We start from the raw sequence: 72089 nt of genomic DNA on the forward strand, positions 1-72089 counted from the left end.
AGGTCCAGGCGGCGGGTGGGTTCCACTTCCGGTGAGCGTGGTTCAATTCTCGCGGCAACTCGCGGCTGGACTGCGCCTGTCCCTGATTGGTTCTGGCCGGCCGGGATTGGTTCAGCGACGCGGGATTTCGGTTACGGAAGTGGAACCACAAGGCAATTATATAGTGAACACACATTTCACATACAGTGACAGAACTACCCAACTCTGAGACCTTATTGTTCCCACACAGCCTGTCCTTGGGTGGCTCCGTCTGAGATAAGGTGTTATATTCAGCTAGGATGCATTTTAAAAAGATTTCTCTCTCCAGTCAGGGTGATGAAGGACTGTATCCCTTATCTGCATTATACACCACAGGGAACCCTGGTTTTACAGATTTCTGCTGCCTTCACCATAGCCCATAGGAGACATAATATATTACCTTATTGTATGATTAGACACTAAAGGCCCCGTCACACTAAGCGATATCGCTAGCGAGATCGCTGCTGTGTCACGGTTTTGGTGACTCACCAGCGATGTCGCTATGTGTGACACTTTGCAGCGATCAGGCCCCTGCTGTGAGGTCGCTGATCGTTGCAAAGTGTCCTGGACCATTTTTTGGTCGTTGGCCTCCTGCTGGCCAGCACACATCGCTGTGTGTGACCAGCGGGACCAACGATCTGGCTGGTAACCATGGTAAATATCGGGTTACTAGGGGCACGCGCGCACTTAGTAACCCGCTGTTTACCATAGATACCACTCTGCTACAGTGAGCGGAGGCTCCAGCGCACCGTAGCAGAGTGGTATCCATGGTAAACAGCGGGTTACTAGGGGCACACGCGCACTTAGTAACCCGAGGTTTACCATAGTTACCAGCCTGCTCCTGCTTAAGCAGCAGGCTGGGAACGGGAGCAGGACATCGTGGAACGATTCTTTCCACGATATCGCTGCTCCCCTCATCGCTGGTGAGCCTGCCTGTTTGACAGCTCACCAGCGATGTATTAGCGATGCAGCAACGATCCCTGACAGGTCGTATCGTTGTCGGGATCGCTGCTGCATCGCTTAGTGTGACGGGGCCTTAACATGTCCCTGTGGACATTACAGCTGTGTTAAAAAAACAAACAAAAAAATGAGATAAGGCGACACTCTCACCCTTCCTGGGGATGGATGGCACAGTGAGCACCATTTATGGCCTCCCTCCAGGCAGGAGCAGAACCTGCAGGGGGGGCGAGTATAGGAGCAGTGAAAAAAGAAAAAAAACATCACATGGACTGTGAATGCCAGTTTGAAAAAAGAAATATGAAGCATTTCCCACCTTTGGTCCCTAGAGGGAGGGCTTACAATGTTTCTAGTTTGAAAGAAAAAAAAATGTGATGCTTCTCCCCTTTTGGTCTTTAGAGGGGGGCTTGCAATGTTAAAAATTTATAGCACACCCCCTGTAACTGATGAACTATAAATTCAGTGGCCTGAACACAGAGCATTGTCAGAAGGTTCCGGTAAATCCAGGTAACTGCTAGCATAGTGCACAGCAAGGCAATCTGATAAACCACTATCCACTAGAGAATGAAATCCACCCAATGTACAGAGTCACTGCTGCCCCAAGAAAGATTGAAGAAAACAACCAGCGTGTATTTGTTGTTTTAGGAAATAGGCTGTGAGACTTTTTTTTTTTTTTACAGGCTAGGTTTTATTTTTACATGGTGTTTTTTAATACAGATCCCATGGTGTTGTGGATCCGCCGGCTGCTGGGCGTAAGTATGTACCTTACCTACCAGTGTCTTACATCTGCCAATATGTATAACATTTTTTATTCACTTCTGGGTGTCTATGGGTAAATTACCTTACTTGATGCAATACGCAGTCACACTGTGACAGTGATACCACATGGAACGGTGTGAAGTCTACCATTTTGTCATGTCTGCAGCTTTTTGAGCGCTTTATGAATGTGTAAGGCCGTATTCCCTTTGACAGTAGTTGCACGGTGCATCACCAGTCTTATACTGCTTTTTTTAGAACATATACCACGAGGACATACCTGACCTGCCCAGTTTGCTCTAAAGTATTAGAGCGACTGGACAAACATCTACACGGAGTGTGCATGACCCAGAATTCTGCCGAGGAGAGGAAAGCCGCTACTGCTGATGCAAGGGCCAGAGTTAGAAAATCACATCCAAAGGGACAAGCATAGACGAGGAGGACATTATGTCTCTTCAAACATTGGCCAACGTAATCCCTTTCCTTGAGGATAGAGGGTTCCTCATAGTCCGGAAGCCAACTGCGGCCAGGTAGGCTCCACTTTTTCCTATCAATCTTTTGGCTATATCACATGACTTTGTATGTTTAATATATTAGTGTTGAATGATCTGATCGGCCCAACTTCAGGATGGATCAGGCGCTTTTTTGGCTGACTGGGTTTAAGGTTAGGGCCAATCACCGATTGTCGGTCAGATTGGGTCGATGCTTTTGACCCCATCTAACCCAGGATGGCTCATCACCATTTGATATGCATGTCCGTTAATCAGGTGGCTTTTTATAAATTTACAGTACTGTCCAATGTGAGGAGCAGACTGCAGGTGCCAGCAGCACTGCCCCTGCGGTGGAATATGAAGTGGTCCAGGAGAGCGAGATGTCCGAGAGTGTGTAAGTGTCTACCAGTCAGCCAGTCTGTGTCAGTCAGTCTGCGTCAGTCAGTCTGTCTGTCTAACTCACACATAATGCTTTCTTTCCTCGCAGTGCCAGTGCCGTGCATCCCTCTGCTCAGTCAACTCAAGAATCTCCTTCAAGAGAAGAAGACTACCAGAGATCGCCTGTACAGTGAGTTTATTGCTTAGTCTTTTCATTAGGATACACCCAGCATTCAGTTATCCGGTGAACCACTGCACCATATGCTACTACTTAACTGGAATTACTCAAAATGAAGGGACTTTGTCGTTTTTTAGACCCAGGGTCACTCCCACTGTCAGAGGTGCGGGCATTCAGGTGTCTGATGCCCGTCCCAGCTGGCCAGGGGAGATACCACCACCAGCAGCCGCGTCCCAGCTGGCCAGGGGGGAGACACCACCACCAGCAGCCGCGTCCCAGCTGGCCAGGGGAGATACCACCACCAGCAGCCGCGTCCCAGCTGGCCAGGGGGGACACCACCACCAGCAGCCGCGTCCCAGCTGGCCGGGGGGGACACCACCACCAGCAGCCGCGTCCCAGTTGGCCATGGGGGGACACCACCACCAGCAGCCGCGTCCCAGTTGGCCATGGGGGGACACCACCACCAGCAGCCGCGTCCCAGCTGGCCAGGGGGGGGGGGGGGGGAACACCACCACCAGCAGCCGAGTCCCAGCTGGCCAGTGGGGGGGAAACCACCACCAGCAGCCGCATCCCAGCTGGCCAGGGGGGGAAACCACCACCAGCAGCCGCGTCCCAGCTGGCCAGGGGGGGAAACCACCACCAGCAGCCGCGTCCCAGCTGGCCAGGGGGGGACACCACCACCAGCAGCCGCATCCCAGCTGGCCAGGGGGGGAAACCACCACCAGCAGCCGCATCCCAGCTGGCCAGGGGGGGGAAACCACCACCAGCAGCCGCGTCCCAGCTGGCAAGGGAGGGACACCACCACCAGCAGCCGCGTCCCAGCTGGCCAGGGGGGAGACGGCCTTTGCTGGCTCACGCCATACACACATATACATATATACTCAAACCAAGGAAGAAGAGGATAGCCGGGTTGCGTTATCATGGAGGCTGGAGAGCCGCGTCTCCACAATGCTTCATTATCTAACTGAAGAAAAAAAAAAAAGGGAAATTAATTTGCAATAATATAAATAAATATATAATATATTATGATACAATATATAATATATATATAAGACCACCAGCAGCCGCGTCCCAGCTGGCCAGGGGGGACACCACCACCAGCAGCCGCGTCCCAGCTGGCCAGTTGGGACATACACATAAAGAAACACACATACACAGGGAGTAAGGCACACAGGAGGAAGACAGCACACAAGGGGGAAGAGCTCCTATCGGAACGTCACCCCCCTCCCGATGCGATAGCATCGGGCTTCCAACTAGTATAATATATATATATATATATACACACTAGATGGTTGACCGATTCTAACGCATCGGGTATTCTAGAATATGTATGCGGTACACCGGGCGCAATCAGCACAGCAGTTTTTACATTTGGCGCCAATATCGCTGATTGCTCCCGGCCGCGACCAATCAGCACAGAGGTTTTTAAATTTGGCGCCAATATAGCTGACTGGTCGCTGCCGACGGCCGCGGCGCTGCTTGTGCGGGTACTTCCGCTGCGAGCAGCTGGGAGATGACCGGCTGCTCGCAGCAGAAGCATCCCGAATGGTGGCGCCGCTGCCCGGTCCTCCCTTCACTCTTACAGTCGGGAGATCAGCGGTCCTAGCCGCTGATCTCCCAACGGTAGCCGCATGGAGGTCAGCGGCGCCGCCGGTCGGGGTAGTTCTGCTGCGATCAGCCGGTCATCTCCCGGCTGCATAGCCGCTGACCTCCGTGCGGCAGATGAGCCGCTAACGGCCGCCATCTTTTTTCTGAAATCCCGCGTCGCTTATTGGCTGCAGCCGGACCAATCAGCGACGCGGGATTTCCTGGAAAGACAATTATATATATTAGATTTTATTTATGAAGATTTAGGAATAATGCAATACATGCGGGCGGGCGTGCGGCAGTGTAGGTGTGCAGTGGTGTGTATGAGCGGTGGCTGTGTGCCCCGATGGCTGTGTCACCCTGTGGCTGTGTCACCTTGTGGCTTTGTACTCCTGTAGCTATGTCCTTCTGTCTCTGGCTGTCTCCCCCGTGTGCGCTCTCTGTCTGTGCCTGTCCCCCTGTCTCTGGCTGTCCCCCTGTCTCTGGCTGTCCCCCATGTCCCCTTGTCTCTGGCTGTCCCCCATGTCCCCCTGTGTATCTGGCTGTCCCCCTGTATCTGGCTGTCCCCCTGTCTCTGGCTGTCCCCCATGTCCCCCTGTCTCTGGCTGTCCCCCATGTCCCCCAGTGTCTGGCTGTCCCCCATGTCCCCCTGTCTCTGGCTGTCCCCCATGTCCCCCTGTCTCTGGCTGTCCCCCATGTCCCCCTGTCTCTGGCTGTCCCCCATGTCCCCCTGTCTCTGGCTGTCCCCCATGTCCCCCTGTCTCTGGCTGTCCCCCATGTCCCTCTGTCTCTGGCTGTCCCCCATGTCCCCCCGTGTCTCTGGCTGTCCCCCATGTCCCCCTGTGTCTCTGGCTGTCCCCCATGTCCCCCTGTCTCTGGCTGTCCCCCATATCCCCCAGTGTCTGGCTGTCCCCCATATCCCCCTGTCTCTGGCTGTCCCCCTGTCTCTGGCTGTCCCCCATGTCCCCCTGTGTCTGGCTGTCCTCCATGTCCCCCTGTGTCTGGCTGTCCCCCATGTCCCCCTGTCTCTTTCTGTCCCCCATGTCCCCCTGTGTCTCTGGCTGTCTCCCATGTCCCCCTGTGTCTCTGGCTGTCCCCCATGTCCCCCTGTGTCTCTGGCTGTCTCCCATGTCCCCCTGTGTCTCTGGCTGTCCTCCATGTCCCCCTGTGTCTCTGGCTGTCCCCCATGTCCCCCTGTCTCTGGCTGTCCCCCTGTCTCTGGCTGTCCCCCATGTCCCCCTGTCTCTGGCTGTCCCCCATGTCCCCCTGTCTCTGGCTGTCCCCCATGTCCCCCTGTGTCTCTGGCTGTCTCCCATTTCCCCCTGTGTCTCTGGCTGTCCCCCATGTCCCCCTGTGTCTCTGGCTGTCCCCCATGTCCCCCTGTGTCTCTGGCTGTCCCCCATGTCCCCCTGTGTCTCTGGCTGTCCCCCATGTCCCCCTGTGTCTCTGGCTGTCCCCCATGTCCCCCGTGTCTCTGGCTGTCCCCCATGTCCCCCTGTCTCTGGCTGTCTCCCATGTCCCTGTGTCTCTGGCTGTCCCCCATGTCCCCCTGTGTCTGGCTGTCCCCCATGTCCCCCTGTGTCTCTGGCTGTCCCCCATGTCCCCCTGTGTCTCTGGCTGTCCCCCATGTCCCCCTGTGTCTCTGGCTGTCCCCCATGTCCCCCTGTCTCTGGCTGTCTCCGATGTCCCCCTGTCTCTGGCTGTCCCCCTGTGTGTCCCCCTGTGGCTCTGCTGCAGGCACCACCCCCTGTCCTCTGCTCCTGTCCTGTGTGGCCCTGTGTCCCCCTGTTCTGGTCCTTTGCCCCAGTCCTGTTGGGACATAGGATCGTTGAGTGTACCTCAGTTAAGGATGACAGCAGCCGGCGGGCATCCTCTGCTCTTTGAAGAAAATGGCAGACACGGCACTAGAGACAGCCTCCGCCTCTCCGGGAAGGGAGAGTTCTGTTCTCCCGCGGAGGCTCTTGGGAGTTGTAGTTCTCCAGGCGCTGTCACTGCCTCTTCTGGCCTGGGCGTGGACTACATCTCCCAGCATGCTGTGCGGCTTCGGCCTCAGACAGACAGCTGGCTTCCCAGCAGCGTCACGTCCCCCCGCCCCCCAGCCATTCACACAGGGACGGGGAAAGGAGGAAACAGAGCAGGCTGGAACATTGAGCCCGCGCCTCCCTCTCCCCCTCCCCCCACGGCCATTCTACATTGTGCTCCGGACGGGGCCACAAGCAGATCACCCTGTCCCTGCCTCTGATGCCACACTGTACACTGCCCCCCACATTGAGCCCGCAGCCCGTGCGCGTCCCCTACCGGCCGTTAACATTGTACATTGCACAATGAGTGACAAGCCAGCCGGCTCCGAGTCAAACACCCTGACTCCGCCCCCGCCGTGCAACATCCCCGTTTTACGCGATTTGAGGGTCTTTTGAAGTATTTTTTTTGCGGCGGCCATCATCCGGGGGAGGGGCTGATGATACCACACGCACTTAAAATTCAATCTGCAGCAAAAAAGTCACTGACCCCGTTTTTCACATGAAATTCGCAAAATAACAATAAGCGTACGTGCGGACGCGCCTCCGTTCAGCGCAGCGTCCGTTATCACGCTCATCGCATGAATTACGGAAAAAAAATGTAAACTTTCTCTTTTTTTGGGCGCACTTTTTTTTCCACCCTATTGGGCTAGCTAAAGGCGAAACTGTCCATGGACAGCCCGCCACCTGCTGCTCGTTCACCGCATTGCATCTCCTAACCCAGATAATGGTGTTTGAGGGTTCCGTGGTCTGCTGCACCACCTGCCTGGGGTCGGCAGATCGCATGGCCCTAATCCGGTTAATTTGTGCACTTTGTGATTTTGGGGTGATCTTTTTCGTGCAAATAGGGCGTAGTCGCAGAGGCGCGGGAGAGGCGGCATATCGTTCGGCCGGTCTCGGCGGTGGGGCACGCACCGGTCTCGCGACCGCCGGGGCGACGGAACGGCCGCAGCGGCCCAAAGAAGCGCCACGGCGAGGGGGAAAAAAAATCCGCAAAAGCGGAGATGCTGCCCTCCGGGGCGTCGCCCCAGGGCCCGGCGTACCGATTTTCGAGACAATCCGCCAAAATTTCCGTTTTTCCAGAGTCAGGCTGTAACCCTTCAGGTGGGAATGCTGCACTCGGAGAGGATCTCCTTTCATGTGCTATCCGGACTCTCTCACTCCCTTTTGCTAGGTCTTGCCTGGCTACAGAGACATGAACCCATCCTGAATTGGTGATCTGGTGAGGTGCTCCGTTGGGGGCAGGATTGTCATGAGACTTGCCTGGTTCCGGTTCGTCTGGCTCGACCTCCGTCTACTCCGGCTAATCTACCTGGTCTGCCGGCACACTACTGGTCCTATGCGGACGTCTTCGACAAGAAGGAAGCTGAGACACTACCACCTCATAGGCTGTATGATTGCCCTATCGACCTGGTACCCGTTGCTTCTCCTCCCCGCGGGCGTATCTACCCCTTGTCGCTGGCTGCGACCCGGGCCATGACTGAGTACATCGAGGAGAATCTTGCTAGGGGATTCATCCAGAAATCTACTTCCCCGGCTGGAGCAGGATTCTTCTTCATTAAAAAGAAAGACGGCTCGCTTCGGCCGTATATTGAATACAGGGGTCTTAACCAGATTAACATCAAGAATATGTACCCCCTGCCTCTAATCTCGGAGCTGTTCGAGTGCCTTAAAGGCGCAAGGGTCATCACCAGGCTCGATCTTCGTGGGGCATACAATTTGGTCCGGATCCGCCAGGAAGACGAGTGGAAGACGGCATTCAACACCCGGGACGGTCACTATGAATACCGCGTGATGCCCTTTGGTCTCTGTAATGCCCCAGCCGTCTTCCAGGAGCTGGTTAACGACATCTTCCGTGATCTCTTGTATTCTTGCGTAGTGGTGTACCTGGATGATATCTTGGTCTTCTCTCCGGATCTGCCCACACACCGGAGGAATGTTCGTCAGGTTCTGCTAAGGCTCCGGCAGAATCGTCTCTACGCAAGACTTGAGAAATGTCTCTTCGAACAGACTTCCCTTCCGTTCCTGGGATATATTATCTCCGAGACTGGTCTTCGGATGGACCCCGAGAAGTTTTCTGCCGTCTTAAAATGGCCCCGACCGGAGGCGTTGAAGGCGATTCAGCGATTCCTGGGCTTCGCAAATTATTACCGCCTCTTCATCCCTCATTTCTCCTTTCGGACTGCTCCCATCTCCACGCTCACCCGTAAGGGAGCAAATCCCAAGGAATGGACTTCCGAAGCGGAGGAGGCCTTCGTCTCCCTAAAACAAGCTTTCTCCTCCACCCCTGTGCTGCACCGTCCGGATTGCAACAAGCAGTTCTTCCTGGAGGTTGATGGTTCCTCCTCCGGAGCCGGAGCGGTGCTCACCCAGAAATCCCCATCCGGGAGAATGGTAACCTGTGGCTTCTTCTCCAAGCTCTTCTCCTCATCGAGCGCAACTACTCCATAGGAGATCGTGAGCTGCTTGCCATCAAATTGGCGCTGGAGGAGTGGCGCTACCTGCTGGAAGGGGCTCTGCACCCGGTGATCATCTACACAGATCACAAAAACCTGGCCTCTTTACAAAACGCCCAGAGACTCAATCCGCGTCAGGCCCGGTGGTCTCTGTTCTTTGCCAGTAAGTGTAGGGATAGTCCAGGCGGAAAGGAAAATAAAGTGGCAAATCTACTGTATTACTGAAGCTAGAAACGGAGGGTGCTGTGCCTGATACTGCGTGTGCCAATCGGATGTCCTTGAACTGTCCAGTAAACTTTTGTTGGTTAAAATGAATTGGATGTGCACTGAGTTGTGTACGGCTGTTCCTAAATATGTATTTAGTGCCCCAAAGTCGTAGTCTATATGCCTTTAAGATGTAGCAGAGCCAGCAGCTGCCTGATTATGTTTGCACAATGTTAATATTTTAGTTTGCAGATAATGTACACGAGAATTCAGTACATACACACGTGGTCAAAATTGTTGATACTCCTCATTTAATGAAAGAAAAACCCACAATGGTCACAGAAATAACTTGAATCTGACAAAAATAATAATAAATTAAAAATCTATGAAAATGAACAAAATGAAAGTCAGTCATTGCATTTTAACCCTGCTTCCACAGAATTTTAAAAAAAATGAAACTCATGAAATAGACCTGGACAGAAATGATGGTACCCCTGAAAATAATGTGACAAAAGGGACATGATAAATCAAGTTGTGTCCACTAATTAGCATCACATGTGTCTACAATCTTGTAATCAGTTAGTGGGCCTGTATATAGGGCTACAGATACTCACTGTGCTGTTTGGTGACATGGTGTGTACCACACTCAACATGGACCAGAGGAAGCAAAGGAAAGAGTTGTCTCGGGAGATTAGAAACAAAATTAGAGACAAGCATGTTAAGGGTAAAGGTTATAAGACCATCTCCAAGCAGCTTGATGTTCCTGTGACTACAGTTGCACATATTATTCAGAAATGTAAGATCCATGGGAGTGTAGCCAACCTCCCTGGACATAGCCACAGGAGGAAAATTGATGACAAATCAAAGAGACGGATAATACGAATGGTAACAAAAGAGCCCAGGATAACTTCTAAAGAGATTAAAGGTGAACTTCAAGCTCAAGGAACATCAGTGTCAGATCGCACCATCCGTCGTTGTTTGATCCAAAGTGGACTTCATGGGAGACGACCAAGGAGAACACCATTGTTGAAAAAAAGTCATAAAAAAGCCAGACTGGAATTTCCCAAACTACATGTTGTCAAGCCACAAAGCCTCTGGGAGAATGTCCTATGGAATGATGAGACAAAAATGGAAGTTTCTGGCAAGGCACATCAGCCATGTTCACAGACGGAAAAATGAAGCATATCAAGAAAAGAACACTGTCCCTACTGTGAAACATGGAGGAGGCTCTGTTATGTTCTGGGGATGGTTTGCTGCATTTGGCACAGGGTGTCTTGAATCTGTGCAGGGTACAATGAAATCTCAAGACTATCAAGGGATTCTAGAGAGAAATTTGCTGCTGTGTCAGAAAGCTTGGTCTCAGTCGCAGGTCATGGGTCTTACAACAGGATAATGACCCAAAACACACAGCTAAAAACACCCAAGAATGGCTAAGAGGAAAACATTGGACTATTCTGAAGTGGCCTTCTATGAGCCCTGACCTAAATCCTATTGAGCATCTTTGGAAAGAGCTGAAACACGCCGTCTGGAAAAGGCAACCTTCAAACACGAGACAACTGGAGCAGTTTGCTCATGAGGAGTGGGCCAAAATACCTGTCGAGAGGTACAGAAGTCTCATTGACAGTTACAGGAATCGTTTGATTGCAGTGATTGCCTCAAAAGGTTGTTCAACAAAATATTAAGTTAAGAAGAACCATCATTTCTGTCCAGGCCTATTTCATGAGGTTAATTTTTTTTTAAATTCTGTGGAAGCAGAAAAGCAATGTCTGACTTTGATTTGTTCATTTTCAAAAATTAGTAATTTATCAGATTCAAGTTATTTCTGTGACCATTGTGGGTTTTTCTTTCATTAAACGAGGGGTACCAACAATTTTGACCACGTGTGTAGTGTAAGTGTACATGTAATACACTGACTCACCAGTGATGTCTCTAGGTGAAGTCCTTCATCTTCGCTTTTCTTCTTCATCTGGCACAGACAGCCATCACTTCTTCCAGCCAGGAATCATCTCTGCAGAAAATAACACACAGTTATCAATAACTGATCTCTTCTAGAGAATATTCCCACTTTTCCCCCCGACTTCTACACTACACCAGTTGAAGAAAAAAGCAACATAGTGCCGTCCTGCACAGTAACAGGACCCCTCTTTTGTCCCATCCCATGGAAAACAATTTCCTAAAAAGTAAATTATATTACAGAAGTAATAATGTAATAATAATAATTGGAATCTAAAGTAATAATGTTCCCCACTGGTCACCATAAACTAATAAAGTATGTTCCTCAATCTGGCTCCCAAACAGTAATTAAGTCCCTTGTCTAGCCAGGCACCCCCATATGTCCCTTCTGGCCACCATTTGTCTAGTGTGACCCCTCCATATATTTATCCTAGCACACGTGTATCGAGCCTGCCCCCTCCTATATACCCATCCTAGCCCCCCCATGTGGCCAGTCTGCCCTCCCCACATATCCATCCTTGCCTCCATGTTTCCAGCCTGCGCCCCCATATATCCCACCCATATATCCTCCATGTGTCCAGCCTGCCCTCTACATACACATCCTGGCCTCCATGTGTCCAGCCTCCCCCCCTCATAAATCCATACTGCCCTTACCCCCTGCATATATCCATCCTGACACCCCCCATATATCCAGCGTGCCCCTCCATATATTTATGCTAGCCCATGTGTATTGAGCCCCCCCCCCACGTATTCATCCTAGCCCCCCATGTGTCCAGTCTGTCCCCCCCCCATGAATCCATCCTGGCCTCCATGTTTTCAGCCTGCCCCCCCATATATCCATCCTGGCCTCCATGAGTCCAGCCTGCCCCCCCCATATATCCTTCCTGGCCTCCATGAGTCCAGCCTGCCCCCCCATATATCCATCCTGCCCCCCATATATCCATCCTGGCCTCCATGTGTCCAGCCTGCCCACCCCCCTTTGCCTGGGTCCAGCCAGGGTTCCCCCTTGTGTGTCCAGCCAGGGCCCCCCCTTGTGTGTCCAGCCAGGGCTCCCCCTTGTGTGTCCAGCCAGGGATCCCCCTTGTGTGGCCAGCCAGGGCTCCCCCCCTTGTGAGTCCAGCCAGGGCTCCCCCCCTTGTGTGTCCAGCCGGGCCCCCCCTTGCGTGTCCAGCCAGGGTTCCCCCTTGTGTGTCCAGCCAGGGACCCCGTTGCGTATCCAGCCAGGGCTCCCCCCTCCTGTGTCCAGCTTGGCCCCCCCCTCATGTGTCCAGCTTGGCCCCCCTCGTGTGTCCAGCCAGGGTTCCCCCTTGTGTGTCCAGCCAAGGCCCCCCCTCGTGTGTCCAGCCAGGGTTCCCCCCTCTTGTGTCCCGCCAGGGTTCCCCCCTTGTGTGTCCCGCCAGGGTTCCCCCCTTGTGTGTCCCGCCAGGGTTCCCCCTTGTGTGTCCAGCCAGGGTTCCCCCCTTGTGTGTCCAGTCAGCTACCCCCTTGTGTGTCCAGCCAGGGTTCCCCCCTTGTGTGTCCATCCTGGACCACCGCTTTTGTGTCCAGTTGGCTCCCCCCTTGTGTGTCCAGCCAGCCTACCCCCTTGTATGTCCAGCTGGGCTCGCCTTGTGTGTCCAGCCAGGGTTGCCCCTTGTGTGTCCAGGGAGGGTTCCCCCCCTGTGTGTCCAGCCAGGCTACCCCCTTGTGTGTCTGTCCAGCTGGGCCCCCCCTTGTGTGTCTGTCCAGCTGGGCCCCCCCTTGTGTGTCTGTCCAGCTGGGCCCCCCCTTGTGTGTCCAGCTGGGCCCCCCCTTGTGTGTCCAGCTGGCCCCCCGCCTTGTGTGTCCAGCCAGTGGGTCCAGACCATTACACACACACACACACACACACACCTCTTACCTTCCTGAGCTCCCGTGCGGTGTCCTCCTTCTCCTGAGTTGCGCGCCTCCTTCACAGCAGGCGCATGACGATGACGTCATACACCTACCGGCGAAGGGAGACACGCAGCTTCAGCTGCTTCACTGGGACGTGCGCCGCGGTGGTTCAGGTAATGAACGCTGCGTGCGCGCGTCCCTGCATACACTGTGCCTGCGCTTTTAAAGGGCCCGTGCCCCTTAAAACCGCAGGATTTTTTTTTGTTCTCTTCTCCCCCCTCTACTCTGCAGCAGGGGGCGGGGCCCACCGGGAAATTTCCCGGTATCCCGCCAGCCCAGACCGACCCTGTCGTATGAATATTGGTATAAATGCACACTAATCTATAATAGTTAAAGATAGACTGGACTGTCAGCCAATGGTGTCTGGGTCGAATCAGTATGGGCCTCCGTCAACCTGCTCTATTTTCCCATGGCAGTCGCCGCCCCAGACCCTAACAGGAGCCCACACTACACTTTCCTGCAAGGATGAAAGTCTCACACTGTGGGCCATAGTCAATTTCTTCTACCACAGACCTTCTGTCCTTGCCTCCAATTTCCAGAGAGAGACAACTCATGCTCCCTTCTGCTCACATAACCGAATTTCTGTCCTTCCAATTGGGTCTACGCTCACACGACCGAATTTCCATTTCTGCAATCGGGTCTGTGCTATCTGCTATCTTTAGCCTCGACAATCAGGATCTCCTAGCCTCTGTAAGTGACTCGCCCAGGGTGATGGGGATGACTCGGTACCCGGGCCTTTCGCCTGACCTTCGGGATGTCACGGGGTCAGCTTTTAAAAAGGGATTGGTTTGTTTATTAGTTTTATTAAAGTTCGTGACGCCACCTGTGGTTTCTGGTGAGATTCACCAGCGCTGCGGCAGTCCACTGAGGCCGGTGATAAGGCAGCTTAGATGGTATCGCTTCCCACAGGTGGAGCAGGGCCTCAGGGCAGCGTAGGAGGGGGGATGCAGGGCAGGCGAGACAAATCCAGGTCAGAGCAAGAACAGGGACGGACACGATAGTCACTTCAGTACCTTTTACTGGTGGAAATTCAGACACATCCCAGAGCACTGTAGGGTGAAGGGTGCATATCAGAATCCTCCCCAATGAGCGGGTGTAGGGCCTCCTGTTTCTTGCCTCTGCGTAGTAAGTTTCTGACCTGCCTGGAGCTAGGCCTAACTTTGTCTCTGTCCTGCGCTGGCTGACCTTGTGGTAGGGCCTTTTCTTGGAATACACGCTCCCAGCTTACGGGGCCTATGTGTCTCCTGGCTCTGTTACGTATCAGCACTTTAGCGATCCTGGGACCTGTAGTTCTCCAGGGATTCCGGTTATACCTTACTGGGTCATAGAGATCCCGGTAAGCTCGGATCCGGTGTCCGGTAATGCTTCGGGGTGAGCTAGTTAAGCTCCTTTGCCCCCTATGTACTAACTTCTCCACTCGCCTTCGGCCTTCTCGGGCCCTCACTAGGCTATACACACTAACGGCAGCTTGCCACGCTTCACCGATCTTATGGCGCCGGCACACCTAAGCTCTCTATTCAGAGCTACAACTGAGTCTGGACTGTGCTCCACTGCAGGAACTCTCTCAACAGACTTGACTAGGCTGAGCTCAACTCTGTATTCAGGTCTGTGCTTGCTGAACTCTCCAGAGGAACTGAACTGCCTGGCTCCACCTTCCCTTTTTATATCCGTAACGGGCTCCCTCTGCTGGTCTGAGGTGGAAGGTGGAGATGTGTGAATGTTTATGGGGGCCTCTTGTGGAGGATTCCATCAATGCACTCTTCCAGGATCTGTGATACCAAGCGCAGCTGGGCGTCACATTCCCCCCTAGCAAAGCTTAGCACTCCCGGTACATTTTATAACAATAAGAAACATTAACAATCTTCCCTTTATGGGAGGCACCAAGCTTAAACGTTGCATAATAATATCAACAAATACAAAGTGTCCTCAGAATTCAAGTCTCTTGTGGTGAGGTTCCCAAACAGGATGTCCATCTCACAGAGTAGAGTACTTGGTGGTTTGAGGGACCTGTCCCAAACCCTCAACATAGGCCCTGGGGTGGCTGCAGGGCATGGAGATCCCGAGTTGGACCTCCAATAGAGCCACTCCAGACAGGTTTTCCTTCGGTGGTCACCTAAAGGGGCACTCCTGGGAGCGCAATTGTATACAATAAATAGTTTTTGGGCTGCACACAGTCCTCAGCCACGAAGTTCTTTATGCAAACAATAAAGGAATTAATCAGGTAAAGTGTCCATGTCACTTGAACTGTTCAATAATAAAGCAAAGCACAAAATAATATACATTAGTACAGTACATTACAATTTAATACCCCAGGGGTAACTATCTACATTTGTCAGAGGTTAGCTATCTTACTGCTTGTACCTGAGAGGGGGTTTACCTCGCGTGCTACGTGTTGATCTGCGTAGTGCGGTGGTCTGTGAGGTATCAATGTCTGTACTATCAATTACCCTACCAGTTCTACGTGTGACTATGTTGTAAAACTGCCTTAACCTCTCTCTGGAACTGGTAAGTCTACCATTGGCTGGGCCTTCTTGCTCTACTCCTGCCGGGGATCCTTCGTCCGGGGATTCTTCTTGAGCTGGCTCTTCTGCGGCACTAGGCTCTTCTGCAGCACTTACAGGTTCAACTTGCTGTGGAGGGTCTTCTGGTTGTTGAAAGAATTGGAGTATTGGAAAGATTACTGCTCCTCCTAGTTGGGGCCAATCTGCTGGGAAGTCTCCTAAGTCAGTATGGATTACTGCTTCTTTAGGCTCCTCCTGGATAATGAAAGGCACTTCTTCTTGGGGTTTCAGTAGATTTGGACATAACTTTAGATGGTCCCTGGATACTGTGGCAGTTGTCCTTCCTCCATCTCGACTAATTATGCAGGTCTTCTTATTATCAAATCTTGACTTCAGCACAGTGTAGGGTTCTTTCTCTCACTGGTCATCAAGTTTGTGGTTCCTTCTTTTCCTTTTCAATACTATTTCACCAGGTGTGAAAGGCTCTGCGGGTGCACGTTTATTGTAGTGGGCCTCTTGCTTATCCCTCACCCAGGTGAGACTGTCCTCGACACAGGCTTGTACCCTTCTGTACTGCTCTTGTCTGGTCATGTCCCAGTCCTCAGTGGTCACATCCGCTTCTGGTTCTACTACACCAAGCTCCAGATCCATAGGCAACTTCCCAGGTCTTGCACGCATAAGATATGCCGGAGTACAATTGGTGGAACTCACGGGTATGTGGTTGTACAGATCCACTAGGTCAGGTAGTAGGTCTGGCCACTGATTTCTCTCCTCAAGTGGTATGATCTTCAGCAGGTCGATGATGATGTTGTTCATCTTTTCACAGAAACCGTTGGTTTGTGGGTGGTACGGTGTAGTTCTTATCTTTTTACACCCGTACAGATGGCACAACTCCTTAAACAATTCAGCCTCAAAGGCCGGGCCTTGGTCCATCAGCACCTGCTCAGGGTATCCATGGAGTCCGCAGAAACACGCCTGGAAGGTCTTTGCTGCTGTCTCCGCCGTCAGGTCCTTGACGGGGGCGACCACCAGGAACCTAGAGTAGTGATCCACCATGGTCAGGGCGTAGGAGTACCCTGACCTGCTGGGTGACAACTTGACCTGGTCCAGGGCCACGATCTCCAGGGGTCGAATCGTCTTGATGGGTTGCAGGGGTGCCTTCTGGCTGCTGTAGTCTTTTCTTCTGAGGCCACAGGGTCCACAGTCTTGGCACCACCGCTCAATGGAGCTGCGCATTACTACCCAGTAGAATCAACACTTCTGCAGGGTCTCTAGCTTTTTCCAGCCAAAGTGTCCCGCCTAATCGTGGTAGGCCTCCAACACCATTTCTTGCGGCCCGCCCGGTATTTAATTGTAAATTGGTAATTTGGCAGCTGAGCCATCCATCGTTGTTCCAGTGCTCCTAGCTTGGCTGTTTCAAGATGGGTCAAAGGGTTGTTATCAGTGAAGGCAGTGAACTTGCTGGAGGCCAGGTAGTGCTTAAATCTTTCAGTGATGGCCCAGACCAAGGCCAGGAACTCCAAATTGAAGCTGCTATAGTTCTCTGGGTTCCTCTCGGTCGGGCGGAGCTTCCTGCTTGCGTATGCGATTAACTTCTCCTGGCCATTCTGCTTCTGACTTAAGACAGCTCCCAGCCCTTCGTTGCTGGCATCTGTATACAGCAGGAACGGTTGGCTGTAGTCAGGGTAGGCTAGGATCTCATCGCCTGTCAGGATCTCCTTCATCTCCTGAAATGACTCGACTTGCTCCTTACCCCAGTGGAATGGGGGATTTCTGCCTTTGGGGGACTGCCCTACCAGGAGGTCTTGCAGAGGGGCTGCTTTCTTAGTATAGTCTTTTACAAACCTCTGGTAGTATCCTACTAGTCCCAGGAACTGATGCACCTCCTTGAGGTTCTTCGGCTCCGGCCACTTCTGGATGGCAGCGAACTTCTCCGGGTCTGGTGCTACCCCTTCCGGACTGACAATGTGCCCCAGGTACTGTACCTTTCTCTTGAGCAGGTGGCACTTTGAGGGCTTCAGCTTCATCCCATACCGGGACAGTGAATCAAATACCTCTGCCAGGTGTTTCAAGTAGTCCTCGTACGTTCTGGAGTACACTATCACGTCATCCAGGTATAGTAACACAGTCTCGAAGTTGCGGTGTCCCAGGCAGCATTCCATCAATCTCTGGAACGTTCCAGGGGCATTGCAGAATCCAAACGGCATACTGTTGAACTCGCAGAGTCCCATCGGGGTTGTAAAGGCCGTCTTCTCCCGATCCTCCTCAGCCACAGCTACTTGCCAGTACCCACTAGTGAGGTCAAGGGTGGAAAAGTAATTTGCAGACTTTAAGGCAGCTAGGGACTCCTCTATGTGTGGTAAAGGGTATGCATCTTTATGTGTAATGCGATTTACTTGTCGGTAATCTACACACATTCTCATGCTCCCATCCTTTTTCCTAACTAGCACTAGGGGAGCTGCCCAGGGACTACAACTATCCCTTATTACCCCCGCCTTTCTCATGTCGTGCCACATTTCCTTAGCCTTCTGGTAGTGAGCTGGTGGTATAGGCCTGTAACGTTCATTGATTGGGGCATGGTCGCCTGTGGGGATATGATGTTGAACCCCCTTAATCCTCCCGAAGTCAAGTGGATGTTTACTGAACACCTGCGAGTATTCTTGAACCACCCGGTGTACACCCTGTTTTTGATGGGCAGAAGTGGTGTCTGTCCCAACATGGAGCTGTTGACACCAATCCTCCACCTGGGTTGCAGGGTCATTATCCTCCACTTCATCTGGTGAGGCTAAGGACTCCGCCTTGTGAATACAATTGTTATTTACAGCATGTAATTTGGCAACAGTGGCATAACGTGGCAATCTGACCTCATCTTCCCCACAGTTGAGAAGATGGACGGGCACCCTCCCATTGCGTACATCTACCACTCCTCTGGTGGTTAAGAGCGTGGGTCTGTGCTCGGAGCAAAGGGGTTCTACTACCGCCTGGTAGCTCTGTCCTCTAAGACCTATAGCAGCTCTACACCAGATGAGCATTTCACTCATTGGGGGGACGACAATGGGTGTGGGGTCCGTTACACGCACATTACCAATTTCACCTTCCGCTAACCTTAGTTGCTGTTGGTACATCAGGACTCGGATCTCCTTCTGCAGCGCCCTCCTCTGTCCTGGTCTGGCAGTGTCAGCTATCTGTTGGAGCAAGAACACAACCTTTCCCAAACAGTTACCAACAATGTTTGCTTCGGGGTGAGCTAGTTAAGCTCCTCTGCCCCCTATGTACTAACTTCTCCACTCGCCTTCTGCCTTCTCGGGCCCTCACTAGGCTATACACACTAACGGCAGCTTGCCGCGCTTCACCGATCTTATGGCGCCGGCACACCTAAGCTCACTATTCAGAGCTACAACTGAGTCTGGACTGTGCTCCACTGCAGGAACTCTCTCAACAGACTTGACTAGGCTGAGCTCAACTCTGTATTCAGGTCTGTACTTGCTGAACTCTCCAGAGGAACTGAACTGCCTGGCTCCACCTTCCCTTTTTATATCCGTAACGGGCTCCCTCTGCTGGTCTGAGGTGGAAGGTGGAGATGTGTGAATGTTTATGGGGGCCTCTTGTGGAGGATTCCATCAATGCACTCTTCCAGGATCTGTGATACCAAGCGCAGCTGGGCGTCACATAAGAACTCTGCACCCCTTGCTTAATCCACATCCAATATTGATCTTGTGTTTCTGGACACACTCATCACCTACGTCAGGCCTAGCTACCACAGGTGACTTGTTACAAGTCGGGGCGACGACTGACTTCCTGGCCTGACCCCTGTGGCTTTTGTATTTTTCTGCTGCAGATCACATGTCCCCTGTGTACCTAGCTCTGCTTTCCTCTCATTCAGCCTGCCTTCTGTCCTTTGGTTCCAATACCCTTTCAGGGTCCTACACCTATATTCCTGATCACTACATGGCAGAATCTGCCCACAAATACCTTACAGCTCATTTCTATTATATGAATCACTCACTCTCCTTACATTCCTCCTCTCTTTAAGCTCATCAGTACTTGGATGAGAAAGGTTACTTATGCTCTAGATGCTCCTTGGCGGTGGTCTCAGAGTCACCAATATCCAAACACACTCCTGTGTCTGCTGTATTACATACTGCCATATGAAATCATCTTCCGCATACCTCCTGGGTGAAACACCAGTGTTGGTACATTCAGATCTGTGAGGTCCCTCATGACCTGTCTCTTCTGGGACACTGAGGCCCTGAAACACTCTTCCTGTGATTTTGACCTCTACCCTACCCTCTAAGCTAGCCCCGGTCATTCTCTCTTCATCAGACACACATATCGGTAGCATGTAAGGGTGCCGCACTCTCTCTGGTGCGACGTCTTCTCCTTTTGGGGTGTACTCTCCTTGTCACTCGATGAGGAACAGCCTCCGATGCGTAGTCCAATTTTCCCCAAGGGTGCTTCACTTGAACCAAAACTCGATTCCCCAGCTGTAATGGTGCCTCCTGCACAGGAGTTACTACAGGATGCCTTTTCCCCTGGGGCTTCTGTACAATCTTAAGTCTCAGTGTTTCTAACCGATGTTGGTGTTCCCACACCAAAGTTGTGGTGTTTATCTACGTACTATCTTCCTCTGGATCAAGCTCTAGCTCAGTAACCTTACGGCTGTTACGTCCAAACAGCAACGTGTAAGGCGTGTACCCTGTCGTAGCATGAACCCGGTTACTGTACACCCAGACCAGTTCTGGTACAAATTCAGGCCATTTCATTTTCCTGTGTCACGGTGTAGGGGAATGCTGGTGAGGAAATAGCAGATACGGGCTGGTTGAGCAGGGAAAACTAATCTGTCCCTAGACTGGGAACCCTGAATAGCCCTGACCCCAAAAGTATCTCTGATGGTGAGAAGGTTCGGGTCTCCACCCTAAGCCCTAACTCCTCCACAAGCCCTGCGCTAATTCCCCAAACCTCCCTCCGCAGAACAAAGGTACAGCAATCTCAAAGGAAAGGACTTCAGCAGCACAAACGAACAGCACTGCACAGCACGGCTTCCAGGTATAGAGTGAAACTCTATCAGCTGCACCACCTGGTGGAAGGCGAGGCTACTTAAAGGCTAAGGGGAGGAGACACACAGAAACTCACATCCACCAGGACATGGCAATAGAATTGGCATGAACCCATGCAGTACAAGAGGGAATTTCACAGTTTAAGTTACAGCGGCATCTAGAATAGACCGCAGACACACAGCGCTAGACAGCGTGTGACATCCTGTCATCTTCCTGTTGTCCTCCACAATTCTCAGAATGTAGATAAAGTTCTGTTGAAACGTTCACAGTCCCCATTTCTCTATGGGTGGTAGGGTGTAGTTCTGGAATTCTCAATGTTGTACAGTTGGTGCAATTCATCCATGACTTTTCCATGAAAACAGGCTCCCATCTCAGAGTGAATTCTTTTTGGACACCCGTATACGCAGATGAAGTCATGACAGATGGCACAGGCTGCTGACTCGGCTTTTTGATTCCCGGTGGGAGTCATGACTGCTAACTTATTAAAATGATCCATCATCACCAGACAGTACAGACAACCATTATCGGAGTGGCTGATCTTGAGATAGTCCACCATCAGCACTTCCAAAGGGAAAGAAAACCTCTTTACCTATATAGATGCTCTGTGTTTAGGGGGTTTAGTCATCTCACCCTGATGGGATTTCCGGTAATCTTCTTTCACCACTCGATTTACTTGTGGCCAATACAGAAGCCGTTGTAGCCAGTGGAAAGTTCTCTCTGTTCTGAAATGGGTATCACTTTCATGGACTTCCTTCTTCACTATGGGCTTCATTCCTTGTGAAATCATTAGCAGATTACAATGAGGCAATCTGGGCTACCGCCTAGGGCCAAAGGCACCGGGGGTCCTTTGGCCATATTGTCCTCATTATAATGGTTTTTTTCACCACTGTCGGCAGTGGACATCTCCGGAGAGGGAGCTTTCCTAAAGCTCAGCTGCCAGCAACTCACAATGGTTTGCTGGCATCTACAAGGCTATGTGTGTATGTGCTCTTAGGAATAACAGAAGCTTTGGTCCTCTCCTCCACTTTTGGCTGAGATTTAGAGGATTAATCGGAGACATAGAACCGCTGTTCTCCACTTTGGAATCCAACCCTTCAGATATATGGTATATGATGTATAGTATTGATATACCAAAAATATCAGTAATAATCAATTAAATTCTAAAAGACATTAATCAATTTAAAATTTGTATTTATTTAGTTTAATTAAATCTGGCATGGAAGGATGAAGACGTGTTCTTGGAGAAGCCTTCAACTTTAGCAGGTGTTTCTTGCTGGTCAGGAGGCCACGAGTTGATGGTTCAAATCCTTCCATACAGGTACAGCATTGATGGTGGACATGCTGTAGTTTCTTCAGGGCGCTAGATGTGGGGGTTTTCTGTCCTCGAGATGTCTAAGGTGCCCTGGTGACAGCAGGCAAAAATGCAGCTTCCTCTGACAGTGCGAGCAGCCCTGGATAATCCACGCCGGCAGAATGATATCATCCGGCGGAAGATGGAACCTATGAGAAAAGATGTAAAACTAATGTAAGTAATGGGACTCCATATTAGAGGGTACTACTGTGGTGTTACTGTGGGAGAACATTAGAGGAATCTCATCACACAGAGGGCAGGGATCATTGTCAGTCATCATACATGTGACAATCCCACCACTGACAGATAACATCTGCTCCACATGACTTCTTCTCACTGACATCATACAACAGGGAGATTATTGTCACACTTACCTCGCCTACTTTCCCCCTCTTCTACTTTCTCTGTTTTTTCTTGTCTTCTCAGTTTTAGAAAATATTTTCTTTTCTTCTGAACTGGAGATTCTAATCAAAAAGTCAGAAAAAAATATTAATTATAAACTTCTAAAATATTTTCTTTGTATCTATATAGAGTTATGCAATTGATTAATATGCACCTGTAGCATTTCTGTGTGCCGCCATGTGGTGACTCCCCAAGGAAATATGTCCCCTTATTATCATGACATACTTGCAGCAAGCCACTGTGTTATCATATAATCAGTTAGATTAAACTTCAGTGTAACTTTCAAGAGCACCCATCACCAGATCAAAAGTTTCTGATATTCACTCTTATCTTATGTCTGCTGCTCCCCTGAGTATTCTGATATTTGTTTTCCTAAAATCCACCCTATGGTTTTTTCCATGAGGGTGTGGCTCACAATTTTATATTGCAAAGCAACCTAAAGACACGCCCCAGAGGATCCTGTGAGCACCGCCCTCTTGGAAAAGACCATAAACATTAGCACTAAATAAGACCCATAACTCAAAAAACTGAATACTCAGGGGAGCAACGTGAATAAATTAAGTAATTTTTGAAGCCTTCATGTGCTGATTCACATTATAATTTTGGATTATAGGCTATAGTTGGATGGCCTATAAACCTGTACATACCTGACAATGAGGACGAGGATGACTCGTTGTTTTTAGCAGTGAAACACTGATTGTCTCCATTAGTTTTGGAAGAGGAAGACTCTTTCTGCCTGTTTGGTAGAAGAAAGACCAGTAAATTAAAAGTAAAAACAATAGAAAAAATGAAGAACACCTGTTTGTGAGGCCAATTAGGACAACATAGAGGGGATACCCTGCCCACGGCCTCAACTAGTAATATTGGCCTGTCATGAGCTGCAAATGAATGGCTGGTCACAATGATCAGCTGTTATTGCAGTGTTATCACAAGCCAGACGCACAGAGATCAGCAATCATGGGGTGGTGGATGCTGGATTTAGATTTGTGTTACTCGTGTCTTGTATTTGGTTCTGAACATACATCAAAACTAAATCTCATAATAATAATAATCTACTCACATGTCTGAGTGTTTTTCACTGTTCTCTTGGGAACACTGTGGAGGTGACATAGGCTCTACATTGGTCATCATCCCGGTATTGGTGATATTTAGCTAAAACACACAGAGAAAAATAAATTGATTTATTTTTAAGCATTTTTGTAATTATAGGTTTTAGACATACTATTAGCCACATACTTACTTTACAAAACCTTTGATAAGATGATACAAAGTTTTTTATTTCTGGCCAGTCATTGTCCTCTCTTGTGTCCGCCTCATCTGAATTCATGTGTCTGCTACAACGAGCTACAAAGTACAAGTGTTATCAGAGATAATTAGTATAAGACCCGGTCAGACATTCACCCTGTTATCACTAATAATGATGAGAACTTATCTTCACATAAAATGAAAGACAAGACACACAGCAGTTTTTTGCAGATGACGTCTCATTTTACTTACTGATAAAGTAGCGGGTGTCCTCATCTGACTTTAGCTCAGGAACGAACAGGGGCTTCTGACTTAGAAGGTTGTCAAAGTCTAAGTGATGCAGAAATGGATGCATTTTGATCTCATTTGCTCCTCCTGGAAAAGGAAGACAAGAAAGAATGTGATAGAGTCATTTTTAGAGAAACTGCTCCATATCGGTACAGTTTATGTTAACCTGAACTGAAGATGTAACAGCAGACATGAAGGAAATGTACTGAAAGTCACAGCAGGAAAAATGGGGAGTGGATAAGTAGGTAGATTACTGAACCTCATGGACACAACCATTTGTCTGGTCACAGACGTGTAATAAGTCATAATACTATTATAATATTACCTGTCCCAAGTCTATCTGCTGGATCTTTTCTGAGCAGCTGAGTGATGATGTCCCGAGCATCAGGTGGAGTAGAGTATTTATGATATGTCAAAATTAATTTATCTGTTATATAGAAACAAATATTACAGGAAATGAAATGTTTTCATTTATTTTTATAAAAAATGTCCTTAATAAGGCTAGAAATTAAACCAGAAAACCAATGAAACCAAATAACAGTGACATCACAAGCATTCAGATTATTTTACTTACCCTCAAGGACACTGCGTAAAATATCTCTTTTTAAAGCCCCTTTAAATGGTGTACATCCATAAAGAAATTTATGTAGAGTGATCCCTACTGACCACCAATCAACGGGCCTTCCATAGCCTTTCCTTTGGATAATTTCTGGGGCCATGTAACTAGGGGTGCCAAAAGTCTGGAAACCAACAGAAGAATGAGATGATAATCAATAAATATAATTGCGTCAAATAACATCAGTGCAAACGTTTTATAGAGAAATTGTCAGAGAAAGAGAAAGAGATGAAATCTGTAAAGTACAAGACCTTGTAAGTAAAGCCTACCTCTTCATCAAGGAACTCGCTGGTGATGTCCTCAGTTGAAGCCTTGTAGATATCTGAGCTTGGTCTCATGAGGCCGAGTTTTGAAACCCCAAAATCGGTGACCTTAATATGTCCTGTTGATGATATCAGGAGGCTGTGAAAGAAAGAAATGGTGTCAGACCCAAGTAATTACCCATAGACTGTATAAAAACTATAATTTTTTTTCCCCTTTATTATACTACTGGGGTCACTTACTTGCCAGGCTTCAGGTCTCTGTGCACCACACCATAACTGTGCAGGTATTCCACAGCAAGTACCGTTTCCGCAATGTACATACGGGCCAGGGGGACTGGTAAAGGACCCCTGCGCTTTATAAGACTGGCACAGTCTCCTCCTATCGGAGAAAGCAAATATGAGAGGTGAGGGTTTGTTTCAATGTAAATTACACATGATGAGGGTGAATATGAAATAAGTGGAAATATTGGGACAAGATGGCCTATATAGAGATATACTGTGTAATGTAGAGCGTATACTGTATACTATATGTTGCCATCCATGTGGGCACATTATGGTCATATATAGGTGCTAGGACTAAACAGACGTGGGCTGGATATAGATACAATGGATGTGTCCTACCTGGTACATACTCCATGACCATACACAGATGAAGTTTAGTAGGGAAAGAGCAGAACATGGAGGCCACAAAGGGACAATCAGCGAATGCTGAGATGTCCCTCTCCAGAAAGGCCAATTCAAGTCTCTTTGGCTTTTTCAGGTTCTCCTTGTCCATTGTCTTCATAGCACAAATCTGGTTTGTGTCTTTATGGCGCACTAAGTGGACGGCCCTGGAGAGGAAGAAAATCCATGATTTATTACAAATTCTTATTAACAGTCCATCTATAGACCTCATCAAATGATCTCCTGTACTAATGGTTAATACTAGATGTGAGGCCATCACTATAAATCCATGTCTAGAAATGCATAAAATAATACTCCATAAATGATTATCAATGGAGGGTCCACATCCACGTCACATCCTAACTGACCTGACAGATAGATGTGGACAGTGATGTGGTCTCCTAATTTCTCTATGGGAATATTACATGGGCAGGACACCGAGGCATCATCATAAGGAGCCCTGGGAAATAAATATTATACCAAAGTAAAGCTCACCCAAAGGCTCCACTGCTGATCAGTTTGATCTGTTTATAGTCGCTCTTACAAGGATTTCTCTCTGGGTTCAATGATCCGATCAAGGCCTAAAAAGGAATAAGAAATGACATTAAGACAGAAAATGCAGGAGAATAAAAGCTCAAGATGCAGGAACGTCTCCCTTCTATATTATGTCCCCACTGATTACACTGTAGAGAACGTAATACAAGCCGGACCCACCACAGACCCCATTATATTATAAAGGGAAATCCCCCATACACATAAATCAATACTGCAGGGAAGGATAAGGGACATCACACAGAGGGGGCAGGAAGAATAACGCCATTATCACACATAATATGTCTGATCTACATGACGAACAGTGATATCCCATTGTCATATGGGATATAATATGGGATGTATAATTCACACCCGTCATCTAATGATATACAGACGTCCCTCTGATACTTACACTGGCAGATTCCTGGATGATTTCTGGTGTCTCACATATTCCACCATCAGTATTTGCCGGCACAGTTATTCCTAAAATAATGAAGAAACGTTATTTATTAAATGTCTATATCAGCACTTAATAACCAAAAGAAAAGGAAGTAAAAAAGTCAAATATCAAAAAACATAACAAATTTTATTGATTAATCAGAACAATTCATGATAAAAAAAATAATAAGAGAATGTCAGACACAGAGAACGCTCTCTCTTTCAAACCAAGAACAACTGATCAAAATCACTTCAAAACCTATTCATAATGGTATTCATACAAGTTTGTGTCTGTTTAGAATGTAGAAGATATAGGAACAATCTGTAGTCCTCAAAATTAATAAGACAAATAAAAAAGAGAAACCTGCCCAGTCTGGGAGGGTGGGAAGCAAGACCCCGACATGTGTTTCGCATAGGCTTCTTCCAAGGGGTATTGAAGAAGTTTTGCGTAGGCTTCTTCCAGCGGGTGTGTAAGAAGCCTACATGAAACGCGCATCAGGGGCTCACTCCCCACCCTCCCAGACCATGCAGGTTTCTCCTATTTATTTGTTTATTTATTTATACAGAGGATGAAGAATAAATCAACATATTCTTTGCCGTTCTCAATAACGAAATATTTGAATGTAAAATATTAGATGATCGTCTTACCTTCTATCAGATCGGAGTTTGGCCCTGGCTGACTATTATCAGGGTCAGCAACATTTAGGTTTTGCCCCTCTGCGGAGTCGCCTTTTGATGTTTCCTGATGGATATAAGATATACAATTAATATAACATTTCTCAAACACTAGATTACCATATATATAAAGCAGGAAGGATTAAACCTGGATTTACTTGACAAGTTCAGTATTGGACGGACAATTCACGGCCGCTCTATCAAGTAAATTTACATTAATATTTAAGCGACTTGTATCTACAACTGTTCTCTAATAACTTCTATCAGAACTGCAGCATTTACAAGGAGGAAGATTGTGATGATGGAGTGAGACAGAGGTAGAAATACAAGCTCCGCACCGCTGAGTACAGACTGTCACCACAGAGGATGGAGCCGCAGAGACAGGCTGCCATAAAATATCCTGTGTCTGCCTGGAGCGGAGAGAGGAAGGCCTCTACCATCATAAATCTGACCTTCTGCTATATGACTGGTAATCTGGAGAAGATCAGACAACAAGGACATGAGATGTAGAAGATGATGGATCCTTACCAGACGCTCCAGTGAGTAGGCCGGATACTCCAGTACAAGCAGGACATTTTGGGCCAGCTGTTTGAAAAAGGCCAATTCTCCACTTTGGGATTTTTCTTCAGCCTATAAAGATGAAAATAAACAAGAAATGAAAATAATCAATAAAATTCATGAACATACAGTTATATGAAAAAGTTTGGGCACCCCTATTAATCTTAAGCTTAATGTTTTATAAAAATTGGTGTTTTTGCAATAGCTATTTCAGTTTGATATATGTAATAACTGTTGGACACAGTAATGTTTCTGCCTTGAAATGAGGTTTATTGTACTAACAGAAAATGTGCAATCTGCATTCAAACAAAATTTGACAGGTGCATAAATATGGGCACCCTTATCATTTTCTTGTTTTAAATACTCCTACCCACTTTTTACTGATGTACTAAAGCACTTTTTTTGGTTTTGTAACCTCATTGAGGTTTGAACTTCATAGCCAGGTGTATCCAATCATGAGAAAAGCTACTTAAAGTGGCCACTTGCAAGTTGATCTCCTGTTTGAATCTCCTCTGAAGAGTGGCATCATGGGCTCCTCAAAACAACTGTCAAAGGATCTGAAAACAAAGATTATTCAACAAAAAGCTGTCTCAGAGATTTAACCTGTCAGTTTCCACTGTGAGGAACATAGTAAGGAAATGGAAGAATACAGGGACAGTTCTTGTTAATGCCAGAAGTGGCAGGCCAAGAAAAACATCAGAAAGGCAGAGAAGAAGAATGGTGAGATCAGTCAAGGACAATCCTCAGACCACCTCCAGAGAGCTGCAGCATCAACTTGCTGCAGATGGTGTCAATGTGCATCGGTCAACTATACAACGCACTTTGCACAAGGAGAAGCTGTATGGGAGAGTGATGCGAAAGAAGCCATTTCTGAAAGCACGCCACATACAGAGTCGGCTGAGGTATGCAAAAGCACATTTGGAGAAGACAATTTCTTTTTGGAAGAAGGTCCTGTGGACTGATGAAACCAAGATTGAGTTGTTTGGTCATACAAAAAGGCGTTATACATGGCGGCAAAAAACCACAGCATTCCAAGAAAAACACTTGTTACCCACAGTAAAATTTGGTGGAGGTTCCATCATGCTTTGGGGCTGTGTGGCCAATGCCGGCACCAGGAATCTTGTTAAAGCTGAGGGACTCATGGATTCCACTCAGTATCAGCAGATTCTTGACAATAATGTTCAAGAATCAGTGATAAAGTTGAAGTTACGCAGGGGATGGATCTCTCAGCAAGACAATGATCAAAAACACCGCTCCAAATCTACTCAGGCATTCAAGCAGAGGAACAATTACAATGTTCTGGAATGGCCATCCCAGTCCCCAGACCTGAACTGAATATCATTGAACATCTCTGGGATCATTTGAAAAGGGCTGTCCATGCTCGGCGACCATCAAACTTTACTGAACTGGAATTGCTTTCTTAAGAGGAATGGTCAAAAATACCTTCATCCAGGATCCAGGAAATCATTAAAAGCTACAGGAAGCGACTAGAGGCTGTTATTTTTGCAAAAGTAGGATCTACTAAATATTAATGTCACTTTTCTGGTGAGGTGCCCATACTTATGCACCTGTCAAATTTAGTTTGAATGCAGACTGCACATTTTCTGTTAGTACAATAAACCTCATTTCAAGGCAGAAACATTACTGTGTCCAACAGTTATTACATATATCAAACTGAAATAGCTGTTGCAAAAACACCAACTTTTATAAAACATTAAGCTTAAGATTAATAGGGGTGCCCAAACTTTTTCATATAACTGTATATGGTATTGCCACGTTTGTTAAAGTCTGATCTGTTAAGATAGGTGTTTATTAATTGTGTTAATTAATTCCCTAACATCGAGAAAAAAAATCAAAATGCTAGATTTACAGGTTTTTTTGCTCACCTCACTTCACTAAAAAAATGTAATAATAAGTAATTAAAGCACCGTATGTACACAAAAATGATATCAATAAAAACCTGAGTTCACTGCGCAAAAAAAGGCTTTACTTAGTTATATCAACAGAAAAATTACAATGTTATGGGTCTCTGAATATAGTGACACAAAGAACCATTTCATCTCAATTGGAATTTTTTTCACCTTGTTTCAATACAATGTATGGTAAATAGGATGGAGCCATTGAAAGCTGCAATTCATCCCAAAAAAACAAGCCCTCACATGTCTATGCCAATGGAGAAATAACAAAGTTATGGCTCTTGAAAGAAAGTGAGGAAAAAATGAGAGCAGAAAAATGAAAAATTCTGTGGTCCATAAAGGGTTAACCAATCCTATTCCCTCCTCCCCCCGCATCCAGGACCTTCCCACCCCTAATTCAACTAACCCTTTAGATCCCACCCTCTCCTTTGTCATGTAGCCTGATTGCCCTGTTTTGACTCCAGGCTATTCTTATCTGGGTATTTGGCACAGGTTAAACTTAAACTTGTATTCCATTATTATTTTCCATTATTATTATATATAATTTGTGCAGATTGTCTGCTACTTACCTGGTGTACTAATGTCCAGATGTTCTGCTGTAAATGCTCAAGATATTCTGAGCTTATACAACCTTGGTGGTATTTGGTCAGGCAATCTCTCACAAGCTCCATAACCAGCCGGTAAGTGAAGCTGAGGACGCCATCGGGTAGTGGTAGCACAAAGTCAGGGTCATAGGTGGTAAGAATCCCCTGGAGTAGTGCTAACACCTGAAGTCTGTCTGGAGGAATTCCAGACATTTCAAGTAATCCAAGCGCGGTTAGTATATGACTAGCTATATGGCTTATCACACCAACAGCAATGACACCGGAATGTCAAAGTGACAACAGGAGTGTAAACACTTGTAGAAGTAGTGATGGTTAATTGTGATGTCATAATGGAATCTTGTGTTCTAATCTTAAAGGGGCATCTTACCTTATAAGGAAGTTGCCTTGCAACCCTTAAGTAGGGAAAAATATAGGCTCAGCATCAGTATCTGTTATACACAATAAAAATTATAGCGTTTTGTATCAATAAGAAATTCCGATTCCAGCGCTAACAGAAATATCTTTCTGTGGGAACGGGGCATGTGGGGCTGGGGCTGCATCCAACCCTGGCATATGAAGCACGCTGGCCCATGTTGCTCTGCCACAACCACTTCCAAAGATGGGGGTCTTTATTACAAATATGACCCTGCCTACCAATGGAGAAAATCAAAATTTACTACTCCCAATAATTCCAGTTTTTAAAGTTGGCAAAATAGGTCTCTTTATAATATTAATAGTAACCTCTTGACCCTCCTTATAATAATAATAGCGCCCATCTGGTTCTCCTGATAATATTAAAGGGAATCTGACAGTGGCATCAACCCTCATAAGCCATCTATATGGGCATTTAGGTCATAGAACGTTGAAGAAACCGATACCTTGATATCTGCCATCTGATGTCTTATTCCACAGAAATCCACATTTTCTTTTATATGTAAATGAGCTGTTAAGATCTATGGGCCGGACATAGATCTCCCTGAGAATCTGCATCCAGAGATTATTTTCAATGGAACAGGTAGTTATCAGTGGGAGACATGTAAATCAGGAGAGTAGACGGTCAGTCATTACATGTGTCACACTGGAAATGACTCTTTTCATTTATAATAAGCCCTGGATGCAGATTCTCAGGGAGATCTATGTCCGGCCCATAGATCTTAACAGCTCATTTACATATTAAGAAAAAAAGTAAATTTCTCTGGATTAAGACATTCATCAAATAGTGGCTATCAAGGCATCACTCTATTCAACTTTCTCTGACCTGCATCTTTATGTAGACGGCTTATGAGGGTTGATCTTACTGACAGTTTCCCTTTAATAGTGTGGCTCGGACCTCCTTATAATAATAGTGCCCCTTATGGGCCTCCTTATAATAATGATAATAATGGTGACTACCTGTTCTTTTTTATTAAATTAAAAATAATAATGCTCCCTCAGGCCTCTTTATAATAGTAATATTAATGATAAAAATATTAGATGACCCCACACGGTTTAGGGAAAGTGTCACTGAATGCAGAAGCCGGGTCTAAGCTCCTAATAAACACAACCCACCTCCTGCCCTGCTGTGTTATCACAGGCTTTATTCCCCTTCAAGCCTAAGCAGCAGAATGCCGGTATCTCCTCTTACTGCTCCATTTCACCTGCTGTCAGTAATGCAAAGTGCCTGGGCCCTGTTTTAAAGCCTCTTGCTAACCCCCTCCCACCATGTATCTAGTGGTAGACCCCATATTAATATAAGCCCCCTACATACCTTGAGCTGCCCCTCTCCAGCTGTCTTTTCTGGAGCTGATCCCAGCAGGTATGGCTGACAAGAGGCTGCAGCTGGAGGCCTTGTGCTTCAAGCAGCATTGTGGGGAGGAAGGATAGCTGTCCTGACTTCTGGCAAGGCTTGCAAGTCCCCTTCACGGCTGGACTGGGCATCTGGCAATTCTGTCAAATTCTGGCTTGGCCAGTCTGGCAGTGGGCTGCATCGATCCGCAACACTATTAACTGTTAACAATTATAGTGAAGCAGAGAGCCATCAGCTCCCTGCTCTGCCACTTAACTAAGGCAAGCCACAGATTGCTTCCGGCCACAGGCAGGGACTGCAAGGGATCGGTACCACGTAATGGACGTCAGGCAATGAGATGACATCAGAGACTGTAGTGAGGAGGAGCACATCACCACTCGGCATGGGAGTGTCGTGAGGAAAATATGAGTTTATTTCTATTTTTTTGCAGTCACTGCAGGGTACTAATATTATTACAAGATAAGATACCTAGGGGGGCACTAATGTCTCATAAAGAGGCCAAGGAGGGTGACATTGTTATTACAGGTTGTCCCATGGGGCTCTTTTATTATCACTATGGAGGAGGCCTAGAGGGGCTCTGTTATTATTATAAGGAAGCCCGGGGATATTAATATTATTGTAAGAAATCCCAGGGCGCTATAAATATTATAAGGAAGCCCAGGGTCCATTATTATTATTATTATTATTATTTTAAGCAGGCCCAGGGGGTCTCTATTATTATTGGGGCAATATTATTGTAAGAAGCCCTGAGTGCACCATTATTATTAGGTACAGATGGGGGCATTATTACTCTGTAGTGGCACAGAGGGGACACTGTTACTGTGTGGGATACAAAAGCAGGAAGCTCTTTCTATGCAGGGTACAGAGGGGGCATTATTACTACGACAGGGGTGGGCAATTAATTTTCCAGAGAGGAAACAAGAGAGACTGTGACTGTTGTGGAGGGTCAAACCAATAGGCTGAATTTAATTCTGCTCATCATTAATATTACCAAAAATAATTACAATTATTATTTTATAATAATAGTATCACTTAATATTAAGTAGAATTAAGTATGCTGACATCCCCCTATATACCGTACGAGCCCGCAAACAGCCTCCAATATACAGTATGAGCCCCTACAGAGCCCCTTACATACAGTATGAGCCCCCAAATAGCCCCTCTATATACAGTGAGCCCCCACATAGCCTCTCTGTATATAATATGAGCCCTCACATAGCCTCCTATATATAGTATGAGCCTTCACATATTTCCTATATACAGTATTTGCCCCATAAACAGTATTAGCCCCCCATAGCCCCTCTATATGCAGTGTGAACCTCACATGGCCTCCTATATACAGTATATATACTCCTATGTGAGCCCTCACAAAGTTTCATAGTTTTAAAGTTGAAGATAGACTTAACACCATCAAGTTCAACCTATAGTCTAAAATGTTGATCCAGAGGAAGGCAAAAAACCCATGGGGCAGAGATTAATAGCTCCATATTAGGGGAAAAATTCCTTTCCGATTCCATAAGACAATCAGACTAGCTCCCTGGATCAACGCCCCATCACAGAATCTAGTGCCCATATCATGTAATGTTATATTTCTGGAAATTGCAGTTGGAACCAGCTCAACACACCGGAGTAATTAAAAATTTGCAAACTCTTTATTGGAAATCCTTTAAAAATGAAATTGATAAAAAATTGGGCATCTTAGACAACAAAGAGGGGTGTAACAGGAATCAATCCATACGCGTTTCTAGCTACATGGCTCTTAAACACAGTGTTCAAGAGCCATGTAGCTCGAAATGTGTATGGATTGATTCCTGTTACACACACCACCCCTCTTTATTGCTTTGTTGTCTGAGATGCCCAATTTATTATCAATTTCATTTTTAAAGGATTTCCAATAAAGATTTTGTGAATTTTTAATTACTCCGGTGTGTTGATCTGGTTCCAACTCCAATTTCCTCAACTACCTCCAGCGCTGTGCAGCAGCGGGGACGCCGTGCTCCTCCCGGACTGGAACAGCATCTCAGGGGTGAGCTGAATTTTTTCTTATTTAATGTTATATTTCTCAAGAAAAGCATCCAGACTCTTCTTCAATTTTTGTAGTGAATCACTCATTACAAACATCATCTGGCAGAGAGTTCCACAGTCTCACTGCTCTTACAGTAAAGAATCCGCGTCTGTGGTAATGATTAAACCTTCTTTCCTCTAGACGTAGAGGATCCCCTTTTGTCCCCATCGCAGGCCTAAGTAAAAAAGCTCATTATACACATCTCTGTATTGTCCCCTCATATATTTGTACATTGCAGCAGGATCGCCCCTAAGCCTTCGTTTTTCCAAACCGAAAAACCCCAAGTTTGATAATCTGTCTTGGTATTGCAGTCCACCCATTCCCTTAATAACCTTGGTTGTTCTTCTCTGTACTCACTCTAGTTCAGTTATGTCCTTCTTATACACTGGAGACCAAAATTGTACAGAGTATTCTAAGTGGGGTAGCAATGGTGACTTGTATGGTGGCAAAACCAATGTTCTTGCCATGAGTGTCTATGCCTCTTTTAATGCATCCCATCATTTTCTTTGCCTTGACAGCAGCTGCCTGACACTGGTCACTAAAGTGAAGTTTGCCGTCCACCCATACACCCAAGTCTTACTCAGTGACTGTTTTACCCAGTGTTTTACGATTTAGTTCATAATTATTTATTTTATTTCCTCTGCTCAAGTGGAAAGTGGTGACTACCTGTTCTTTTTTATTAAATTAAAAATAATAATGCTCCCTCAGGCCTCTTTATAATAGTAATATTAATGATAAAAATATTAGATGACCCCACACGGTTTAGGGAAAGTGTCACTGAATGCAGAAGCCGGGTCTAAGCTCCTAATAAACACTACCCACCTCCTGCCCTGCTGTGTTATTACAGGCTTTATTCCCCTTCAAGCCTAAGCAGCAGAATGCCGGTATCTCCTCTTCCTGCTCCATTTCACCTGCTGTCAGTAATGCAAAGTGCCTGGGCCCTGTTTTAAAGCCTCTTGTTAACCCCCTCCCACCATGTATCTATAGCATCGGCGTCTCTGCCCCCTGCTGGCGTAGCGTACATGTACATACCGTATCATACGTGTACGTTACGGTAAGCTCGGACCAATGAGAGGAAGCATCCGGCGCTCAATCAGAGGAAGTATCCGGCACCCAATCAGAGGGACAGCTGTAACACCACGTGCCAACGTTAGCTGCTGGTCTGAGATTGGCTGGCGGCTGCTTCCTGTGATTGGGCGGAGCTTACAGTAATGTATGGGATGCTACATGTAGGGTACAGCAGCGGAGAGAGACCGGCGGTCGGGCGGAATCCAGCGTGGAGCCACAGAGCACCGATGAGTGTGTGTGTTCTGGCGGGTCTGGCAGTGGCATGGGGTTATTTGGTGGTGGCAGCGTGTTTGGTGGATCCAGCGGCGACCCCAGGAGCGGCTCTGACAACGGCGGCGTCTCTGGCGGTGTGTCCGGCTGTGCTTGGAGCAGCGTTTGCAGTGGCGGGTGCAGCCAGGGTGTCCTGTGCCATCTTGGGACACTCATGTGCTTCCTGCCGGGCACGGCCGCGGTGCCTTATGGGATTCGTTCACTTCGCAAACTGCCAATTATGTAAGTACATAGCCTCCCATTGCTTAGTGTTCTTGATTGTCTTTGTGGGCACACTCTCCTCCGTAGTGTAAAAACAAGGCAGCAGCGCAAGTGCGAATGCTCGCTGGGTTATGTCATCATCTTTGCCAGTGATGGTGCATCGGAGACCAGAGCTGTGGAGTCAAAGTCGGAGTCGTGGAGCCTGAGTCGGTGCCAATTTTGGTGAAGTCGGTATAAAAAGGACTGACTCAGACTCCAAAAATATATAATAAATTGGGTACGGTAGTGCAATGCAATATTTGCAAATTATTATGTTCTACATATCTTGATTATTATAGCAATGATTAAAAGGCTTATGTTCACATGATGCTACAATAAATGTATCACCTAAACATCAGCAATGTACGAAGGAGTCATGGAGTCGGAGTCAGGGAAATTGAGGAGTCAGTGGTTTGGCTTACCGACTCCACAGCCCTGGAGACAGCCAGGCAAGTGTCGCTGCTGCAGTTGTGTGTGCCTTTCCCAGAATTTCGCGCAGTATCCTAGATGCCAAATTGCAGCATCTGTATCCAGGATCGTGCATCTACCTAATAATGCATGTTGCAGCAGCCTCCAAGATGCATTATCAGTAGGAATAGATATATTCAGATGCTGAATATGGACAAATATTTTCAATTAACACTACCCCACCACTATACTAGAGAAGCAAACAAAACCATCTCAAACTTTTATTTAAAACATTTTATTTACTGGAAAAAGTAATGAGGCAGAGGGCAAAAACATTTAATACAAAAAAAAATAAATTCATATATGTACTCTTTTAAAAACAAAGGAAAGAAATTCTGCATTAATGAGCCTTGTCATTTATTCATAACTCTGTCAATCTTGCACCAATGCCATCCAGACATGACATCCACATTTGGAAATCTCAATCCCCTTTTTTTGCCAAGAAACATCTAAAGGAGTTATTCAAGTCTCCAACGCTTGGTTACCTAAATAGAAAAAAATAAATAATATAATATATATATATATTAGATGGTGGCCCGCTTCTAACGCATCGGGTATTCTAGAATATATATGTAGGCTGCTGGGGTGTATATAGAGGCTGCTGGAGTATATATAGAGGCTGCTGCTGCTGGGCTGTATATAGAGACTGCTGCTGCTGGGGTGTACTGACCAGAAAATGTGACTGCCTCAGCCAATCACAGGCCATAGTTAACCGGATTTACCCAAAGTCCATTTTCCCTAATATGGGTAAATCCAGTTAATTTGTAGCATATAGCACAGTGGGTAACCGAAGTCCATTTTTCCCTAATCTGGTGAACAACTGCAGTATATGATACTACTTAACCGTTTTTACTCAAAATGAAGGGACTTTGTCGTTTTTTAGACCCTGGGTCACTGCCCCCCCGTGCTGGATCTGCCCCCGCAGTGTTCGCTTTCTACCCTCCATCCCACGTGCTGGCTCTTATGCAGCGGGTGAGAGCGGGCAGAGTAGGCGTGAGTGGGTAGAGCAGAGTGAGGGTAGTAGCAGAGAGCGGGACAGCGGGGGGACAGTGGGAGACAGGAGAACACAAAGGGAGACAGTAGAGCACAATGGGGTCAGTGGAACACAGCGGCGGAGAGCAGAGAAGGGGTCAGTGGAGCATAGCAAGCAAAGCAGGGTACAGCGGAGTACAGCAGGGGACATTAGAGCAGAGAAGGGGTCAGCGGAGCAGAGTGGGGGACAGCAAAACAGAGAAGGGTTCAGCAGAGCTCAGCGGGGGTTAGCAGAGAAGGGTCAGTGGAGCACAGCGGGGGACTGCAGAGCAGAGAAGGGGTAAGCAGAGCATAATGGGAGACAGCAGAGCACAGTGGGGGACAGCAGAGTAGAGAAGGGGTCAGTGGAGCACAGCGGGGAAAAAGCGGAGCAGAGAAGGGTCAGTGGAGCACAGCGGGGGACACCAGAGGAGGGGTTAGCAGACCACAGAGGGGGACAGCGGAGCAGAAAAGGGGTCAGCGGAGCATAGCTGGGGACAGCGCAGCACAGTGGGGGATAGCGAAGCAGAGAAGGGTCAGTGGAGCACAGTAGGAACAGAGAAGGTCAGTAGAGCAGAGAAGGGGTGTGTGTGTGTGTATATACACATGCGGTGTGTGTATATGTGTTCCCTCGCCCGACATCGCCGCAGCGCTGCCTGCACCCACCTCCGTGTAGCCACAGCCTCTAGGAAAGACCGCGGCTTGCGGCCTGTGCACGGAGGTGGCTGCAGGCAGCGCAGTGGCGATGTCGGGCGAAGGGGAATGGGGGAAGGGTCCCAGCGACGGCGGGTCCAGGCGGCGGGTGGGTTCCACTTCCGGTGAGCGTGGTTCAATTCTCGCGGCAACTCGCGGCTGGACTGCGCCTGTCCCTGATTGGTTCTGGCCGGCCGGGATTGGTTCAGCGACGCGGGATTTCGGTTACGGAAGTGGAACCACAAGGCAATTATATAGTGAACACACATTTCACATACAGTGACAGAACTACCCAACTCTGAGACCTTATTGTTCCCACACAGTCTGTCCTTGGGTGGCTCCGTCTGAGATAAGGTGTTATATTCAGCTAGGATGCATTTTAAAAAGATTTCTCTATCCAGTCAGGGTGATGAAGGACTGTATCCCTTATCCGCATTATACACCACAGGGAACCCTGGTTTTACAGATTTCTGCTGCCTTCACCATAGCCCATAGGAGACATAATATATTACCTTATTGTATGATTAGACACTAACATGTCCCTGTGGACATTACAGCTGTGTTAAAAAAACAAACAAAAAAATGAGATAAGGCGACACTCTCACCCTTCCTGGGGATGGATGGCACAGTGAGCACCATTTATGGCCTCCCTCCAGGCAGGAGCAGAACCTGCAGGGGGGGCGAGTATAGGAGCAGTGAAAAGAGAAAAAAAACATCACATGGACTGTGAATGCCAGTTTGAAAAAAGAAATATGAAGCATTTCCCACCTTTGGTCCCTAGAGGGAGGGCTTACAATGTTTCTAGTTTGAAAGAAAAAAAAATGTGATGCTTCTCCCCTTTTGGTCTTTAGAGGGGGGCTTGCAATGTTAAAAATTTATAGCACACCCCCTGTAACTGATGAACTATAAATTCAGTGGCCTGAACACAGAGCATTGTCAGAAGGTTCCGGTAAATCCAGGTAACTGCTAGCATAGTGCACAGCAAGGCAATCTGATAAACCACTATCCACTAGAGAATGAAATCCACCCAATGTACAGAGTCACTGCTGCCCCAAGAAAGATTGAAGAAAACAACCAGCGTGTATTTGTTGTTTTAGGAAATAGGCTGTGAGACTTTTTTTTTTTTTACAGGCTAGGTTTTATTTTTACATGGTGTTTTTTAATACAGATCCCATGGTGTTGTGGATCCGCCGGCTGCTGGGCGTAAGTATGTACCTTACCTACCAGTGTCTTACATCTGCCAATATGTATAACATTTTTTATTCACTTCTGGGTGTCTATGGGTAAATTACCTTACTTGATGCAATACGCAGTCACACTGTGACAGTGATACCACATGGAACGGTGTGAAGTCTACCATTTTGTCATGTCTGCAGCTTTTTGAGCGCTTTATGAATGTGTAAGGCCGTATTCCCTTTGACAGTAGTTGCACGGTGCATCACCAGTCTTATACTGCTTTTTTTAGAACATATACCACGAGGACATACCTGACCTGCCCAGTTTGCTCTAAAGTATCAGAGCGACTGGACAAACATCTACACGGAGTATGCATGACCCAGAATTCTGCCGAGGAGAGGAAAGCCGCTACTGCTGATGCAAGGGCCAGAGTTAGAAAAATCACATCCAAAGGGACAAGCATAGACGAGGAGGACATTATGTCTCTTCAAACATTGGCCAACGTAATCCCTTTCCTTGAGGATAGAGGGTTCCTCATAGTCCGGAAGCCAACTGCGGCCAGGTAGGCTCCACTTTTTCCTATCAATCTTTTGGCTATATCACATGACTTTGTATGTTTAATATATTAGTGTTGAATGATCTGATCGGCCCAACTTCAGGATGGATCAGGCGCTTTTTTGGCTGACTGGGTTTAAGGTTAGGGCCAATCACCGATTGTCGGTCAGATTGGGTCGATGCTTTTGACCCCATCTAACCCAGGATGGCTCATCACCATTTGATATGCATGTCCGTTAATCAGGTGGCTTTTTATAAATTTACAGTACTGTCCAATGTGAGGAGCAGACTGCAGGTGCCAGCAGCACTGCCCCTGCGGTGGAATATGAAGTGGTCCAGGAGAGCGAGATGTCCGAGAGTGTGTAAGTGTCTGCCAGTCAGCCAGTCTGTGTCAGTCAGTCTGCGTCAGTCAGTCTGTCTAACTCACACATAATGCTTTCTTTCCTCGCAGTGCCAGTGCCGTGCATCCCTCTGCTCAGTCAACTCAAGAATCTCCTTCAAGAGAAGAAGACTACCAGAGATCGCCTGTACAGTGAGTTTATTGCTTAGTCTTTTCATTAGGATACACCCAGCATTCAGTTATCCGGTGAACCACTGCACCATATGCTACTACTTAACCAGAATTACTCAAAATGAAGGGACTTTGTCGTTTTTTAGACCCAGGGTCACTCCCACTGTCAGAGGTGCGGGCATTCAGGTGTCTGATGCCCGTCCCAGCTGGCCAGGGGAGATACCACCACCAGCAGCCGCGTCCCAGTTGGCCATGGGGGGAAACCACCACCAGCAGCCGCGTCCCAGTTGGCCATGGGGGGACACCACCACCAGCAGCCGCGTCCCAGCTGGCCAGGGGGGGGGACACCACCACCAGCAGCCGAGTCCCAGCTGGCCAGGGGGGGGGACACCACCACCAGCAGCCGAGTCCCAGCTGGCCAGGGGGGGGGACACCACCACCAGCAGCCGAGTCCCAGCTGGCCAGTGGGGGACACCACCACCAGCAGCCACGTCCCAGCTGGCCAGGGGGGGACACCACCACCAGCAGCCGCGTCCCAGCTGGCCAGGGGGGGGAAACCACCACCAGCAGCCGCATCCCAGCTGGCCAGGGGGGGAAACCACCACCAGCAGCCGCATCCCAGCTGGCCAGGGGGGGACACCACCACCAGCAGCCGCATCCCAGCTGGCCAGGGGGGGAAACCACCACCAGCAGCCGCGTCCCAGCTGGCCAGGGGGGGGAAACCACCACCAGCAGCCGCGTCCCAGCTGGCCAGGGGGGACACCACCACCAGCAGCCGCGTCCCAGCTGGCAAGGGAGGGACACCACCACCAGCAGCCGCGTCCCAGCTGGCCAGGGGGGAGACGGCCTTTGCTGGCTCACGCCATACACACATATACATATATACTCAAACCAAGGAAGAAGAGGATAGCCGGGTTGCGTTATCATGGAGGCTGGAGAGCCGCGTCTCCACAATGCTTCATTATCTAACTGAAGAAAAAAAAAAAAGGGAAATTAATTTGCAATAATATAAATAAATATATAATATATTATGATACAATATATAATATATATATAAGACCACCAGCAGCCGCGTCCCAGCTGGCCAGGGGGGACACCACCACCAGCAGCCGCGTCCCAGCTGGCAAGGGAGGGACACCACCACCAGCAGCCGCGTCCCAGCTGGCCAGGGGGGAGACGGCCTTTGCTGGCTCACGCCATACACACATATACATATATACTCAAACCAAGGAAGAAGAGGATAGCCGGGTTGCGTTATCATGGAGGCTGGAGAGCCGCGTCTCCACAATGCTTCATTATCTAACTGAAGAAAAAAAAAAAAGGGAAATTAATTTGCAATAATATAAATAAATATATAATATATTATGATACAATATATAATATATATATAAGACCACCAGCAGCCGCGTCCCAGCTGGCCAGGGGGGACACCACCACCAGCAGCCGCGTCCCAGCTGGCCGGGGGGGGGGGGGGGGGGGACACCACCACCAGCAGCCGCGTCCCAGCTGGCCAGTTGGGACATACACATAAAGAAACACACATACACAGGGAGTAAGGCACACAGGAGGAAGACAGCACACAAGGGGGGAGAGCTCCTATCGGAACGTCACCCCCCTCCCGATGCGATAGCATCGGGCTTCCAACTAGTATAATATATATATATATATATATATATATATATATATATATATATACACACTAGATGGTTGACCGATTCTAACGCATCGGGTATTCTAGAATATGTATGCGGTACACCGGGCGGAATCAGCACAGCAGTTTTTACATTTGGCGCCAATATCGCTGATTACTCCCGGCCGCGACCAATCAGCACAGAGGTTTTTAAATTTGGCGCCAATATAGCTGATTGGTCGCTGCCGACGGCCGCGGCGCTGCTTGTGCGGGTACTTCCGCTGCGAGCAGCTGGGAGATGACCGGCTGCTCGCAGCAGAAGCATCCCGAATGGTGGCGCCGCTGCCCGGTCCTCCCTTCACTCTTACAGTCGGGAGATCAGCGGTCCTAGCCGCTGATCTCCCAACGGTAGCCGCATGGAGGTCAGTGGCGCCGCCGGTCGGGGTAGTTCTGCTGCGATCAGCCGGTCATCTCCCGGCTGCATAGCCGCTGACCTCCGTGCGGCAGATGAGCCGCTAACGGCCGCCATCTTTTTTCTGAAATCCCGCGTCGCTTATTGGCTGCGGCCGGACCAATCAGCGACGCGGGATTTCCTGGACAGACAATTATATATATTAGATTTTATTTATGAAGATTTAGGAATAATGCAATACATGCGGGCGGGCGTGCGGCGGTGTAGGTGTGCAGTGGTGTGTAGGTGTGCAGTGGTGTGTATGAGCGGCGGCTGTGTGCCCCGATGGCTGTGTCACCCTGTGGCTTTGTACTCCTGTAGCTATGTCCTTCTGTCTCTGGCTGTCTCCCCCGTGTGCGCTCTCTGTCTGTGCCTGTCCCCCTGTCTCTGGCTGTCCCCCATGTCCCCCTGTCCCCCTGTCTCTGGCTGTCCCCCATGTCCCCATGTCTCTGGCTGTCCCCCATGTCCCCCTGTGTATCTGGCTGTCCCCCATGTCCCCCTGTGTATCTGGCTGTCCCCCTGTCTCTGGCTGTCCCCCAGTGTATCTGGCTGTCCCCCTGTCTCTGGCTGTCCCCCAGTGTATCTGGCTGTCCCCCTGTCTCTGGCTGTCCCCCATATCCCCCTGTCTCTGGCTGTCCCCCATGTCCCCCATGTCCCCCTGTCTCTGGCTGTCCCCCTGTCTCTGGCTGTCCCCCATGTCCCCCAGTGTCTGGCTGTCCCCCATATCCCCCTGTCTCTGGCTGTCCCCCATATCCCCCTGTCTCTGGCTGTCCCCCATGTCCCCCTGTTTCCCCATGTACGGGGAAAGGAGGAAACAGAGCAGGCTGGAACATTGAGCCCGCGCCTCCCTCTCCCCCTCCCCCCACGGCCATTCTACATTGTGCTCCGGACGGGGCCACAAGCAGATCACCCTGTCCCTGCCTCTGATGCCACACTGTACACTGCCCCCCACATTGAGCCCGCAGCCCGTGCGCGTCCCCTACCGGCCGTTAACATTCTACATTGCACAATGAGTGACAAGCCAGCCGGCTCCGAGTCAAACACCCTGACTCCGCCCCCGCCGTGCAACATCCCCGTTTTACGCGATTTGAGGGTCTTTTGAAGTATTTTTTTTGCGGCGGCCATCATCCGGGGGAGGGGCTGATGATACCACACGCACTTAAAATTCAATCTGCAACAAAAAAGTCACTGACCCCGTTTTTCACATGAAATTTGCAAAATAAAAATAAGCGTACGTGCGGACGCGCCTCCGTTCAGCGCAGCGTCCGTTATCACGCTCATCGCATGAATTATGGAAAAAAAACGTAAACTTTCTCTTTTTTTGGGCGCACTTTTTTTTCCACCCTATTGGGCTAGCTAAAGGCGAAACTGTCCATGGACAGCCCGCCACCTGCTGCTCGTTCACCGCATTGCATCTCCTAACCCAGATAATGGTGTTTGAGCAGGGCCGGCATCAGCACCAGGCGTACCCGGGCAAGTGCCGGGGCCCTAGACCATCACGGGGGCCCACTCATTATCAGGGCCCGGGCCGCTTTCCCGGCATCTGTGCAGGGCCGCCAGTGCTGTACAAGCCCTGCTCTGCTACATGCAGCAGCAGTCAGTGTGCGGTCAGTGTGTGTCGCCCCTGCCGTGTCATTACTACCAGACACAGCCGCACAGCACGCGGCCATGTCTGGAAAGTGACAGCACTGGGCCTGATTGGTGGAGCAGCAGCACACTGACCGCACACTGACTGCTGCTGCATGTAGCAGAGCAGGGCTTGAACAGCACCGGCGGCCCTGCACAGATGCCGGGGAAGTGGCCCGGGCCCCAATAACGAGTGGGCCCCCCTGATGGTCCAGGGCCATGTGACACGCCTGAGGCCCTGCACTGCCACATGACTGAGGAGCTGGACGGGACACAGGCCAGGGGGCAGGTGAGCGAGCTTCCACAATCCCCATATAAAAAATATTTCTAATGTGTGTGTGCATGTATGATGTGAATGTCTGTGTATGTCAGTGTGTATGACTGTGTATCTATATATTTATGTCTGTTTTATATGTGTTTTTAAGAATGTGTTCAAATATGTACAGTATAGACCAAAAGTTTGGACACACCTTCTCCTTTAAAGATTTTTCTGTATTTTCATGACTTTGAAAATTGTACATTCACACAGAAGGAATCAAAACTATGAATTAACACATGTGGAATTATATACTTAACAAAAAAGTGTGAAACAGCTGAAAATATGTCTTATATTCTAGGTTCTTCAAAGTAACCACCTTTTGCTTTGATGACTGCTTTGCACACTCTTGGCATTCTCTTGATGAGCTTCAAGAGGTAGTCACCGGAAATGGTTTTCACTTCACAGGTGTGCCCTGTCAGGTTTAATAAGTGGGATTTGTTGCCTTATAAATGGGGTTGGGACCATCAGTTGTGTTGTGCAGAAGTCAGGTGGATACACAGCTGATAGTCCTACTGAATAGACTGTTAGAATTTGTATTATGGCAAGAAAAAAGCAGCTAAGTAAAGAAAAACGAGTGGCCATCAATACTTTAAGAAATTAAGGTCAGTCAGTCCGAAAAATTGGGCAAACTTTGAAAGTGTCCCCAAGTGCAGTTGCAAAAACCATCAAGCGCTACAAAGAAACTGTCTCACATGAGGACCGCCCCAGGAAAGGAAGACCAAGAGTCACCTCTGCTTCTGAGGATAAGTTTATCCGAGTCACCAGCCTCAGAAATCACAGGTTAACAGCAGCTCAGATTAGAGACCAGGTCAATGCCACACAGAGTTCTAGCAGCAGACACATCTCCAACAACTGTTAAGAGGAGACTTTGTGCAGCAGGCCTTCATGGTAAAATAGCTGCTAGGAAACCACTGCTAAGAACAGGCAACAAGCAGAAGAGACTTGTTTGGGCTAAAGAACATAAGGAATGGACATTAGATCAGTGGAAATCTGTGCTTTGGTCTGATGAGTACAAATTTGAGATCCTTGCTTCCAACCACCGTGTCTTTGTGCGACGCAGAAAAGGTGAACGGATGGACTCTACATGCCTGGTTCCCACCGTGAAGCATGGAGGAGGAGGTGTGATGGTGTGGGGGTGCTTTGCTGGTGACACTGTTGGGGATTTATTCAAAATTGAAGGCATACTGAACCAGCATGGCTACCACAGCATCTTGCAGCGGCATGCTATTCCATCCGGTTTGCGTTTAGTTGGACCATCATTTACTTTTCAACAAGACAATGACCCCAAACACACCTCCAGGCTGTGTAAGGGCTATTTGACCAAGAAAGAGAGTGATGGGGTGCTAAGCCAGATGACCTGGCCTCCACAGTCACCAGGCCTGAACCCAATCGAGATGGTTTGGGGTGAGCTGGACCGCAGAGTGAAGGTAAAAGGGCCAACAAGTGCTAAGCATCTCTGGGAACTCCTTCAAGATTGTTGGAAGACCATTTCCGGTGACTACCTCTTGAAGCTCATCAAGAGAATGCCAAGTGTGCGCAAAGCAGTTATCAATGCAAAAGGTGGCTACTTTGAAGAACCTAGAATATAAGACATATTTTCAGTTGTTTCACACTTTTTTGTTAAGTATATAATTCCACATGTGTTAATTCATAGTTTTGATGCCTTCAGTGTGAATGTACAATTTTCATAGTCATGAAAATACAGAAAAATCTTTAAATGAGAAGGCGTGTCCAAACTTTTGGTCTGTACTGTATGTGTATGTATCTGTGCGTGTCTGCGTATTGTGTGGGTATATCTGTGTACCATGTTCATGTGTGTATGTGTATGCATGCCTGTGTACTGTGTGCGTGTCAGCGTATTGTGTGTGCGTGTCTGCGTATTGTGTGTCTGTGTATTGTGCGTGTGTGCATGTCCGCTTATTGTGTGTGTGCGTGTCTGCGTATTGTGTGTGCGTGTCTGTGTATTGTGTGTGCGTGTCTGCGTATTGTGTCTGCGTATTGTGTGCGTATTCATAGAATCATAGAATCATAGAATGGTAGAGTTGGAAGGGACCTCCTGGGTCATCTGGTCCAACCCCCTGCTCAAAGCAGGATTCACTAAATCATCTCAGACAGATGTCTGTCCAGCCTCTGTTTGAAGACGTCCATTGAAGGGGAACTCACCACCTCTCGTGGCAGCCTGTTCCACTCATTAATCACCCTAACTGTCAAAAAGTTTTTTCTAATATCTAATCTGTGTCTCCTCCCATTTAGTTTCATCCCATTGCTTCTAGTCTTTCCTTGTGCAAATGAGAATAAAGATGATCCTTCTACAATGTGACAGCCCTTGACATATTTGTAGACAGCTATTAAGTCTCCTCTCAGTCTTCTTTTTTGCAAGCTAAACATTCCCAAATCCTGCAACCGTTCCTCATAGGACATGGTTTGCAGACCAGTCACCATTCTGGTCGCTCTTCTCTGAACTTGCTCCAGTTTGTCTATGTCTTTTTTAAAATGTGGTGCCCAAAACTGTACACAGTATTCCAGATGAGGTCTGACCAAAGAGGAGTAAAGACCGATAATGACTTCACGTGATCTAGACTGTATGCTTCTGTTAATACATCCCAGAATTGTATTTGCCTTTTTTGCTGCTGCATCACACTGTTGACTCATGTTCAGTCTATGATCTATTAGTATACCTAAGTCTTTTTCACATGTACTGTTGCTTAGCTCTATTCCTCCCATTCTGTATATGCTTTTTTCATTTTTATTGCCCAGATGTAGTACTTTGCATTTTTCCCTGTTAAAAACCATTCTGTTGGTTGCTGCCCACTGCTCCAGTTTATTTAGGTCTTTTTGAATCCTCTCTCTCTCTTCTCTAGTATTAGCTATCCCTCCTAGCTTTGTGTCATCAGCAAATTTAATCAGTTTACCCTCAATTCCTTCATCTAAATCATTGATAAAGATGTTGAACAATACAGGTCCCAGGACGGAGCCCTGTGGTACCCCACTTGAGACATTCATCCAGCTGGATGTGAAGCCATTTACAACCACCCTTTGAGTCCGATCACTAAGCCAGTTATGAATCCACCTAACAGTTGCCTGGTCCATTGCATACTTGGTCATTTTTTCAATAAGGATGGTGTGAGATACTTTGTCAAATGCTTTGCTGAAGTCAAGATATACTATATCTACAGCATTTCCCTGATCCACCCAGTCAGTGATTCTGTCATAGAAGGAAATTAAGTTAGTCTGACATGACTTGTTAGTTACAAACCCATGCTGACTCTGGTTAATCACTTCATTCTTATCCATGTACTTACATACATGTTGTTTAATAATTTGTTCAAAGATCTTTCCTGGTATAGAAGTCAGACTCACCGGCCTATAGTTCCCTGGGTCCACCTTCTTCCCCTTTTTGAAGATAGGAACAACATTTGCTCTTCTCCAGTCTTCTGGGACTTCTCCTGTTCTCCAAGAATTTTCAAAGATTATGGAGAGTGGTTCTAAAATTTCTTCTATGATCTCCTTCAGTACTCTGGGGTGTAATTCATCTGGACCTGGAGACTTGAACTCATTTATGTTAGCTAAATATTCCCTCACAATCTTTCTGTTTACAGATAACTTGGATTCCTCTATTCCTCTAAAAGGACAGTGAAGATCAGTTGATGTTACATTTTCTTTCTGAGAGAAAACAGATGCAAAATAGGAATTAAAAAGTTCGGCCTTCTCAACATCCTCTCTTACCATTTCTCCATTTTCATCCTGTAAAAATCCTATAGCATCTTTGACTTTTCTTTTACTTTTGACATACCCCCAAAATCCTTTTTTATTGCTTTTGACATCTCTTGCAAGCCTTAATTCATTGTCAGCTTTAGCTAACCTGATACGTGCCCTGCAGGATCTGCAGACTGCATTATAATCTTCTTTAGATATGCCTCCCTCTTTCCATTTAATAAACATTTCTTTCTTTCTTTTTAGCATGTGTTTAAGTTCTGTGTTCATCCATCCTGGTTTCCTTAAATGCTTCCCATTCTTCCTACTTTTCGGGATTGTTAACGATTGTGCTTTGAGAATCTCATTTTTAAAAATTTCCCATCCTTCCTGGACATTTTTGTCCTTAAGGACATCCAGCCATTGGATCCCTCCTATTCTCTTTCTGAGTCTCTTAAAATCTGCCTTTCTAAAATCTAACCTTGAAGTTTGAGTCTTCACATGTCTTCCTCCTCTAGTTATCCAAAATTCTATAATAGCATGATCGCTGCCTCCTAGCGTCCCAGCCACCTTTACCTCCTCAACCATTTCCTCCCTGTTTATAAGGATTAGATCCAAAGTAGCAGATCCCCTTGTTTTCTCCCCTACCTTTTGGAAGATAAAGTTGTCAGCAAGAGAGGATAAGAATTTGCTTGACCTGTTAGTTTTACTTGAGAGAGATTCCCAACAAATGTCTGGATAGTTGAAATCTCCCATGACCACTACGTCATATTTTTTGGAGAACTTGGTCATTTGATACATAAAGAGTTCATCCATATCTTCAGCTTGCCCAGGTGGCCTGTAGTAAATGCCTACAATGGTGTCCTTTCCGTTGTTCTCTCCTTGTATTCTTACCCAAACAGTTTCCACAGAACTCCCAGTCTCTGAAGCTTCAATCTCTGTGCAGATATACGCTTTTCTAACATACAATGCGACACCTCCTCCTCGTTTATCAAGTCTGTTTCTTGCAAATAAGTTGTATCCTTTTAGCCTTTTATTCCAATCATGTGTATCGTCCCACCAAGTTTCAGTGATTCCAATAACATCATATTCCTTTTCCTGCGTTAGTAGTTCCAATTCTCCTTGTTTGTTGCCCATGCTTTGTGCATTTGTATAAAAACATTTTAGTTTGTGATTGGTTTCTCTTCCTCCCATATTTTTATTATTTAAATTGTTTTGTCTTTGTTCTTCCTTTCCACTTCCAGTAGCAGAGATCTCAATAGTATTTGTCAGTTGTATGGCTTTTTCTGGCCTTTTGCTTCCCTTCCCACATTGTTCTAGTTTAAAGCTCTCCTGATGAGTGTAGCAAGGCGACTTCCAAATACATGTATTGTGTGTGCGTGTTTGCGTATTGTGTGAGTATTGTGTGTACGTGTCTGCATATTGTCTGTGTGTTGTGTGAGCGTGTCTGCGTATTGTATGTCCGTGTCTGTGTATTGTGTGTGCGTGTCTGCGTATTGTGTGTGTGCATGTCTGCGTATTGTGTGTGTGCGTGTCTGCGTATTGTGTGTGCGTGTCTGCGTAGTGTGTGTGCGTGTGTGTGCGTGCATGTCTGCGTACTGTGTGTGTGCATGTTTGCATATGTGAAGGATGAGGGGGCAGCCTGGGATCTGTGTTGTATACCTATATTTCTCCGCCATATCTGTGCATCATGAATCGTGGTATGTGCTTAAGGGGCCCACTGAGACTCTTTCGCCCAGGGCCCACAAAAACCTGGAGCCGGCCCTGTGTTTGAGGGTTCCGTGGTCTGCTGCACCACCTGCCTGGGGTCGGCAGATCGCATGGCCCTAATCCGGTTAATTTGTGCACTTTGTGATTTTGGGGTGATCTTTTTCGTGCAAATAGGGCGTAGTCGCAGAGGCGCGGGAGAGGCGGCATATCGTTCGGCCGGTCTCGGCGGTGGGGCACGCACCGGTCTCGCGACCGCCGGGGCGACGGAACGGCCGCAGCGGCCCAAAGAAGCGCCACGGCGAGGGGGAAAAAAAATCCGCAAAAGCGGAGATGCTGCCCTCTGGGGCGTCGCCCCAGGGCCCGGCGTACCGATTTTCGAGGCAATCCGCCAAAATTTCCGTTTTTCCAGAGTCAGGCTGTAACCCTTCAGGTGGGAATACTGCACTCGGAGAGGATCTCCTTTCATGTGCTATCCGGACTCTCTCATTCCCTTTTGCTAGGTCTTGCCTGGCTACAGAGACATGAACCCATCCTGAATTGGTGATCTGTTGAGGTGCTCCTTTGGGGGCAGGATTGTCATGAGACTTGCCTGGTTCCGGTTCGTCTGGCTCGACCTCCGTCTACTCCGGCTAATCTACCTGGTCTGCCGGCACACTACTGGTCCTATGCGGACGTCTTCGACAAGAAGGAAGCTGAGACACTACCACCTCATAGGCTGTATGATTGCCCTATCGACCTGGTACCCGTTGCTTCTCCTCCCCGCGGGCGTATCTCCCCCTTGTCGCTGGCTGAGACCCGGGCCATGACTGAGTACATCGAGGAGAATCTTGCTAGGGGATTCATCCAGAAATCTACTTCCCCGGCTGGAGCAGGATTCTTCTTCATTAAAAAGAAAGACGGCTCGCTTCGGCCGTGTATTGAATACAGGGGTCTTAACCAGATTAACATCAAGAATATGTACCCCCTGCCTCTAATCTCGGAGCTGTTTGAGTGCCTTAAAGGCGCAAGGGTCATCACCAGGCTCGATCTTCGTGGGGCATACAATTTGGTCCGGATCCGCCAGGAAGACGAGTGGAAGACGGCATTCAACACCCGGGACGGTCACTATGAATACCGCGTGATGCCCTTTGGTCTCTGTAATGCCCCAGCCGTCTTCCAGGAGCTGGTTAACGACATCTTCCGTGATCTCTTGTATTCTTGCGTAGTGGTGTACCTGGATGATATCTTGGTCTTCTCTCCGGATCTGCCCACACACCGGAGGAATGTTCGTCAGGTTCTGCTAAGGCTCCGGCAGAATCGTCTCTACGCAAGACTTGAGAAATGTCTCTTCGAACAGACTTCCCTTCCGTTCCTGGGATATATTATCTCCGAGACTGGTCTTCGGATGGACCCCGAGAAGTTTTCTGCCGTCTTAAAATGGCCCCGACCGGAGGCGTTGAAGGCGATTCAGCGATTCCTGGGCTTCGCAAATTATTACCGCCTCTTCATCCCTCATTTCTCCTTTCGGACTGCTCCCATCTCCACGCTCACCCGTAAGGGAGCAAATCCCAAGGAATGGACTTCCGAAGCGGAGGAGGCCTTCGTCTCCCTAAAACAAGCTTTCTCCTCCGCCCCTGTGCTGCACCGTCCGGATTGCAACAAGCAGTTCTTCCTGGAGGTTGATGGTTCCTCCTCCGGAGCCGGAGCGGTGCTCACCCAGAAATCCCCATCCGGGAGAATGGTAACCTGTGGCTTCTTCTCCAAGCTCTTCTCCTCATCGAGCGCAACTACTCCATAGGAGATCGTGAGCTGCTTGCCATCAAATTGGCGCTGGAGGAGTGGCGCTACCTGCTAGAAGGGGCTCTGCACCCGGTGATCATCTACACAGATCACAAAAACCTGGCCTCTTTACAAAACGCCCAGAGACTCAATCCGCGTCAGGCCCGGTGGTCTCTGTTCTTTGCCAGTAAGTGTAGGGATAGTCCAGGCGGAAAGGAAAATAAAGTGGCAAATCTACTGTATTACTGAAGCTAGAAACGGAGGGTGCTGTGCCTGATACTGCGTGTGCCAATCGGATGTCCTTGAACTGTCCAGTAAACTTTTGTTGGTTAAAATGAATTGGATGTGCACTGAGTTGTGTACGGCTGTTCCTAAATATGTATTTAGTGCCCCAAAGTCGTAGTCTATATGCCTTTAAGATGTAGCAGAGCCAGCAGCTGCCTGATTATGTTTGCACAATGTTAATATTTTAGTTTGCAGATAATGTACACGAGAATTCAGTACATACACACGTGGTCAAAATTGTTGATACTCCTCATTTAATGAAAGAAAAACCCACAATGGTCACAGAAATAACTTGAATCTGACAAAAATAATAATAAATTAAAAATCTATGAAAATGAACAAAATGAAAGTCAGTCATTGCTTTTTAACCCTGCTTCCACAGAATTTTAAAAAAAATGAAACTCATGAAATAGACCTGGACAGAAATGATGGTACCCCTGAAAATAATGTGACAAAAGGGACATGATAAATCAAGTTGTGTCCACTAATTAGCATCACATGTGTCTACAATCTTGTAATCAGTTAGTGGGCCTGTATATAGGGCTACAGATACTCACTGTGCTGTTTGGTGACATGGTGTGTACCACACTCAACATGGACCAGAGGAAGCAAAGGAAAGAGTTGTCTCAGGAGATTAGAAACAAAATTAGAGACAAGCATGTTAAGGGTAAAGGTTATAAGACCATCTCCAAGCAGCTTGATGTTCCTGTGACTACAGTTGCACATATTATTTAGAAATGTAAGATCCATGGGAGTGTAGCCAACCTCCCTGGACATAGCCGCAGGAGGAAAATTGATGACAAATCAAAGAGACGGATAATACGAATGGTAACAAAAGAGCCCAGGATAACTTCTAAAGAGATTAAAGGTGAACTTCAAGCTCAAGGAACATCAGTGTCAGATCGCACCATCCGTCGTTGTTTGATCCAAAGTGGACTTCATGGGAGACGACCAAGGAGAACACCATTGTTGAAAAAAAGTCATAAAAAAGCCAGACTGGAATTTCCCAAACTACATGTTGTCAAGCCACAAAGCCTCTGGGAGAATGTCCTATGGAATGATGAGACAAAAATGGAAGTTTTTGGCAAGGCACATCAGCCATGTTCACAGACGGAAAAATGAAGCATATCAAGAAAAGAACACTGTCCCTACTGTGAAACATGGAGGAGGCTCTGTTATGTTCTGGGGATGGTTTGCTGCATTTGGCACAGGGTGTCTTGAATCTGTGCAGGGTACAATGAAATCTCAAGACTATCAAGGGATTCTAGAGAGAAATTTGCTGCTCAGTGTCAGAAAGCTTGGTCTCAGTCGCAGGTCATGGGTCTTACAACAGGATAATGACCCAAAACACACAGCTAAAAACACCCAAGAATGGCTAAGAGGAAAACATTGGACTATTCTGAAGTGGCCTTCTATGAGCCCTGACCTAAATCCTATTGAGCATCTTTGGAAAGAGCTGAAACACGCCGTCTGGAAAAGGCAACCTTCAAACACGAGACAACTGGAGCAGTTTGCTCATGAGGAGTGGGCCAAAATAGCTGTCGAGAGGTACAGAAGTCTCATTGACAGTTACAGGAATCGTTTGATTGCAGTGATTGCCTCAAAAGGTTGTTCAACAAAATATTAAGTTAAGAAGAACCATCATTTCTGTCCAGGCCGATTTCATGAGTTTATTTTTTTAAAAATTCTGTGGAAGCAGAGTTGGAAAGCAATGTCTGACTTTCATTTGTTCATTTCAAAGATTTTAGTTTATTATTACTAATAACTGACTAATTTCAATCTGTCTTGGAGTTTCCTATAGCTTGTAACATGTCATAGATATAATTACATATATCTTTTCCTCCATGCACTTGCACTTTAGTCTATTTACATGTACGCACGTTCCATATACTTGTTGTGTATTACAGTATTTGGCATTATATGGATATACTATGTATACTGTATATCCATTTGATGTATCGTCACTCATTTTATTATTCCTGCACTTTCTTTACTTTTCTATCATTAATAAATAGGTTTTCCTATAATTCAGTCTCACTCCTGTGCACTTATTTTTTATTATACTTTATTTTTTATTAATTATTTTTTCACTTTCAATATGGGACTTCTAGCACTTATATATCAATATGGTGATCTAATATTTTTATTTGTGTATTCTTCTGAGTGTACATCCTCCTTTTTCCCCTCATTAATAGTATAATTGCCAGACCTGAAATACCAAGCACTTTCCACCTATTGTGTCCCCCATTTCCTTGTAGATTGTAAGCTTGCGAGCAGGGTCCTCACTCCTGATGTAACTGTTTAAACTGTCTTACCTTGTATTGAATTTATTGTTTGTATATGTCCCCGCTTAATTGTAAAGTGCTGCGGAATATGTTGGCGCTATATAAATAAAAATTATTATTATTATTATTATGTCCACTTTATCACTGGGGTTCTGTTTATATAATATAACTTCTATTTTTTTATCCCCAGTTGGTTATTAATTATCTAATGATTTGCACTGTTTTCATTCTCATACACCTTTCTATGATTATATCAAGGGACGACCATCATGACACTTCCTTGCTTCCTTTATGACTGAAGTATTGATTAATGGCTCTATGCTGGGGAGATCTTATGATGTGCTTATCCTTACTTGGATTTGGTGCATCTCTTTCCATACTGCGATAAGCTTTCCCGTGGTGTGCGCTTTCGGTTGCAGGCCGAATTAGGTTGCCGTGATGACGTGTCCTCCAACGTCACTTCTCCCCTCCTCCCGGGCTGACGCGTCGGCCGGTGGGCGGGGCCTGGTGACATGGTACGCTGCTGCTGCGGCTTCTGGAAGCGCCGATGCAGCCACACGTGAGTACACTGAGCACGGCCCAATATAAGGGAGCTTCCCTGCCCCCTATGTATCCTTCCCCCCGAAGAAGCGGCACGTAAAACGCGCGTTGGGGTTGTCCTTTTTCTCACAGTCACCAGGTTGTATTGCTTCTTCCCTCCACTCCCTATATACCTGCCGTGTTATGATGTCTTATGTTTGCTTTATGCTGAATGGATCTCTCTTGACACTACAGTCTATATTGCATTTTAATCAGAACTCAGCTATATGTCTTCTCGTCATAACTCCTGGTCTTCCTAGGGTTTTTGTGGAAGTGTTACCATATTGAGTTTTAATTTTTTTTGCTTCAAGGTTATATACAGCACTATCTGTGGACTCTGTTTCCTCATATATATTGCATGCAACACTTTATAGCCTCTACTGATAGTTTATTCTCTTGACAGGTTTTCATACCGTTGAGTTTATTTGTGTGACTCTATACCTTGGGTCCTCACTATCACTAATTGCTATATTATTATTATTTTTTCTATTTCATGTGACACTTTACAGATTTTTTCTGATTGATTGGATAGGCCTTCTATGCCTTTATATTATCCTTGTATGTGCTGATACCTATTACCTCGCTCATACTCTCGGTCATACTCCCAACCTACAGACTGTGGGATCCTTCTATTTACTTCTCCTTTTTTAGTACTGTGTTTTTTACTGACTGTTTTAATGAATTGAAATAAATATTGATTTTATTGGCATCTATTCTTCATTTATTTTGATTGGATTGCTTTAAGACTGAAGTATTGCATTTAATAGGCCCCTTTACGCCTTTGGATTAAAATGTGATATGTTGCAGTTGTGCAAAGTACTTATGCAAAAGACATGTAAATTATACTTGTGACGAATGCAAACAGTAAATTTAGCACCGTGAACCTTATTTACCATTTTATATAGAAAAACTGAACTTTTTATTTATTTATTTTTTTAAATATATTTACATACAGTTTGATGTGACTAGTAATAGTTTACAGTTATATAAAGATTATTTTTTATGTGCAAAGGTGCAATATGCATGAATATTGCAATAAGGTCATGTAACATTTTTTGATACAATAAAAATTAAGTTTTGATTTCATTTTTCATTTGTTTATGAACAACCATGTTCACATACAGTATAATAATGCAACAGGTATTCAAATAAAACACTTAAATTAGCTAAAAATCAAGACTTTAATATGTCCGGTCAAAAATGACCGGAACATTATAAGTGTATAGTAGACCCGAACAGAACAGCAGGGTTAAGTCAAAACAATTTGAGCAACTCGGAATTTGTTTTCCATTTTTTAGACTTTTTAAGTTTGTGGAAGCAGTGGCACAGAGAACGCGGACTCAGTGGTACAATAAAACAAGTGGTTTATTAACTATTTACAAAATTATTAAATTATATATCAATGACAATACAGACAGTGTAGAGCGATCTCTGCGCTCTCTCTCTGTCTCTTGCTTGTGGTCACCGTCTGGCCCTGTTTCTGGGCCTGTTTATCTGAACGATGCCCTATAAAATATCAAACGTAGCGCTACAGCACTAACAAGTATGACACCAATAGCTTAGCTGTCGACTAGATATCCTTGATTTTCCCTGACACAGGTAACCACTGTCTGTTACGCTCACTAAACCTTGCGTGGCTCAGTTATACTCCTACTGAGCTTCACACCAAGAACATGTGCTGAGTACAATTACCACTGTAACATCAATATTCACATAAAGTATATGCAACATACATCGTTGTACAGGGTCGGACTGGGGTGTCTGGGGCCCACAGGGAGAACTGACTCTAGGGGCCCACCTACAGCCATATGCAAATATCTGTTATCCGCTATCCCTGTTATAGTGGAGCATTGACTGGCGGCTCCTGCACATCTACTGTGCGACAATAACTGGGATGTAGAATTACGGTAGTTTGCATTAAAGGGGTTCTTTGGTTAAAACAAGTTATCACCGATCCATGGGATCCACAGGATCGGTGATCACTTATTGATCGTTTGGGTCCGAACATTGGAAAACGCGCCTATCAGAAGAATGGGGAAGTTTCATCCCTGACAGGACACTTATCCCCATTTTAAAATGCAGCTTCCAAAAAAGAGCAGCGCTCACAGTCACTGAGGGAATGAATGGATCAGTGGTCACATCTCACCAGTGACATTATACACAGGATCTCTGTATATAGTGCACAGGTAATACAGTGGTCACCAGTGACATTATACACAGGAGCTCTGTATATAGTGTACAGATAATACAGTGGTCACCAGTGACATTATACACAGGAGCTCTGTATATAGTGTACAGGTAATACAGTGGTCACCAGTGACATTATACACAGGAGCTCTGTATATAGTGTATAGTGTACAGGTAATACAGGGATCACCAGTGACATTATACACAGGAGTTCTGTATATAGTGTACAGTGTACAGGTAATACAGTGACCACCAGTGACATTATACACTGGAGCTCAGTATATAGTGTCAGTGTACAGGTAATACAGGGTTCACCAGTGACATTATACACAGGAGTTCCGTATATAGTGTCAGTGTACAGGTAATACAGTGATCACCAGTGACATTATACACTGGAGCTCTGTATTTAGTGTACAGGTATTACAGTGGTCACCAGTGACATTATACACAGGAGCTCTGTATATAGTGTACAAGTAATACAGTGGTCACCGGTGACATTATACACAGGAGCTCTGTATATAGTGTACAGGTAATACAGTGATCACCAGTGATATTATACACAGGAGCTCAGTATATAGTGTACAAGTAATACAGTGGTCACCAGTGACATTATACACAGGAGCTCTGTATATAGTGTACAGGTAATACAGTGGTCACCAGTGACATTATACACAGGAGCTCTGTATATAGTGTACAGATAATACAGTGGTCAACAGTAACATTATACACAGGAGCTCTGTATATAGTGTACAGGTAATACAGTGGTCACCAGTGACATTATGCACAGGAGCTCTGTACATAGTGTATAGTGTACAGGTAATACAGTTGTCACCAGTGACATTATACACAGGAGCTCTGTATATAGTGTACAGGTAATACAGTGGTCACCAGTGACATTATACACAGGAGCTCTGTACATAGTGTATAGTGTAAGGTAATACAGTGATCACCAGTGACATTATACACAGGAGCTCTGTATATAGTGCACAGGTAATACAGTGGTCACCAGTGACATTATACACAGGAGCTCTGTATATAGTGTACAGATAATACAGTGGTCACCAGTGACATTATACACAGGAGCTCTGTATATAGTGTACAGGTAATACAGTGGTCACCAGTGACATTATACACAGGAGCTCTGTATATAGTGTATAGTGTACAGGTAATACAGGGATCACCAGTGACATTATACACAGGAGCTCTGTATATAGTGTCAGTGTACAGGTAATACAGTGGTCACCAGTGACATACACAGAAGCTCTGTATATTGTGTATACATAATACAGTGATCACCAGTGACATACACAGGAGTTCTGTATATACTATACACACACGTGGTCAGAATTGTTGGTACCCCTCATTTAATGAAAGAAAAACCCACAATGGTCACAGAAATAACTTGAATCTGACAAAAGTAATAATAAATTAAAAATCTATGAAAATGAACAAATGAAAGTCAGACATTGCTTTTCTGCTTCCACTGAATTTTAAAAAAAATTAAACTCATGAAATAGGCCTGGACAGAAATGATGGTACCCCTGAAAATAATGTGACAAAAGGGACATGTTAAATCAAGTTGTGTCCACTAATTAGCATCACAGGTGTCTACAATCTTGTAATCAGTCAGTGGGCTTGTATATAGGGCTACAGATACTCACTGTGTTGTTTGGTGACATGGTGTGTACCACACTCAACATGGACCAGAGGAAGCAAAGGAAAGAGTTGTTTCAGGAGATTAGAAAGAAAATTATAGAAAAGCATGTTAAAAGGTAAAGGTTATAAGACCATCTCCAAGCAGCTTGATGTTCCTGTGACTACAGGTGCACATATTATTCAGAAATTTAAGATCCATGGGACTGTAGCCAACCTCCCTGGACGTGGCCGCAGGAGGAAAATTGATGACAAATCAAAGAGACGGATAATATGAATGGTAACAAAAGAGTCCAGGAAAACTTCTAAAGAGATTAAAGGTGAACTTCAAGCTCAAGGAACATCAGTGTCAGATCGTACTATCCACCGTTGTTTGATCCAAAGTGAACTTCATGTAAGACGACCAAGGAGAACACCATTGTTGAAAAAAAAAATAATAAAAAAGCCAGACTGGAATTTGCCAAACTACATGTTGACAAGCCACAAAGCTTCTGGGAGAATGTACTATGGACAGATGAGACAAAAATGGAAGTTTTTGGCAAGGCACATGAGCTCTATGTTCACAGATGGAAAAATGAAGCATATCAAGAAAAGAACACTGTCCCTACTGTGAAACATGGGGGAGGCTGTTATGTTCTGGGGCTGCTTTGCTGCATCTGGCACTATCAAAGGGATTCTAGAGAGAAATGTGCTGCCCAGTGTCAGAAAGCTTGGTCTCAGTCGCAGGTCATGGGTCTTGCAACAGGATAATGACCCAAAACACACAGCTAAAAACACCCAAGAATGGCTAAGAGGAAAACATTGGACTATTCTGAAGTGGCCTTCTATGAGCCCTGACCTAAATCCTATGGAGCATCTTTGGAAAGAGCTGAAACACGCCGTCTGGAGAAAACAACCTTCACACACAAGACAACTGGACCAGTTTGCTCATGAGGAGTGGGCCAAAATAGCTGTCGAGAGGTGCAGAAGTCTCATTGACAGTTACAGGAATGGTTTGATTGCAGTGATTGCCTCAAAAGGTTGTTCAACAAAATATTAAGTTAAGAAGAACCATCATTTCTGTCCAGGCCTATTTCATGAGGTTAATTTTTTTTTAAATTCTGTGGAAGCAGAAAAGCAATGTCTGACTTTGATTTGTTCATTTTCAAAAATTAGTAATTTATCAGATTCAAGTTATTTCTGTGACCATTGTGGGTTTTTCTTTCATTAAACGAGGGGTACCAACAATTTTGACCACGTGTGTCGTGTAAGTGTACATGTAATACACTGACTCACCAGTGATGTCTCTAGGTGAAGTCCTTCATCTTCGCTTTTCTTCTTCATCTGGCACATACAGCCATCACTTCTTCCAGCCAGGAATCATCTCTGCAGAAAATAACACACAGTTATCAATAACTGATCTCTTCTAGAGAATATTCCCACTTTTCCCCCCGACTTCTACACTACACCAGTTGAAGAAAAAAAGCAACATAGTGCCGTCCTGCACAGTAACAGGACCCCTCTTTTGTCCCATCCCATGGAAAACAATTTCCTAAAAAGTAAATTATATTACAGAAGTAATAATGTAATAATAATAATTGGAATCTAAAGTAATAATGTTCCCCACTGGTCACCATAAACTAATAAAGTATGTTCCTCAATCTGGCTCCCAAACAGTAATTAAGTCCCTTGTCTAGCCAGGCACCCCCATATGTCCCTTCTGGCCACCATTTGTCTAGTGTGACCCCTCCATATATTTATCCTAGCACACGTGTATCGAGCCTGCCCCCTCCTATATACCCATCCTAGCCCCCCCATGTGGCCAGTCTGCCCTCCCCACATATCCATCCTTGCCTCCATGTTTCCAGCCTGCGCCCCCATATATCCCACCCATATATCCTCCATGTGTCCAGCCTGCCCTCTACATACACATCCTGGCCTCCATGTGTCCAGCCTCCCCCCCTCATGAATCCATACTGCCCTTACCCCCTGCATATATCCATCCTGACTCCCCCCATATATCCAGCGTGCCCCTCCATATATTTATGCTAGCCCATGTGTATCGAGCCCGCCCCCCCCACGTATTCATCCTAGCCCCCCATGTGTCCAGGCTGTCCCCCCCCCCATATATCCATCCTGGCCTCCATGTTTTCAGCCTGCCCCCCCATATATCCATCCTGGCCTCCATGAGTCCAGCCTGCCCCCCCCATATATCCTTCCTGGCCTCCATGAGTCCAGCCTGCCCCCCCATATATCCATCCTGCCCCCCATATATCCATCCTGGCCTCCATGTGTCCAGCCTGCCCACCCCCCTTTGCCTGGGTCCAGCCAGGGTTCCCCCTTGTGTGTCCAGCCAGGGCCCCCCCTTGTGTGTCCAGCCAGGGCTTCCCCTTGTGTGTCCAGCCAGGGCTCCCCCCCTTGTGAGTCCAGCCAGGGCTCCCCCCCTTGTGTGTCCAGCCGGGCCCCCCCTTGCGTGTCCAGCCAGGGTTCCCCCTTGTGTGTCCAGCCAGGGACCCCGTTGCGTATCCAGCCAGGGCTCCCCCCTCCTGTGTCCAGCTTGGCCCCCCCCTCATGTGTCCAGCTTTGCCCCCCCTCGTGTGTCCAGCCAGGGTTCCCCCTTGTGTGTCCAGCCAAGGCCCCCCCTCGTGTGTCCAGCCAGGGTTCCCCCCTCTTGTGTCCCGTTAGGGTTCCCCCCTTGTGTGTCCCGCCAGGGTTCCCCCCTTGTGTGTCCCGCCAGGGTTCCACCTTGTGTGTCCAGCCAGGGTTCCCCCCTTGTGTGTCCAGTCAGCTACCCCCTTGTGTGTCCAGCCAGGCTACCCCCTTGTGTGTCCATCCAGGGTTCCCCCCTTGTGTGTCCATCCAGGACCACCGCTTTTGTGTCCAGTTGGCTCCCCCCTTGTGTGTCCAGCCAGCCTACCCCCTTGTATGTCCAGCTGGGCTCGCCTTGTGTGTCCAGCCAGGGTTGCCCCTTGTGTGTCCAGGGAGGGTTCCCCCCTGTGTGTCCAGCCAGGCTACCCCCTTGTGTGTCTGTCCAGCTGGGCCCCCCCTTGTGTGTCTGTCCAGCTGGGCCCCCCTTGTGTGTCTGTCCAGCTGGGCCCCCCCTTGTGTGTCCAGCTGGGCCCCCCCTTGTGTGTCCAGCTGGCCCCCGCCTTGTGTGTCCAGCCAGTGGGTCCAGACCATTACACACACACACACACACACACCTCTTACCTTCCTGAGCTCCCGTGCGGTGTCCTCCTTCTCCTGAGTTGCGCGCCTCCTTCACAGCAGGCGCATGACGATGACGTCATACACCTACCGGCGAAGGGAGACACGCAGCTTCAGCTGCTTCACTGGGACGTGCGCCGCGGTGGTTCAGGTAATGAACGCTGCGTGCGCGCGTCCCTGCATACACTGTGCCTGCGCTTTTAAAGGGCCCGTGCCCCTTAAAACCGCAGGATATTTTTTTTTGCTCTCTTCTCCCCCCTCTACTCTGCAGCAGGGGGCGGGGCCCACCGGGAAATTTCCCGGTATCCCGCCAGCCCAGACCGACCCTGTCGTTGTATGAATATTGGTATAAATGCACACTAATCTATAATAGTTAAAGATAGACTGGACTGTCAGCCAATGGTGTCTGGGTCGAATCAGTATGGGCCTCCGTCAACCTGCTCTATTTTCCCATGGCAGTCGCCGCCCCAGACCCTAACAGGAGCCCACACTACACTTTCCTGCAAGGATGAAAGTCTCACACTGTGGGCCATAGTCAATTTCTTCTACCACAGACCTTCTGTCCTTGCCTCCAATTTCCAGAGAGAGACAACTCATGCTCCCTTCTGCTCACATAACCGAATTTCTGTTCTTCCAATTGGGTCTACGCTCACACGACCGAATTTCCATTTCTGCAATCGGGTCTGTGCTATCTGCTATCTTTAGCCTCGACAATCAGGATCTCCTAGCCTCTGTAAGTGACTCGCCCAGGGTGATGGGGATGACTCGGTACCCGGGCCTTTCGCCTGACCTTCGGGATGTCACGGTGGTCGGCTCCCGGGCCCGTACTCTGGGGTCAGCTTTTAAAAAGGGATTGGTTTGTTTATTAGTTTTATTAAAGTTCGTGACGCCACCTGTGGTTTCTGGTGAGATTCACCAGCGCTGCGGCAGTCCACTGAGGCCGGTGATAAGGCAGCTTAGATGGTATCGCTTCCCACAGGTGGAGCAGGGCCTCAGGGCAGCGTAGGAGGGGGGATGCAGGGCAGGCGAGACAAATCCAGGTCAGAGCAAGAACAGGGACGGACACGATAGTCACTTCAGTACCTTTTACTGGTGGAAATTCAGACACATCCCAGAGCACTGTAGGGTGAAGGGTGCATATCAGAATCCTCCCCAATGAGCGGGTGTAGGGCCTCCTGTTTCTTGCCTCTGCGTAGTAAGTTTCTGACCTGCCTGGAGCTAGGCCTAACTTTGTCTCTGTCCTGCGCTGGCTGACCTTGTGGTAGGGCCTTTTCTTGGAATACACGCTCCCAGCTTACGGGGCCTATGTGTCTCCTGGCTCTGTTACGTATCAGCACTTTAGCGATCCTGGGACCTGTAGTTCTCCAGGAATTCCGGTTATACCTTACTGGGTCATAGAGATCCCGGTAAGCTCGGATCCGGTGTCCGGTAATGCTTCGGGGTGAGCTAGTTAAGCTCCTTTGCCCCCTATGTACTAACTTCTCCACTTGCCTTCGGCCTTCTCGGGCCCTCACTAGGCTATACACACTAACGGCAGCTTGCCACGCTTCACCGATCTTATGGCGCCGGCACACCTAAGCTCACTATTCAGAGCTACAACTGAGTCTGGACTGTGCTCCACTGCAGGAACTCTCTCAACAGACTTGACTAGGCTGAGCTCAACTCTGTATTCAGGTCTGTGCTTGCTGAACTCTCCAGAGGAACTGAACTGCCTGGCTCCACCTTCCCTTTTTATATCCGTAACGGGCTCCCTCTGCTGGTCTGAGGTGGAAGGTGGAGATGTTTGAATGTTTATGGGGGCCTCTTGTGGAGGATTCCATCAATGTACTCTTCCAGGATCTGTGATACCAAGCGCAGCTGGGCGTCACATTCCCCCCTAGCAAAGCTTAGCACTCCCGGTACATTTTATAACAATAAGAAACATTAACAATCTTCCCTTTATGGGAGGCACCAAGCTTAAACGTTGCATAATAATATCAACAAATACAAAGTGTCCTCAGAATTCAAGTCTCTTGTGGTGAGGTTCCCAAACAGGATGTCCATCTCACAGAGTAGAGTACTTGGTGGTTTGAGGGACCTGTCCCAAACCCTCAACGTAGGCCCTGGGGTGGCTGCAGGGCATGGAGATCCCGAGTTGGACCTCCAATAGAGCCACTCCAGACAGGTTTTCCTTCGGTGGTCACCTAAAGGGGCACTCCTGGGAGCGCAATTATATACAATAAATAGTTTTTGGGCTGCACACAGTCCTCAGCCACGAAGTTCTTTATGCAAACAATAAAGGAATTAATCAGGTAAAGTGTCCATGTCACTTGAACTGTTCAATAATAAAGCAAAGCACAAAATAATATACATTAGTACAGTACATTACAATTTAATACCCCAGGGGTAACTATCTACATTTGTCAGAGGTTAGCTATCTTACTGCTTGTATCTGAGAGGGGGTTTACCTCGCGTGCTACGTGTTGATCTGCGTAGTGCGGTGGTCTGTGAGGTATCAATGTCTGTACTATCAATTACCCTACCAGTTCTACGTGTGACTATGTTGTAAAACTGCCTTAACCTCTCTCTGGAACTGGTAAGTCTACCATTGGCTGGGCCTTCTTGCTCTACTCCTGCCGGGGATCCTTCGTCCGGGGATTCTTCTTGAGCTGGCTCTTCTGCGGCACTAGGCTCTTCTGCAGCACTTACAGGTTCAACTTGCTGTGGAGGGTCTTCTGGTTGTTGAAAGAATTGGAGTATTGGAAAGATTACTGCTCCTCCTACTTGGAGCCAATCTGCTGGGAAGTCTCCTAAGTCAGTATGGATTACTGCTTCTTTAGGCTCCTCCTGGATAATGAAAGGCACTTCTTCTTGGGGTTTCAGTAGATTTGGACATAACTTTAGATGGTCCCTGGATACTGTGGCAGTTGTCCTTCCTCCATCTCGACTAATTATGCAGGTCTTCTTATTATCAAATCTTGACTTCAGCACAGTGTAGGGTTCTTTCTCTCACTGGTCATCAAGTTTGTGGTTCCTTCTTTTCCTTTTCAATACTATTTCACCAGGTGTGAAAGGCTCTGCGGGTGCACGTTTATTGTAGTGGGCCTCTTGCTTATCCCTCACCCAGGTGAGACTGTCCTCGACACAGGCTTGTACCCTTCTGTACTGCTCTTGTCTGGTCATGTCCCAGTCCTCAGTGGTCACATCCGCTTCTGGTTCTACTACACCAAGCTCCAGATCCATAGGCAACTTCTCAGGTCTTGCACGCATAAGATATGCCGGAGTACAATTGGTGGAACTCACGGGTATGTGGTTGTACAGATCCACTAGGTCAGGTAGTAGGTCTGGCCACTGATTTCTCTCCTCAAGTGGTATGATCTTCAGCAGGTCGATGATGATGTTGTTCATCTTTTCACAGAAACCGTTGGTTTGTGGGTGGTACGGTGTAGTTCTTATCTTTTTACACCCGTACAGATGGCACAACTCCTTAAACAATTCAGCCTCAAAGGCCGGGCCTTGGTCCATCAGCACCTGCTCAGGGTATCCATGGAGTCCGCAGAAACACGCCTGGAAGGTCTTTGCTGCTGTCTCCGCCGTCAGGTCCTTGACGGGGGCGACCACCAGGAACCTAGAGTAGTGATCCACCATGGTCAGGGCGTAGGAGTACCCTGACCTGCTGGGTGACAACTTGACATGGTCCAGGGCCACGATCTCCAGGGGTCGAATCGTCTTGATGGGTTGCAGGGGTGCCTTCTGGCTGCTGTAGTCTTTTCTTCTGAGGCCACAGGGTCCACAGTCTTGGCACCACCGCTCAATGGAGCTGCACATTACTACCCAGTAGAATCGACACTTCAGCAGGGTCTCTAGCTTTTTCCAGCCAAAGTGTCCCGCCTAATCGTGGTAGGACTCCAACACCATTTCTTGCGGCCCGCCCGGTATTTAATTGTAAATTGGTAATTTGGCAGCTGAGCCATCCATCGTTGTTCCAGTGCTCCTAGCTTGGCTGTTTCAAGATGGGTCAAAGGGTTGTTATCAGTGAAGGCAGTGAACTTGCTGGAGGCCAGGTAGTGCTTAAATCTTTCAGTGATGGCCCAGACCAAGGCCAGGAACTCCAAATTGAAGCTGCTATAGTTCTCTGGGTTCCTCTCGGTCGGGCGGAGCTTCCTGCTTGCGTATGCGATTAACTTCTCCTGGCCATTCTGCTTCTGACTTAAGACAGCTCCCAGCCCTTCGTTGCTGGCATCTGTATACAGCAGGAACGGTTGGCTGTAGTCAGGGTAGGCTAGGATCTCATCGCCTGTCAGGATCTCCTTCATCTCCTGAAATGACTCGACTTGCTCCTTACCCCAGTGGAATGGGGGATTTCTGCCTTTGGGGGACTGCCCTACCAGGAGGTCTTGCAGAGGGGCTGCTTTCTTAGTATAGTCTTTTACAAACCTCTGGTAGTATCCTACTAGTCCCAGGAACTGATGCACCTCCTTGAGGTTCTTCGGCTCCGGCCACTTCTGGATGGCAGCGATCTTCTCCGGGTCTGGTGCTACCCCTTCCGGACTGACAATGTGCCCCAGGTACTGTACCTTTCTCTTGAGCAGGTGGCACTTTGAGGGCTTCAGCTTCATCCCATACCGGGACAGTGAATCAAATACCTCTGCCAGGTGTTTCAAGTGGTCCTCGTACGTTCTGGAGTACACTATCACGTCATCCAGGTATAGTAACACAGTCTCGAAGTTGCGGTGTCCCAGGCAGCACTCCATCAATCTCTGGAACGTTCCAGGGGCATTGCAGAATCCAAACGGCATACTGTTGAACTCGCAGAGTCCCATCGGGGTTGTAAAGGCCGTCTTCTCCCGATCCTCCTCAGCCACAGCTACTTGCCAGTACCCACTAGTGAGGTCAAGGGTGGAAAAGTAATTTGCAGACTTTAAGGCAGCTAGGGACTCCTCTATGTGTGGTAAAGGGTATGCATCTTTATGTGTAATGCGATTTACTTGTCGGTAATCTACACACATTCTCATGCTCCCATCCTTTTTCCTAACTAGCACTAGGGGAGCTGCCCAGGGACTACAACTATCCCTTATTACCCCCGCCTTTCTCATGTCGTGCCACATTTCCTTAGCCTTCTGGTAGTGAGCTGGTGGTATAGGCCTGTAACGTTCATTGATTGGGGCATGGTCGCCTGTGGGGATATGATGTTGAACCCCCTTAATCCTCCCGAAGTCAAGTGGATGTTTACTGAACACCTGCGAGTATTCTTGAACCACCCCGTGTACACCCTGTTTTTGATGGGCAGAAGTGGTGTCTGTCCCAACATGGAGCTGTTGACACCAATCCTCCACCTGGGTTGCAGGGTCATTATCCTCCACTTCATCTGGTGAGGCTAAGGACTCCGCCTTGTGAATACAATTGTTATTTACAGCATGTAATTTGGCAACAGTGGCATAACGTGGCAATCTGACCTCATCTTCCCCACAGTTGAGAAGACGGACGGGCACCCTCCCATTGCGTACATCTACCACTCCTCTGGTGGTTAAGAGCGTGGGTCTGTGCTCGGAGCAAAGGGGTTCTACTACCGCCTGGTAGCTTTGTCCTCTAAGACCTATAGCAGCTCTACACCAGATGAGCATTTCACTCATTGGGGGGACGACAATGGGTGTGGGGTCCGTTACACGCACATTACCAATTTCACCTTCCGCTAACCTTACTTGCTGTTGGTACATCAGGACTCGGATCTCCTTCTGCAGCGCCCTCCTCTGTCCTGGTCTGGCAGTGTCAGCTATCTGTTGGAGCAAGAACACAACCTCTCCCAAACAGTTACCAACAATGTTTGCTTCGGGGTGAGCTAGTTAAGCTCCTCTGCCCCCTATGTACTAACTTCTCCACTCGCCTTCTGCCTTCTCGGGCCCTCACTAGGCTATACACACTAACGGCAGCTTGCCGCGCTTCACCGATCTTATGGCGCCGGCACACCTAAGCTCACTATTCAGAGCTACAACTGAGTCTGGACTGTGCTCCACTGCAGGAACTCTCTCAACAGACTTGACTAGGCTGAGCTCAACTCTGTATTCAGGTCTGTACTTGCTGAACTCTCCAGAGGAACTGAACTGCCTGGCTCCACCTTCCCTTTTTATATCCCTAACGGGCTCCCTCTGCTGGTCTGAGGTGGAAGGTGGAGATGTGTGAATGTTTATGGGGGCCTCTTGTGTAGGATTCCATCAATGCACTCTTCCAGGATCTGTGATACCAAGCGCAGCTGGGCGTCACATAAGGACTCTGCACCCCTTGCTTAATCCACATCCAATATTGATCTTGTGTTTCTGGACACACTCATCACCTACGTCAGGCCTAGCTACCACAGGTGACTTGTTACAAGTCGGGGCGACGACTGACTTCCTGGCCTGACCCCTGTGGCTTTTGTATTTTTCTGCTGCAGATCACATGTCCCCTGTGTACCTAGCTCTGCTTTCCTCTCATTCAGCCTGCCTTCTGTCCTTTGGTTCCAATACCCTTTCAGGGTCCTACACCTATATTCCTGATCACTACATGGCAGCATCTGCCCACAAATACCTTACAGCTCATTTCTATTATATGAATCACTCACTCTCCTTACATTCCTCCTCTCTTTAAGCTCATCAGTACTTGGATGAGAAAGGTTACTTATGCTCTAGATGCTCCTTGGCGGTAGTCTCAGAGTCACCAATATCCAAACACACTCCTGTGTCTGCTGTATTACATACTGCCATATGAAATCATCTTCCGCATACCTCCTGGGTGAAACACCAGTGTTGGTACATTCAGATCTGTGAGGTCCCTCCTGACCTGTCTCTTCTGGGACACTGAGGCCCTGAAACACTCTTCCTGTGATTTTGACCTCTACCCTACCCTCTAAGCTAGCCCCGGTCATTCTCTCTTCATCAGACACACATATCGGTAGCATGTAAGGGTGCCACACTCTCTCTGGTGCGACGTCTTCTCCTTTCGGGGTGTACTCTCCTTGTCACTCGATGAGGAACAGCCTCCGATGCGTAGTCCAATTTTCCCCAAGGGTGCTTCACTTGAACCAAAACTCGATTCCCCAGCTGTAATGGTGCCTCCTGCACAGGAGTTACTACAGGATGCCTTTTCCCCTGGGGCTTCTGTACAATCTTAAGTCTCAGTGTTTCTAACCGATGTTGGTGTTCCCACACCAAAGTTGTGGTGTTTATCTACGTACTATCTTCCTCTGGATCAAGCTCTAGCTCAGTAACCTTACGGCTGTTACGTCCAAACAGCAACGTGTAAGGCGTGTACCCTGTCGTAGCATGAACCCGGTTACTGTACACCCAGACCAGTTCTGGTACAAATTCAAGCCATTTCATTTTCCTGTGTCACGGTGTAGGGGAATGCTGGTGAGGAAATAGCAGATACGGGCTGGGTGAGCAGGGAAAACTAATCTGTCCCTAGACTGGGAACCCTGAATAGCCCTGACCCCAAAAGTATCTCTGATGGTGAGAAGGTTCGGGTCTCCACCCTAAGCCCTAACTCCTCCACAAGCCCTGCGCTAATTCCCCAAACCTCCCTCCGCAGAACAAAGGTACAGCAATCTCAAAGGAAAGGACTTCAGCAGCACAAACGAACAGCACTGCACAGCACGGCTTCCAGGTATAGAGTGAAACTCTATCAGCTGCACCACCTGGTGGAAGGCGAGGCTACTTAAAGGCTAAGGGGAGGAGACACACAGAAACTCACATCCACCAGGACATGGCAATAGAATTGGCATGAACCCATGCAGTACAAGAGGGAATTTCACAGTTTAAGTTACAGCGGCATCTAGAATAGACCGCAGACACACAGCGCTATACAGCGTGTGACATCCTGTCATCTTCCTGTTGTCCTCCACAATTCTCAGAATGTAGATAAAGTTCTGTTGAAACGTTCACAGTCCCCATTTCTCTATGGGTGGTAGGGTGTAGTTCTGGAATTCTCAATGTTGTACAGTTGGTGCAATTCATCCATGACTTTTCCATGAAAACAGGCTCCCATCTCAGAGTGAATTCTTGACAGATGGCACAGGCTGCTGACTCGGCTTTTTGATTCCCGGTGGGAGTCATGACTGCTAACTTATTAAAATGATTCATCATCACCAGACAGTACAGACAACCATTATCGGAGTGGCTGATCTTGAGATAGTCCACCATCAGCACTTCCAAAGGGAAAGAAAACCTCTTCACCTATATAGATGCTCTGTGTTTAGGGGGTTTAGTCATCTCACCCTGATGGGATTTCCGGTAATCTTCTTTCACCACTCGATTTACTTGTGGCCAATACAGAAGCCGTTGTAGCCAGTGGAAAGTTCTCTCTGTTCTGAAATGGGTATCACTCTCATGGACTTCCTTCTTCACTATGGGCTTCATTCCTTGTGAAATCATTAGCAGATTACAATGAGGCAATCTGGGCTACCGCCTAGGGCCAAAGGCACCGGGGGTCCTTTGGCCATATTGTCCTCATTATAATGGTTTTTTTCACCACTGTCGGCAGTGGACATCTCCGGAGAGGGAGCTTTCCTAAAGCTCAGCTGCCAGCAACTCACAATGGTTTGCTGGCATCTACAAGGCTATGTGTGTATGTGCTCTTAGGAATAACAGAAGCTTTGGTCCTCTCCTCCACTTTTGGCTGAGATTTAGAGGATTAATCGGAGACATAGAACCGCTGTTCTCCACTTTGGAATCCAACCCTTCAGATATATGGTATATGATGTATAGTATTGATATACCAAAAATATCAGTAATAATCAATTAAATTCTAAAAGACATTAATCAATTTAAAATTTGTATTTATTTTGTTTAATTAAATCTGGCATGGAAGGATGAAGACGTGTTCTTGGAGAAGCCTTCAACTTTAGCAGGTGTTTCTTGCTGGTCAGGAGGCCACGAGTAGATGGTTCAAATCCTTCCATACAGGTACAGCATTGATGGTGGACATGCTGTAGTTTCTTCGGGGCGCTAGATGTGGGGGTTTTCTGTCCTCGAGATGTCTAAGGTGCCCTGGTGACAGCAGGCAAAAATGCAGCTTCCTCTGACAGTGCGAGCAGCCCTGGATAATCCACGCCGGCAGAATGATATCATCCGGCGGAAGATGGAACCTATGAGAAAAGATGTAAAACTAATGTAAGTAATGGGACTCCATATTAGAGGGTACTACTGTGGTGTCACTGTGGGAGAACATTAGAGGAATCTCATCACACAGAGGGCAGGGATCATTGTCAGTCATCATACATGTGACAATCCCACCACTGACAGATAACATCTGCTCCACATGACTTCTTCTCACTGACATCATACAACAGGGAGATTATTGTCACACTTACCTCGCCTACTTTCCCCCTCTTCTACTTTCTCTGTTTTTTCTTGTCTTCTCAGTTTTAGAAAATATTTTCTTTTCTTCTGAACTGGAGATTCTAATCAAAAAGTCAGAAAAAAATATTAATTATAAACTTCTAAAATATTTTCTTTGTATCTATATAGAGTTATGCAATTGATTAATATGCACCTGTAGCATTTCTGTGTGCCGCCATGTGGTGACTCCCCAAGGAAATATGTCCCCTTATTATCATGACATACTTGCAGCAAGCCACTGTGTTATCATATAATCAGTTAGATTAAACTTCAGTGTAACTTTCAAGAGCACCCATCACCAGATCAAAAGTTTCTGATATTCACTCTTATCTTATGTCTGCTGCTCCCCTGAGTATTCTGATATTTGTTTTGCTAAAATCCACCCTATGGTTTTTTCCATGAGGGTGTGGCTCACAATTTTATATTGCAGAGCAACCTAAAGACACGCCCCAGAGGATCCTGTGAGCACCGCCCTCTTGGAAAAGACCATAAACATTAGCACTAAATAAGACCCATAACTCAAAAAACTGAATACTCAGGGGAGCAACGGGAATAAAGTAAGTAATTTTTGAAGCCTTCATGTGCTGATTCACATTATAATTTTGGATTATAGGCTATAATTGGATGGCCTATAAACCTGTACATACCTGACAATGAGGACGAGGAGGACTCGTTGTTTTTAGCAGTGAAACACTGATTGTCTCCATTAGTTTTGGAAGAGGAAGACTCTTTCTGCCTGTTTGGTAGAAGAAAGACCAGTAAATTAAAAGTAAAAACAATAGAAAAAATGAAGAACACCTGTTTGTGAGGCCAATTAGGACAACATAGAGGGGATACCCTGCCCACGGCCTCAACTAGTAATATTGGCCTGTCATGAGCTGGAAATGAATGGCTGGTCACAATGATCAGCTGTTATTGCAGTGTTATCACAAGCCAGACGCACAGAGATCAGCAATCATGGGGTGGTGGATGCTGGATTTAGATTTGTGTTACTCGTGTCTTGTATTTGGTTCTGAACATACATCAAAACTAAATCTCATAATAATAATAATCTACTCACATGTCTGAGTGTTTTTCACTGTTCTCTTGGGAACACTGTGGAGGTGACATAGGCTCTACAATGGTCATCATCCCGGTATTGGTGATATTTAGCTAAAACACACAGAGAAAAATAAATTGATTTATTTTTAAGCATTTTTGTAATTATAGGTTTTAGACATACTATTAGCCACATACTTACTTTACAAAACCTTTGATAAGATGATACAAAGTTTTTTATTTCTGGCCAGTCATTGTCCTCTCTTGTGTCCGCCTCATCTGAATTCATGTGTCTGCTACAACGAGCTACAAAGTACAAGTGTTTTCAGAGATAATTAGTATAAGACCCGGTCAGACATTCACCCTGTTATCACTAATAATGATGAGAACTTATCTTCACATAAAATGAAAGACAAGACACACAGCAGTTTTCTGCAGATGACGTCTCATTTTACTTACTGATAAAGTAGCGGGTGTCCTCATCTGACTTTAGCT

The sequence above is a fragment of the Phyllobates terribilis genome, unplaced genomic scaffold (genome assembly GCF_046119375.1).
Source record: "Phyllobates terribilis strain yellow unplaced genomic scaffold, ASM4611937v1 Scaffold_3__8_contigs__length_932513732, whole genome shotgun sequence".
Taxonomy (NCBI): Eukaryota; Metazoa; Chordata; class Amphibia; order Anura; family Dendrobatidae; genus Phyllobates; species Phyllobates terribilis.